A 72,089-nucleotide genomic window follows, 5' to 3' on the forward strand; every position below is an offset into this window, starting at 1 on the left:
ATTCCGATTCCGAGATGCTTGCTCTAGTCCATAGAAGGATTGCTAGAGCCAGCATACCTTTTAGCATCCTTAGGATTGTTAAAACCTTGATTGTATCACATACAACTCTTTCTTACGAAAACTTGGTAAGAAAACTTGTTTTTGACATCCATCTGTCAGATTTCATAATCGGAAAATACAGCTAATGCTAACATGATTCCGACGGACTTAAGCATCGCTACAGGTGAGAAATTCTCATCGTAGTCAACTCCTTGAACTTATGAAAAGATTCGTTCCCATAAGTCCAGCTTCATAGACGGTAACATTACCGCCCACGTCCGTCTTCTTCTTAAAGACCCATTTATCTCAATGGCTTGCCGATCATCGGGCAAGTCCACCAAAGTCCATACTTTGTTCTGATATATGGATCCTATCACAGATTTCATGGCTTCTAACCATTTGTCGGAATACGGGCCCACCATCGCTTCTCCATAGCTCGTAGGTTCATTGTTGTCTAACAACATGATATCTAAGACAGGATTACCGTACCACTCAGGAGTAGTACATATCCTTGTCGACCTTCGAGGTTCGATAGCAACTTGATCCGAAGCTTCATGATCACTATCATTAACGTCCTCTTCAACAGACGTAAGCGCCACAGAAAACATCTTTCTGTGTTGCATCACTCTCTGGTTGAAGTAAAGGTTCAACAACCTCATCAAGTTCTATCTTCCTCCCACTCAATTCTTTCAAGAGAAACTCCTTCTCGAGAAAGGACCCGTTCTTAGCGACAAACAATTTGCCCTCGGATCTGAGATAGAAGGTATACCCCACTTTCACCTTTGGGTATCCTATGAAGATGTGTTTGTCCGCTTTGGGTTCGAGCTTCTCCAGCTGAAGCCTTAAGCATCTGTAACACCCCGGATGTAACTTTCCCTATTTGTACTCTAACTCTTACCTTTTCCGGCGTTAAGTTATATTTATTTCCTCGGTGTTCGGGTTTTGTCTCCGTGTGTTGTTGTCGTTGTCATGCATCTCATATCATGTCATCATGTGCATTGCATTTGCATACGTGTTCGTCTCATGCATTCGAGCATTTTCCCCGTTGTCCGTTTTGCATTCCGGCGCTTCGTTCTCCTCCAGTGGTCATTTCTAGCTTTCTTTCGTGTGGGGATAAAACATTTCCGGATTGGACCAAGACTTGCCAAGTGGCATTGGTTTACTACCGGTAGACCGCCTGTCAAGTTCCGTATCATTTGGACTTCGTTTGATACTCCAACGGTTAACTGAGGGACCGAAAAGGCCTCGTGTGTGTTGCAGCCCAACACCCCTCCAATTTTGGCCCAAAACCCACCTAAATATGCTCCATCATCTAGAGCGTTCGATCACAATCGTGTGGCTGAAAACCGCACCTCATTTTGACTCTTCTAGCTCCCTCTATGCCTATTTAAACCCCCCCTGATTTTCGGATCTCCTTCCTCCCCGAAACCCTAATTTTCCACCGCGCGCCGCCGGACAATGTCCGCCCGGGGCGGACACACCACCGCCAGACAACCGCCTCCTGCCACATGGCACCCGCCACCTCGCCGCCGCCACGGGCCGGGGAGCCCAGAGCCGGCCCCCGCGGCCCGAGCCGCCGCGCCGCCACCTCCCTCTCCTCCGAGCCGCAGCCGCCGGCACGCGCCGCCGCCGCCACCGCGCCGCGCCGCCGGGCTCCGGCCGCCGCCCCGTCCATTCCAACTCCGGCCACCTTGACCTCTCCGGCGGTCCCGAGCACTGTTCCGGCGAAGATCCGGCCGTCCTCGTAATCCGTGCAAACCCTAGATCTCGGAGGCGTTTTTTTCTGTAAGTCCCAGAAATTCCGATCCAAGTGCCATGTTCGTAGCTCCGTAACTTCGCATCCGTAGCTCCCGATTCATGCATATAGCATATCAAAATGTTCATCTCAGAGAGTACATCATTTCATTCCATTGCATCATTTTCATTTGAGTTCATCTTGATGCCCGAAATGCTGTTAGAAGAGGGCTACTTGAGATAATTGCCAGATCTGCTACTCCATTTAGGATTTTGTCATTTTTGCCATGATTAATGTGTGCATGATATGCCCTGAGTTCTACATGTGTTTTGTTAAGGGTTTTGTCATCTTCTCAGAGGTGCAACCCATGTATTTTTGTGATGTGTGTGGTGACTAGTGCAAGCTTGCAAAGTGGTGCACTTGCTAATTCTGTTTTCAGGGACTTAGTAATTTCACTAAGTCTGGACTGTTTATCTCATGATGCCATATGTTCATGTTGTTTCCTAGTGATCCGTGCCTCTTTTGAGGATGATCAGTAAGGATGTTTCTTAACTTGTAGTTGCTCTATCCATCCATGTCTTTGTTTGCAATTATGGAGCAACCCTAGCTTGAGTCAATCGAGCTCTACTTTTGCTACTTTGTGAATCTGGGCAGATTGTCAACTTGTTTGCAATTTTGCCGATGATGTTGTAGTTGATCCGATGCATGCTATGTTATTGTTCTTGCCATGTCTAGATTGCATTTTGTGCCTTCTTGATGGATGTATGCTTGTCTTGCCATGACTTGCTACCGTAGTGAGTGCATCGAGCTCGTAAACATGCCTACTTGAGTTATATTTCAGCATGTGTCAGTTTTCACTAAGTCTGAAAACTGATTATGTTTTTGCTATGTTCACATGCTTGCAATTGATTTTCTGATCCCTTTTGGCTCAAGGTCACTAAGGGACTTTTGTTAAGCTCTTTGAGTAGCTCCAGCCATGCTTTACTTTGCCATGTTCAGGTCCTGTAGCATGTAGTTTTGTGGCTCCGAAGAGGGCTACCTGATCTGAAATTCCAGACAAGTGTTAATTCACTAAGTCTGAGATCTGTTTGTCATATGCATTTTTGCCATGCTTGTTTGAACCTGTTAATGGATGAATTGGCCGTAGCTCAGTGCTAGACTTTTGTTAAGCATCTTGTGTGCATCCCTGCCATGTATTTTTTGTCATGTTTGGTTGCTGTAGCATGTTCATCTCATGGCATTTAGTTGGCTACTTGCTGTAAATCGCAGACCGGTGCCATTGAATCGCTTGCATTTCAAACCGTAACTCCGATTCCGGCGTTCTTTATATCGTTTTCAAGATTTCATCTCATCTTTCCAGTGTCACACTTGGATTTCCAAGTTGAGGCCAGGTTCATGCATTTCCTGTCATATCTTGCATTTTGCATCCCGCATCGCATCCCGCATAGCATATCATCATTTCATCATATTGCTTGGTCTTGCACGTGGTTGATTGTATCCTTGTTGCTTGTTTGTCTTGTTTGGGTAGAGCCGGGAGACGAGTTCGCTAACGAGGAGCCCGTTGAGTTTGCTTTCGAGGATCCAGTCAACTTCGACAACTGTGCAGGCAAGATGATCATACCCTCGAAATCACTACTATCTTTGCTATGCTAGTTTTCGCTCTTTTGCTATGCCAATGCTATGATGCCTACCACTTGCTTTCAAGCCTCCCAATGCCATGTCAAACCTCTAACCCACCATTGTCCTAGCAAACCGTTGATTGGCTATGTTACCGCTTTGCTCAGCCCCTCTTATAGCGTTGCTAGTTGCAAGGTGAAGATTGGAGGCCGTTCCTTGTTGGAACATCATTTATTTACTTGTGGGATATCATTATATTCTATGTTATCTTAATGCATCTATATACTTGGTAAAGGGTGAAGGGTCGGCCTCTCGCCCAGTGTTTTGTTCCACTCTTGCCGCCCTAGTTTCCGTCATATCGGTGTTATGTTCCCGGATTTTGCGTTCCTTAACGCGGTTGGGTTATAATGGGAACCCCTTGATATTTCGCCTTGATTAAAGCTTTTCCAGCAATGCCCAACATTGGTTTTACCATTTGCCACCTAGCCTCTTTTTCCCTTGGGTTTCCGGAGCCCGAGGGTCATCGTATTTAAACCCCCCCGGGCCAGTGCTCCTCTGAGTGTTGGTCCAAACTAGAGTCCTGTGCAGCGCCCCCTCGGGGAAACTCGAGGTTTGGTTTTAGTTGTATGGAGCGCTCATCTGAGTGTGCCCTGAGAAAGAGATATGTGCAGCTCCTATCGGGATTTGTCGGCACATTCGGGCGGTGTTGCTGGTCTTGTTTTAACCTGTCGAAGTGTCTTGAGTTACCGAGATACCGAGTCTGATCGGAACGTCTTGGGAGGAGGTCTATTCCTTCGTTGACCGTGAGAGCTTGTCATGGGCTAAGTTGGGACTCCCCTGCAGGGATTGAACTTTCGAAAGCCGTGCCCGCGGTTATGGGCAGATGGGAATTTGTTAATGTCCGGTTGTAGATAACTTGAACCTTAATTAATTAAAATGAATCAACTGAGTGTGTTACCGTGATGGCCTCTTCTCGGCGGAGTCCGGGAAGTGGACACGGTGTTGGAGTAATGTTTGCGCAGGTTGCTCTCTAGTTTCTCGCTCGTGCGTTGCCTCCTCTTCTCGCTCTCTTTTGCGAATAAGTTAGCCACCATATTTTGCTAGTCGCTTGCTGCAGCTCCACTTATTTACCTTGCCATACCTATAAGCTTAAATAGTCTTGATCGCGAGGGTGCGAGATTGCTGAGTCCCTGTGGCTCACAGATTACTATTACACCAGATGCAGGGCCTGATGATTCCGCTCCAGGAGACGCGTATGAGCTCAAGTGGGAGTTCGACGAAGACTCTCAACGTTACTATGTTTCCTTTCCCGATGATCAGTAGTGGTGCCCAGTTGGGGGTGATTGGGACCGTGTCGCATGTTGGGTTCTCTTTTATTTTGGCGCCGTAGTCGGGCCATGAGTGTTTGGATGATGTAATGTTATTTATGTACTTGATTGACGTGGCGAGTGTAAGCCAACTATGTTATCTCCCCTTTTTATTTATATTACATGGGATGTTGTGAAGATTGCCTAACTTGTGACATATGCCTTCAATGCGATTATGTCTCTAAGTCGTGCCTCGACACGTGGGAGCTATAGTCGCATCGAGGGTGTTACAAGTTGGTAATCAGAGCCTTCCCCGACCTTAGGAGCCCCATTGCTTGATCGTTTTTAGTGGCCGAGTTGTGTCTAGAAAAATGTTTTGAGTCATTTAGGAATTATATATCAGAGAGTTTAGGAATTTTTTTTACTTTCCAGTCTCCTCATCGCTCTAGTAAGGCATCCTGACGTAGAGTTTTGACTCTTCTCTTCTCAAATTTCACTAAGTTTTTTTTAGGATCACGTGGATATCTTGGAATCGTTCCGATGGTTTTATGATGAGAACATTGTCTTGGTGCCTCCTGTCAGGGGTTTAGTGGAAGTGTCCCGGGGTGTTGAGATCTGAGGTGTTGTCATCATAATTTTATCGTTGCAGTTCTGGAATACCTGAGTTTAGTACGCCGACATCGAAAATCTCTTTTATGCAGTTCGTTGGTGAGATAACCTCGACGCCATCCAGTACTGGGGCGGGAGTTCGGGAGTATCGCCATAACTTGTATAACGGATGCTTTTCTAAGGTTGAGGTAGATGGTTTCCGAAGGTTTCTTGGTTATGTGTTGAAGGATGGATACAGCTGGATGTAGGAATTGCTAGATTTGGGTGAGATATTATGCTTCCCCTGTATCCCCAACACCTGATTGCATAACCGGAAAGGTTTGGGAGTTTCATAGGTGGGAATTCTTGTAGCTCTAGTTCTTCTTCCACGGATATTGGTTTGAGATTGGGATTTCTTACCGATTATTCGTTCTTGATCCATACCTTGTTGATTTATTTCTCTACCTTAATTCTACGTGGTTCTCAATTTATGGATATGTGACCATTTCAACAGGAATGCATTCGTTCTTTTTGTTTGGATGTGAAGACTATATGTTGCAATTTTCATTCCGTTGGATTCAGCTTCAATATTTGTCTGTCAATGTGCTAATGGTGGTCAACCTCTTCAGGATGGCTCCTCCAACGCGCACGACTCCGAATCCTAATCCGCCACCACCTCCACCTCCTCCGGAGGCACGGCAAGCTGTGATGGCCGCAACCAATGCAAACACACAGTTGATCATGCAAATTCTTCAAGAGCGCAATCAAGGCAACCAAGGGAATCAAGGCAGCAATCAGAATCACTTTGCTACACTCAACCAGTTCCTTGCTAACGGGCCAACGACTTTCAGCAATTGTGTTGAGGCAACCGATGCTGACGATTGGCTTGTGGATCTGTGCAAGCATTTCGAGTGCAGTAACGTCAGGCCTGAGGACTTTATTAAGTTCGCTTCCTTCCAACTCAAAGATCAAGCTGCAGAATGGTTCCAGCAGTACAAGGATTCCAGAGGTGGACGTGTTATCACTTGGGATGATTTCCGTCGAGATTTCCGAGCTCATCATATTCCGCAGAGCGTGGTTGAAAGCAAGCGTGAGGAATTCCGCAACCTGAAGCAAGGCTCTTTGTCTGTCTATGACTACAACAAGTTGTTCCAGAAGCTCGCCCGCTTTGCTAAGCAGGACTTCCCTGATGAGAAGAGCATGATATACCAGTTTAGGGGTGGTCTTAGAGAAGATATTCAGCTAGCTCTTGTTCTCTTTGAGCCCTTGAGATACGATGAGTTCTACAACATGGCACTGAAGCAAGAGGCTGCTCAGTTGAGGTGTGATGCTTCCAAGAAGCGAGTCAGAGATGTTACTCCTTCTTCCTCCACTCAAGTGGCCAAGCAGCAGAAGTATTGGCTTCCTCCTCCTCCGTTCCGTCAGCCGTATCAGCAGAAGAGCAAATGTGGCAGTGGTTCTTCCCACCCACCCAACCCTGGCTTTCAGAACAAGACTTCGTCTCAAGCTCCAAGATCGAGTGCTCCGTATCATCGTCCGCTTTCAGAGGTCACGTGCAACAAGTGCCAACAGAAGGGTCACTATGCCAACAAGTGTTTCAACCAGAGGCGTCTTCCTCCTCCTCCTCCTGTCAGATCGTCAAGTACAGCTGTGGTCAAGCATAACCCCAAGTTCGCCAAGGTCAATATGGTGAATGTAGCTCAGGCAGAGGACTCACCAGATGTCATCATGGGTAACCTTCCTATTAATGATATTCCTGCAAAAGTTCTTTTTGACACGGGTGCATCGCATTGCTTCATTTCCAAACCTTTTGCATCAAAGTATGAGTGTGATTATCAGTATCTACAAAGTTCCTTGCAAATTGTGTCGCCGGGCAAGCAGATGACAGCTAACACCTGCGTCCCGGAGGTTACTGTCACATTGGGTGACTATAAGTTCCTTTCTTCCCCAATTGTTCTTGGTAACTCGGATATTGATCTTATTCTCGAAATGGATTGGCTTTCTAAGCACAAGGCTCAGCTTGATTGTGCAGCCAGGCAGATTCAATTGACTCATTCGTTTGAGGATGTAATTGTCTTTGCCGCTCGGGATAATACCATTCGTCTGTTTTCTCTCAATGAGAAGGGTGAATTGGATGCTATCTCTCAGATTCCAGTCGTTTGCGAATATCAAGACGTCTTTCCAGAAGAGCTTCCAGGAATGCCTCCGCACCGGCCAGTTGAATTCATTATTGATCTTGAGCCTGGCACGGAACCTGTGTGCAAGCGTCCTTACAAGCTCGGACCTGAAGAGTTGAAGGAGCTGAAGAAGCAACTCGATATTCAAGAGAAAATGGGTCTCATCCGGCCTAGTTCTTCTCCGTGGGGTTGTGGTGTTTTTTTTGTGAAGAAGAAGGATGGAACGGACCGACTTTGTGTTGATTACCGTCCAGTGAACAAGAAGACCATAAAGAACAAATATCCACTTCCCAACATCAATGAGCTGTTCGAACAACTCAAAGGTGCCCAAGTATTCTCCAAGCTTGATCTCCGTATGGGTTATCATCAGATTCGAATCCGTGAGCAAGATATTCCCAAGACGGCTTTCAGGACAAGCTTTGGTTCATATGAATACACTGTCATGTCTTTTGGCCTCGTCTACGCTCCTCCGACGTTCTCTCGCATGATGAATTTCATCTTCAATGCCTACACCAATGATTTCGTTTTGGTCTATCTCGACGACATTCTGGTTTTCTCCAAGAACAAGGAAGATCATGCCAAGCACTTGCATTTGGTTCTTGATAAGCTCAGGGAACATTAGTTCTACGCCAAGTTCTCCAAGTGTGAATTTTGGCTTGATGAAGTGCTTTATCTTGGTCATATCATCTCTGCCAAGGGCATTGCCGTGAATCCTGAGAAGGTGTCTGCAATTGTGAATTGGGAACCTCCTCAGAACGTGAAGCAACTCCGCAGTTTTCTCGGTCTCGCAAGCTATTGCCGAAGATTCGTTGAAAACTTTTCTAAGATTGCGAAGCCTCTCTCAAATCTTCTTCAGAAGCATGTCAAGTACGTTTGGTCTCCGGAGTGTGACATTGCTTTCAACACTTTGAAAGAGAAATTGATCACTGCTCCAGTTCTGACTCCGCGTGATGAATCCAAGCCGTACGAGGTCTTTTGTGATGCCTCTCTCCAAGGTCTTGGCGCAGTTTTGATGCAAGAGAAGAAAGTTGTTGCTTATACATCTCGCCAGTTGAATCCTAATGAGAAGAACTACCCCACTCATGATCTCGAGTTGGCGGCTGTTGTGCATGCTCTTTTGACTTGGAGACATCTTCTATTGGGAAGAAAAGTGGACATTTTCACTGATCACAAGAGTCTCAAGTACATCTTCACTCAGCCTAATCTCAACCTCAGGCAAACTCGATGGGTCGAAATGATTCAAGAGTATAATCCGAGTATCGAGTATACTCCAGGCAAAGCCAATGTGATTGCTGACGCTTTGAGCAGAAAGGCTTACTGCAATAGTATGATTCTTAAGCCTTATCAACCCGAGCTTTGTGAAGCTTTCCGCAAACTTAATCTGCAAGTTGTTCCTCAAGGTTTCCTCGCCAACCTTCAAGTCTCTCCTACCTTAGAAGACAAGATTCGCCAAGCCCAGCTTCTTGATGCTATGGTGAAAAAGGTGAAGATTGGGATTGCCAAGAATCAGTCCAAGTACATGTGCTACCGCCTTGATGACAAGGACACTCTTCTTCGAGGATCGTATTGTTGTACCCAAAGGTGACCTTCGTAAAGTGATCATGAACGAGGCTCGCAATTCTCTCCTCTCCATCCACCCTAGGAGCATGAAGATGTATCAGGACCTCAAGCAGGCTTATTGGTGGACTCGAATGAAGCGCGAGATCGCTCAATTCGTGAATGAATGTGATGTCTGCAGAAGAGTGAAGGCAGAACACCAAAGGCCAGCAGGTCTCCTCCAACCTCTTGCCATTCCAGAATGGAAGTTTGACCACATTGAAATGGACTTCGTGACTGGGTTTCCAAAGTCCAAGCGTGGCAATGATGCTATATTCGTTGTCATCGACAAACTCACCAAAGTGGCTCATTTTCTGCCTATCAAAGAGTCGATCACTGCAGCTCAATTGGCGGAACTCTATACCTCTCGAATTGTCTCTCTGCACGGTATTCCTCAAGTGATCTCTTCAGACCGTGGCAGCATCTTTACCTCGAAGTTTTGGGATTCTTTTCAGAAGGCCATGGGCACCAACATCCGCTTCAGCACAGCTTTCCATCCTCAAACAAGCGGTCAAGTCGAGCGTGTCAACCAGATTCTTGAAGATATGCTCAGGGCTTGTGTGATCTCCTTCGGCATGAAGTGGGAGGATTGTCTTCCTTATGCTGAATTCTCCTACAACAACAGTTTTCAAGCAAGTTCGGGCAAGGCCCCATTTGAAATTCTGTATGGCAGGAAGTGCCGTACCCCTCTCAATTGGTCTGAAACCGGTGAACGTCAGCTTTTGGGTAATGACTTAATCACAGAGGCAGAAGAAATGTGCAAAGTCATTCGAGATAACCTCAAAGCAGCCCAATCCCGCCAGAAGAGCTACTATAATAGTAAGCACCGTGATTTGGCTTTCGAGATCGGAGATCATTTTTACCTCCGCGTCTCCCTATGAAAGGTACTCGTCGCTTCGGTATCAAAGGGAAGCTTGCCCCCAGATACGTGGGACCTTTCAAGATTGTCAGCAAGAGAGGCGACCTCGCCTATCAACTCGAGCTTCCTTCAAACTTTGCAAATGTTCATGACGTGTTCCATGTCTCTTAGCTTCGAAAGTGCTACAAGACTCCTGACCGCACAGTCAACTTCGAGGACATTGAGCTCCAAGAAGATCTCTCTTATCGTGAGCACCCAGTTGCTATTCTCGAAGAGACTGAATGCAAGACTCGCAACAGGTCAATCAAATTTCTCAAAGTCAAGTGGTCACACCATTCCGACCGTGAAGCTACCTGGGAACGCGAGGATCACCTCCATTCTGAGTACCCGACGTTCTTTCAGTCCTAGATCTCGGGACGAGATCCTTTCGTAGTGGTGGAGTGTTGTACCACCCCAGATGTAACTTTCCCTATTTGTACTCTAACTCTTGCCGTTTCCGGCGTTAAGTTATATTTATTTCCTCGGGTTCGGGTTTTATCTCCGTGTGTTGTTGTCGTTGTCATGCATCTCATATCATGTCATCATGTGCATTGCATTTGCATACGTGTTCGTCTCATGCATTCGAGCATTTTCCCCGTTGTCCGTTTTGCATTCCGGCGCTTCGTTCTTCTCCGGTGGTCATTTCTAGCTTTCTTTCGTGTGTGGGGATTAAACATTTCTGGATTGGACCGAGACTTGCCAAGTAGCCTTGGTTTACTACCGGTAGACCGCCTGTCAAGTTTCGTATCATTTTGACTTCGTTTGATACTCCAACGGTTAACCGATGGACCGAAAAGGCCTCGTGTGTGTTGCAGCCCAACACCCCTCCAATTTGGCCCAAAATCCACCAAACTCTGCTCCATCATCTAGAGCGTTCGATCACGATCGCGTGGCCGAAAACCGCACCTCATTTGGACTCTCCTAGCTCCCTCTATGCCTATTTAAACACCCCCCGATTTTCGGATCTCCTCCTACCCCCGAAACCCTAATTTTCCACCGCGCGCCGCCGGACATTGTCCGCCTGGGGCGGACACACCGCCGCCAGCCAACCGCCTCCTGCCACGTGGCACCCGCCACCTCGCCGCCATCGCGGCCCGGGGAGCCTGGAGCCGGCCCCCACGACCTTTGAGTAGCTCCATGCCATGCTTTACTTTGCCATGTTCAGGTCCTGTAGCATGTAGTTTTGTGGCTCCGAAGGGTGCTACCTGATCTGAAATTCCAGACAAGTGGTAATTTCACTAAGTCTGAGATCTGTTTGTCATATGCATTTTTGCCATGCTTGTTTGAACCTGTTAATGGATGAATTGGCCGTAGCTCAGTGCTAGACTTTTGTTAAGCATCTTGTGTGCATCCCTTCCATGTATTTTTTTGTCACGTTTGGTTGCTGTAGCATGTTCATCTCATGGCATTTAGTTGGCTACTTGCTGTAAATCGCAGACCAGTGCCATATTTGAATCGCTTGCCATTTCCAAACCGTAACTCCGATTCCGGCGTTCTTTATATAGTTTTCAAGTGATTTCATCTCATCTTTCCAGTGGCACACTTGGATTTCCAAGTTGAGGCCAGGTTCATGCATTTCCTGTCATATCTTGCATTTTGCATCCCGCATCGCATCCCGCATGGCATATCATCATTTCATCATATTGCTTGGTCTTGCACGTGGTTGATTGTATCCTTGTTGCTTGTTTGTCTTGTTTGGGTAGAGCCAGGAGACGAGTTCGCTAACGAGGAGCCCGTTGAGTTTGCTTTCGAGGATCCAGTCAACTTTGACAACTGTGCAGGCAAGATGATCATACCCTCGAAATCACTACTATCTTTGCTATGCTAGTTTGCTCGCTCTTTTGCTATGCCAATGCTATGATGCCTACCACTTGCTTTCAAGCCTCCCAAATTGCCATGTCAAACCTCTAACCCACCATTGTCCTAGCAAACCGTTGATTGGCTATGTTACCGCTTTGCTCAGCCCCTCTTATAGCGTTGCTAGTTGCAGGTGAAGATTGGAGGCCGTTCCTTGTTGGAACATCATTTATTTACTTGTTGGGATATCATTATATTGCCATGTTATCTTAATGCATCTATATACTTGGTAAAGGGTGGAAGGCTCGGCCTCTCGCCCAGTGTTTTGTTCCACTCTTGCCGCCCTAGTTTCCGTCATATCGGTGTTATGTTCCCGGATTTTGCGTTCCTAACGCGGTTGGGTTATAATGGGAACCCCTTGATATTTCTCCTTGATTAAAGCTTTTCCAGCAATGCCCAACATTGGTCTTACCATTTTCCACCTAGCCTCTTTTCCCTTGGGTTTCCGGAGCCCGAGGGTCATCGTATTTAAACCCCCCCGGGCCAGTGCTCCTCTGAGTGTTGGTCCAAACTAGAGTCCTGTGCAGCGCCCCCTCGGGGAAACTCGAGGTTTGGTTATAGTTGTATGGAGCGCTCATCTGAGTGTGCCCTGAGAAAGAGATATGTGCATCTCCTATCGGGATTTGTCGGCACATTCGGGCGGTGTTGCTGGTCTTGTTTTAACCTGTCGAAGTGTCTTGAGTTACCGAGATACCGAGTCTGATCGGAACGTCTTGGGAGGAGGTCTATTCCTTCGTTGACCGTGAGAGCTTGTCATGGGCTAAGTTGGGACTCCCCTGCAGGGATTTGAACTTTTGAAAGCCGTGCCCGCGGTTATGGGCAGATGGGAATTTGTTAATGTCCGGTTGTAGATAACTTGAACCTTATTTTAATTAAAATGAATCAACCGAGTGTGTTACCGTGATGGCCTCTTCTCGGCGGAGTCCGGGAAGTGGACACGGTGTTGGAGTAATGTTTGCGCAGGTTGCTCTCTAGTTTCTCGCTCGTGCTTTGCCTCCTCTTCTCGCTCTCTTTTGCGAATAAGTTAGCCACCATATTTTGCTAGTCACTTGCTGCAGCTCCACTTATATTTACCTTGCTCGTGCTTCATTAAGTAGATATACCTATATCTACCCAAATCGTGAGTGAAGATGAGAAAATAGCGATATCCACCGCACGCTTCAATTCTCATTGGGTCACACGTATCAGCATGCATGATTTCCAACAAGTCACTTACCCGTTTCATTGTACTTGAAAACGGGGTCTTAGTCATCCTGCCCATGAGGCATGGCTCGCATGTGTCAAGTGATTCAAAATCAAGTGACTCCAAACATCCATCGACATGGAGTTTCTTCATGCATCTTACGCCAATATGACCTAAGCGGCAGTGCCACAAGAAAGTGGTACTTTCATTATTAACTCTACATCTTTTGGCGTGAACATGTGTATTACTACGACCGAGATTCACTGAACCATTCAGATAGGGTGCATGACCATGAAAGGTATTATTCATGTAAACAGAATAACCATTATTCTTTAACTTAAATGAATAACCGTATTGCAATGAACATGACCTAATCATATTCATGCTCAACGTAGACACCTGATAACATTTATCTAGGTTCAATACTAATCCCGAAGGCAGATGGAGCGTGCGATGGTGATCTCATCAACTTTGGAAACACTTCCAACACACATCGTCACCTCGCCCTTAGCCAGTCTCCGTTTAGTCCGTAGCTTTTGCTTCAAGTCACCAATAATAGCAACTGAACCAGTATCCAATACCCAGGTGCTACCAGGAGTACTAGCGAGGTACACATTAATAATACGTATATACTTTGTTGAAGTTGCCAGCCTTCTTATCTACCATGCATTTGGGGTAATTCCGCTACCAGTGACCGTTCCCTTTACAATAGAAGCACTTAGTCTCGGGTTTGGGTTGAACCTTGCGTTCCTTCATTGGAGCGGCAACTGGTTTGCCATCCATGAAGTTTCCCTTCTAGCCCTTGCCCTTCTTGAAACCAGTGGTCTTGATAAACCATCAACACTTGATGCTCCTTCTTGATTTCTACCTTTTGCGGTCTTAAGCACCGTGAACAGCTCCGGGATCAATTCCATCCCTTGCATGTCATAGTTCATCACGAAGATCTAGTAGCTTAGTGATAGTGGCTAGAGAACTCTATCAATCACTATCTTATCTGGAAGTTTAACTCCCACTTGATTTAAGTGATTGTAGCACCCAGACATTCTGAGCACATGCTCACTAGCTGAGCTATTCTCCTCCATCTTGTTGGCAAAAGAACTTGTCAGAGGTCTCACACCTCTCAACACGGGCATGAGCCTGAAATCCCAATTTCAGCTCTTGGAACATCTCATATGTTCTATGGCGTTCAAAACGTCATTGGAATCCCGATTCTAAGCCGTGAAGTATGGCGCACTAAACTATCAAGTAGACATCAGGATGTGTCTGTCAGGTGTTCACAACATCCACAGACGACGTTGTAGGGGTTTTCACATCGAGCGGTGCATCAAAGATGTAAGCCTTCTGTGTAGCAGTGAGGACACTCCTCGGACTACGGACCTAGTCCGCATCATTGCTTACAATATCTTTCAACTAAATTTTCTCTAGGAACATATCTAAACAGTAGAACTGAAGCGCGAGCTACGACATAATTTGCGAAGACCTTTTGACTATGTTCAGGATAATTAAGTTCATCTTATGAACTCCCACTCAGATAGACATCCCTCTAGTCATCTAAGTGATTACATGATCCGAGTCAACTAGGCCGTGTCCGATCATCACGTGAGACGGACTAGTCATCATCGGTGAACATCTTCATGTTGATCGTATCTACCATACGACTCATGCTCGACCTTTCGGTCTCTTGTGTTCCGAGGCCATGTCTGTACATGCTAGGCTCATCAAGTAAACCTAAGTGTTTCGCGTGTGTAAATCTGTCTTACACCTGTTGTATGTGAACGTTAGAATCTATCACACCCGATCATCACGTGGTGCTTCGAAACGACGAACTTTCGCAACGGTGCACAGTTAGGGGGAACACTTTCTTGAAATTTTAATGAGGGATCATCTTATTTACTACCGTCTTTCTAAGCAAATAAGATGCAAAAACATGATAAACATCACATGCAATCAAATAGTGACATGATATGGCCATCATCACTTTGCTCCTTTTTGATCTCCATCTTCGGGGCTCCATGATCATCATCGTCACCGGCATGACACCATGATCTCCATCATCATGATCTCCATCATCGTGTCTTCATGAAGTTGTCTCGCCAACTATTACTTCTACTACTACAGCTAACGGTTAGCAATAAAGTAAAGTAATTACATGACGTTTATGTTGACACGTAGGTCATAAATAAATTAAGACAACTCCTATGGCTCCTGCCGGTTGTCACACTCATCGACATGCAAGTCGTGATTCCTATTACAAGAACATGATCATCTCATACATCACATATATCATTCATCACATCCTTTGGCCATATCACATCACAAAACACTTGCTGTAAAAACAAGTTAGACGTCCTCTAATTGTTGTTGCAAGTTTTTACGTGGCTGCTATAGGTTGCTAGCAAGAACGTTTCTTACCAACGCCAAAACCACAACGTGAATTGCCAATTTCTATTTACCCTTCATAAGGACCCTGTTCATCGAATCTGATCCGACTGAAGTGGGAGAGACAGACACCCGCCAGCCACCTTATGCAACTAGTGCATGTCAGTCGGTGGAACCGGTCTCACGTAAGCGTACGTGTAAGGTTGGTCCGGGCCGCTTCATCCCACAATGCCGCCGAATCAAGATAAGACTAGTAACGGCAAGTAAATTGACAAAATCGACGCCCACAACTACTTTGTGTTCTACTCGTGCATAGAAACTACGCATAGACCTAGCTCATGATGCCACTGTTGGGGAACGTAGCAGAAATTCAAAATTTTCTACGCATGCATCACCAAGATCAATCTATGGAGTAATCTAGCAACGAGGGAAGGAGAGTGTATCTACATACCCTTGTAGATCGCTAAGCGGAAGCGTTCAAGTGAACGGGGTTGATGGAGTCGTACTCGCCGTGATCCAAATCACCGATGATCCTAGTGCCAAACGGACGGCACCTCCGCGTTCAACACACGTACAGCCGGTGACGTCTCCTACGCCTTGATCCAGCAAGGGGAGAAGGAGAGGTTGGGGAGACTCCATCCAGCAGCAGCACGACGGTGTGGTGGTGGTGGAGGAGAGCGTGGACTCCAGCAGGGCTTCGCCAAGCACTACGAGAGACGAGGAGGGAGGAGGGGTAGGGCTGCGCCAACAGGGAAGAAATCACTGTCTTGGGCAGCCCAAACCTCAAGTATATATAGGGGAGGGGAGGGGCTGCGATGCGACCCCACCAAGGGTTCCCTCCCTAGGGGCGGCGGCAGCCCCCAGATCCCATCTGGGAGGCGGCCAAGGCGGAGAGAGAGGGGGGCGCACCTAGGGTGGGCCTTAGGGCCCATTTGCGCCTAGGGTTTGCCCCCTCTCCTCTTGAGGCGCATGGGCCTTGGTGGGGAGGCGCCCCAGCCCACCTAGGGGCTGGTCCCTTCCAACTATTGGCCTATGTATGCCTCCGGGGCTGGTGGCCCCACCCGGTGGCCCCCCGGACCCCTCCGGTGGTCCCGGTACACTACCGGTGATGCCCGGAACACTTCCGGTGGCCAAAACCATACTTCCTATATATCAATATTTACCTCCGGACCATTCCGGAACTCCTCGTGACGTTCGGGATCTCATCCGGGACTCCGAATAATATTCGGTAACCACGTACATACTTTCCCTATAACCCTAGCGTCATCGAACCTTAAGTGTGTAGACCCTACGGGTTCGGGAGTCATGCAGACATGACCGAGACAACTCTCCGTTCAATAACCAATAGTGGGATCTAGATACCCATGTTGGCTCCCACATGCTCCACGATGATCTCATCGGATGAACCACGATGTCGAGGATTCAATCAATCCCGTATTCAATTCCCTTTGTCTATCGGTACGATACTTGCCCGAGATTCGATCGTCGGTATCCCGATACCTTGTTCAATCTCGTTACCGGCAAGTCTCTTTACTCGTTTCGTAACACATCATCCTGTGATCAACTCCTTGGTCACATTGTGCACATTATGATGATGTCCTACCGAGTGGGCCCAGAGATACCTCTCCGTTTACACGGAGTGACAAATCCCAGTCTCGATTCGTGCCAACCCAACAGATACTTTCGGAGATACCTGTAGTGTACCTTTATAGCCACCCAGTTACGTTGTGAAGTTTGGCACACCCAAAGCACTCCTACGGTATCCGGGAGTTGCACAATCTCATGGTCTAAGGAAATGACACTTGACATTAGAAAAGCTTTAGCAAACGAACTACACGATCTTGTGCTAGGCTTAGGATTGGGTCTTGTCCATCACATCATTCTCCTAGTGATGTGATCCCATTATCAACGACATCCAATGTCCATGGTCAGGAAACCATAACCATCTATTGATCAACGAGCTAGTCAACTAGAGGCTTACTAGGGACATGGTGTTGTCTATGTATCCACACATGTAACTGAGTTTCCTATCAATACAATTATAGCATGGAAAATAAATGATTATCATGAACAATGAAATATAATAATAATAACTAATTTATTATTGCCTCTAGGGCATATTTCCAACAAGTACGAGGCAGGTACTCGAGGTCTTGGACATTGAATTCCTTAGGGTATTCAGCATCAATTGGCAAAGGCTTCATCATGCTGAGCATTTGACTCATATTGGGCTCAGGCTTCTAGAAGACACTCTGCAGTTCTTGCTCATGGAGCTGACAACCTGGCTCATACAGATCATCGGGAGTGGGCAAGGAAGTGAGCTCGATGATATCTTGAGCTTTAGCTTCATGATGGACATCCCCTGTCATCCACTCAAGGACCCATGTCTTCAGATCCGTGTTGTAGACTGATATGTGGAGAGTGGCAAAGAATTGCAATAGTAGCTCTTCATTCCAGTGCTCCTTGTCAACGACAAATGGGAGCAGACCAACTTCGCGGAAGTAGTCAAGAGCCTCTTCAAGGCATGGCAACCCAGCAAAGGCATCACAGTTGAGATGCTTGTGGGGAAAGATTCTGTCTTGATTGTACAGAACGCATGAATAGTAGCTCCTTTGCTGGTGGCTCCAGAACCTATAGAGGAGATCTTTGGCTTCTTGTATGGATTCTTGGCAGAGTCGAAGAAGGTATTGTGCTCTCTGAAGCTCAAGACACTGAAGGCACCCTGATTTGTAACAGCACTTGGAAGCCTTGGTAGTCTTGGCTTCGGCTTCTGGGTCTGAGGCCTTTGCTCAACATGGTAATCATATTGGGGACCATTAGCAACTGGAGGCGTCATAATTGGCCATTTGATGCTGACTAGCTCGCCCTCATGGTTGAAGTGCGTTGCCATCATGTGTGGGACAGGTGGAGCATTAGCAACATCCGAGGTGGATGGCTGCATAGTGTCTTCAGCAGCATCATTGGCTTCAGGCTGCACATTATCTTTAGCCATGACAACGTCATTGGCTTCAGTGGCAGCATCAATCAGGCTCAGGAGCTTCAGTGGTCTAGACAATTAGCGGGTCAGGCACAATCACTTCTTCTTGAACAACTGGATCAGCGGTAGGGGGAATAAATTCACAATCTTCTTCTTCATTGTCATCGGCTGATGCATCTAGAATATCTTCAGCCTCTTTGGCTTCAGACTCATGAGCAGTAACTGAAGGGATGGCTTTAGGAAACACTTGGCATGCAACTGAGCTTGTGGTGTGCACATCCTCTTTAGGTATGCTGGACATGGAGACCGTGGGCCTAGGGCCTCTGCGAAGCCTTCAGAAAGAGGGCAACACCTTTGGTGAACAAGTGGTCTTCTCCATGTCTTCTGGAGTCTCTTGCAGGCTATCAAGCACCAGAGTGGTGACATGAGCAGGTAGAGTGTGACGAATGACTTCATGTAATGGGGAGTTGGGGTGGTGCTCTTCCCAGAACTCATATTGTGCGATTGGCATCGTGGGACCGCCAATGTTGATCTGTTCACTGCTCGGAGGAGCAGGCGATGATACCAGATTGGGCATGAGCTAAGGAAGGACTACATCATCTTCAACATTGTCATCATGACCAATGTCTCCAGCTGCGATGGAGTCAGCAGCTGGAATGTCTTCAATCTCATGAGCCTCTGTGGTAGCAGGCTCATGCACGATGAGGCGACGTTCACGGTTGGTGGAAGCAGGCAATGCAACAGAAATAGGCTCAACGAGCAATGGTTCTTGGGGAGCAGCACATTCTCTGTGAGAAGACTTTGAAGACTTCAGCTTCTTCTGGGATGGAGCAGCATCAAAAGTGTCTTGATGCTTCCTCTTCTTGGCTTCAGCCTCAGCCAGCTTAGTCTTCTTTTGCTCAGAAGCTGCTGAGGCGACCTTTGGCTTCGGCAGTCATGCTGGTAGGGAAGACAATGCTTGGTCTTTCCTGCCGTGGGGCTTCGGGTTCAGCATCAGCAGGCTTCTTCTTCTTCTTGGCAGCCAGCTTGGGGTCAATGCCTGGACTCCCAAGAGCCTTTCTCTTCACATCCTCATTGTGATCCTGGACGCATTTCTTGGCATAGTACTTCATGCGCTCATGTGAGCCTTTAGCTTCATCACGTTTCTTCTAGAACTCAGCCTTGAGGTCAATCATCATTTGCTTGAAGTTTTGAACATCAACGATACTAAGCTTTGCCATATTCTTCTTGAATTGGGCCTTCTCATAGTCAATTTTGTTTTCAGCTCAACAATCTTCTGAGTTATAGCAAGTTCCTTGACTATCACTACAAAAAAATACACTTCCGTGATGATACGTGTTTGTCACAGTAGGTCACGTTTTCTATCATGCATGTACATCCATGACGATTTTATGACAGAATCAAGATAGTCATACCTTTGCAGTTGTAGAAGTGTTCCATGACATTACCAAAATTATCATCACAGAAGTGTCCACTTCCATGACGATAAACCGCGCGTCACAGAAGTGCTTTCATCAAGGGTGACCGACACATGGCATCCACCGTAACGGGTCGCCATTAAGCTATCGGGTCCGGTTTTGGATCCGATAACCCGTTAACAGCCCGGACCAATGGGAATTTTCCACGTGTAAAATTATGATTGGCCGGAGGAAACACGTGTCAGCTTGTTAGTGGGTCAGATAGGCGCCTATGATATGTCGACACGTGTGACGGCCCAGCACTGGCCCATTTAGCTTATAAAGGCCAACCCATTTGACTTGGTCAAAAGTTCGCGGGCTGGCCCATGAAAAGCCTGTCAACGGTCTCTTCGCAAATAGCCCATTTTACGGCCCAGTAACTCATGGCCCGTTAGGGCCTACCTGAAACTGGCCCAACAATGTCATGTGGGCCGTCGAATATAACACAAGCCTGTTTCACTTTCATCCCACGTATGGCCCACGACATCTTTCGGCCCATATGAGGCTTTTCGTATCTTTAGGCCCTTTAGAGGCCCGCGGTGACTCTTAGCCCATAATGAACAGTAAATTTCTTTATACCCATTAATGGCCCATGATTCACATGGGCTGTTTCCAGCCAGTATTAGCTTTCGGCCTACCGACGGCCCATACATTCTTGGGCTCCTTTCTGACCCTCGATTACTTTCGGCCCGTGACTGGCATGTTCCCCTAATGGGCCAAATTCAGCCCATGGCCAGAGTCGGCCCGTTTGTGGCCTGTTAACCTGTTGCGTCGTTTCCAGCCTGTCCTATATTCTGGCCCATTAACGACCCATTATGTTGTGATAGAATTAAGCCTTTGCTGTCCTCCGGCCTGTTAACCGCCCGTTACTGTGCTGGGTCGATACCAATTACGCCCGTTTACGGCCCATGTAGACCCATTTATTGAACGGCTCGAGGCCCACCGATCCTACAGTCCGTTGAACTTGGGCATGGTGAACTTGAGCTTGCCGTAGCGTTGCTCTTCATTGTGTTGGGTTCGGGGATGATGACGCCCATGTTGTTGATGATTGTCCAACTCATGTTGCTCTTGGCCAGGAGGGTTGTTGACCTCATGTTGGTCTTGTCGTGGAGGATTCCCAATGTCTTCATGCTCTTGGTGAACTTGATTTCCTTGGGGTTCTTGAGGAGCTTGTGAAGGGGCTTGTCGAGATCGAGGATGAACTTGAGGAACTTGACGATGTACACGTGATTGGTAAATCCTCTCTTGAACTTCTTCGTGAAGTGCTTCCTCTTGTTCACGTCAATGGCGGTTATGTGTGGCGACGGCATGACTTGAATCTTGAATGGCACATTGCGCCGCAAGTGCTCGAGCTTCACGGGGTCGTTGTTCTTGGCGTTGTGCCTCGGCATCTTGTGCATCTTGGTGTAGACGCGCGCGCTCTTCCTCTGCATGTTGGCGTTGTCATTGCCGTTCTCGTGCTAGCGCAAAAGCCTCTTGGGTTTGACGTTGTCGGTGCTCTTGAGAGTTGGTGTCGCGTAGAGGATTGAGGCTTGCTTGACGATCGTTGCGCGCGGCATGTCGAAGAGTGTTCGATGTCGGTGTACTTGAGCCGGAGAGGGTGAAGTCGGAGTGTTGACTTGAGCGGCTCCTTTTTGATGAAGACGAAGTGGAAGAAGAGCGGTTGAGCAACAAAGCATGAATCTCGTCCATCCTTGCGTCATTCTCTTGCTTGTGATCGTCGAGCTTGTGGTCAAAGTAGTCCCTTGTATGTTTCTCGGAGAGTCGCAAGTCGGTGGCGAGGTTGTTGATGCGTTCACTCATTGCTTGTTGCTCTTGATGCAAAGCACGTTGTGCACCAAAGAGGTGGCTCTTGGTGACATACGAGTTCATGTCGTCGTCGTGCTCAATGAAGAGTGGGTTGGTAGAAGTACTGGGCCTATCCATCATTCCAAGAGAAAAATGTGAGTGGTAGAAAGAGAAGAACGAATACCAAATGTACCTTGACCGAAGTTGAAAGTGGATCAATGATCACTCCAATGTGGACAATGAAATAGCAAAATTGGTACCAATTCTTGTCGGTTTCTCACACCTACACAAGTAAAATCTTATGGTGGAGCTTGGTTTAGGATGGTGGCACAAAATTTGATGCAATTGTAAGTGAGCTTCAATAATGTTGGAAAAGATTCGCAAGATTGCAATGCAACAAGTAGACCAAGCAATATAATGTACACGGAAACACGCACGCAAAAAGATAAGTGGGGTCGTGCAACCAAGGGCGAGCCAAAATGTGGAATCCACAAAAATGCTCTTGTTGCACAACACTAGAGAGACGCTAGCACGATTGCACAATAGGCGGATACCAAGACTTGTGCACAACCTACTAAGCAAAAATGCAACGACTTCTATCCCAAGTATGCTCTATGCAAGGTGTTTCTATGATATGATCCAAGATGAGCTAATATGACAATATTAATGTTGTATGATGCTATGGTTCTTGCTTAAAAGCTCTTTGCTTATCTTTCCCTTTTGCTTAAAAGCTTGTTTGGCTCTTTGATGTTTGAGCTCTTTTCTCATGCAATGCTTCACGAACCAAGATAGCAATTGTGTATGCGATGACAACCTTGTGACACAAGAGATGATACCAAGATATGCAACAATGATGTATGTATGCTATGGGAAGTATGATCACTAATGTGCACAAGCCTCGTTGCCAGCAATACTCAAAGGCTAGTTTCGAAGGGTAAGTGACGCAAAGGAGTAAGGCTATGATGGCTCTCAATGTAATGGCAAGAGTGATATGTCCAATACCAAGACGAGGTTACCGTTCTTACTTACGGTATGGTGTCAAAATGGTGGCACGAATACCAAGATGTAGTCGAGGTGGTCGCTGTTGATGACGCGTCCGTGGCGAAGATGAGCGGCAGTGATGTTGATGTCGAACCGTACCTAGATAGCCGAAACACAAAAGGATACGGAACCTGATGCGGAGCATCCTATGGACGTCACCATGTCAAGAGTTCATTCGCCGAGTGACACGTGCGACATCTACTTCACATACACAAAGGTGAATCATCTCCTTTAGACGTGCCCACTTGACCCTTTCGAGGATGGTATACTAATTGACACTCCACTCGTGTGCATGCATAGGTATTGTCGGAACACTACGGACGACGAGGAGGAGTGCAAGCATCAAGGAACAACTACACCATCCGCGAGGGAAGCCTGGAAGCAACGATGGAAGAAGGCGGAGCCGCTGACGCTACAACGGCCGGACATCCGGGCCAGAGGCCGGACATCCGGCGCCTGGGCAGCCGTGCAGGAGCTGCCCCAACAGACGGCCAACAACATCAGCGGCCGGACATCCGGCTCCCAACCCCGGAAATCCGGGTAGCAGCTATCCACAGAGAAACAGTCTCGGCCACCGCCAGGCCGGACATCCGGCGAGTGCCCCAGACATCCGGCACCCCGCGAACGGCCGGACATCCGGGCCCCAGCCCGGACATCCGGCGCCTACCTGCGCGCATGGACAGGGCCCGAGGCCCATGTATCCCCTTTCCCACTTACCCCTTCATGGCTTAGACTATATATACTACTCCCCCTCCTCCTAGTTAGGGTTAGCATTGGTTTATCTAATATTTAGAGATAGAGCATTGCTCATCCACGTCGGATCTACTCCACGAGAGAGACCGCGGCCTCTACGGAGAAGATCCCTTTGGATTCAAGACCTCCTTGCGGAGAAGAACTTCAAGACCTCCTCATGGAGAAGACCGGTTACCTCTTGTATCGTCCGTTGTTGAATTTGGATCTTGTATCTCCCTTTGTGTTCATGGATCCAGCACATGTGTGATCATTCTTGTTGGTTTGAGTGTTCTATTGTGTTCCCCTCGTTTCCCTCCTCGTGTTCTTCGTGTTCATCGCGGGATCCGCCCCTTTCGTGAAAGATCGGCCATCTAGGGTTCCACCCTGCATCAGAACCGCAACTCAAATTCTCAAAGCTTGAAGTGGCAACACATGTCGGAGTGCGAAACGAGTCAGCAATGGTGGTAGTATGCGGAAGTGGTGATGGTGTCTAGGTGGTAGGAGTGTGTAGGCGGAATTGTGGGGCGGTGGTGGTGACTAAACTAAAAAACATTTTCGTCAGGGTTCGTCGGACGTCCGGGCTGGGCCGGTCGTCTAGTCGTCGGACGTCCAGTAGGAGTCGGACGTCTGGCGCCTGGGCGAAATTCGGGCACGGGATGAACGTCACGTGGGCGGGGTGGATGGGGAGAAAATCGTCGAATCCGGGCAATTTCGTGGATGGAAAGGGTGGAGACAAGGGGGAAAGGTAGATCCACTCAAGGCAAAGCAAATCCACGAATCAAATCCAACAAAATTTCAACACACCAAGAAATCACAAAAAAAATTGGGGCTATTTTTGTGGGGAAATTTCGAATTAGGGACAAAATCAACAAAAACTAGGCTAGCAACACAACGGGGAGGCTCCGAAATCATGATCGACGTGGCTCTAGATACCAAGATGATGTAGGGTAGGAACCCTAATTGGTCGATCTTTCACGAAAGGAGCGGATCCCGTGAAGAACACGAAGAACACGAGGAGGGAAACGAGGGAAAACACGGGGGGATACAAGAGAAACACTAAACCAACAAGAAATAGTCACACATGTGCTAGATCCTCGAGTACATAAGTGTTCACATGGTACACGATCTACTAGGGACGATACAAAGGTAGCCGGTCTTCTCCGAGAGGAGGTCTTTTGAGGTTCTTCCCACAAAGGGGTCTTGAATCCGCTTGGGGGATCTTCTCCGAGGAGGCGCTATCTCCAAGGAGAAGGTAACCAAGTGGATGAGCAAAGCTCTCACACGAAATATAAGCTAATCCTTTGCTAACCCTAGCTAGAAGGTGATGTAGGGTAGGAACCCTAACCGGCCGATCTTTCATGGAAGGAGAGGATCCCGCGATGAACACGAAGAACACAAGGAGGGAAATGAGGGTAAACACGGGGGAAACACAAGAGAGACACTCAAACCAACAAGAATGATCACACAAGTGCTAGATCCTCGAAACACGATAGGAGATACAAGATCCAAAGTCAACAATGGACGGTACAACGGTAGCCGGTCTTCTCTGAAAGGAGGTCTTGAGGTTCTTCCCGTAAAGGGGTGATGAGGACATCAATACCATTGTTATACCCACAGCCCCTGCTGCTATACATACTGGACCAATTACTAGAGCTCGCGCACACCAATTAAATTACCAAGTACTTTCGTTTCTTGGTAATGATTCTAATGTTCATGAGAATATGGTGCTGCCTAAATTGGATACATTTGTTTTGCTTACAAATGTAGGGCCTGGCATGGATAAGAGGGATGAGCACTGGAGCAAGACCAAGCATGGAGATGATGGCATGTGCAAGGGGATCAAAAACGGAGTTACAAGTGATGATTTCAGGACTTTGAAGCCACCATAAGGAGTGCATGAAGCCTTGGACAAAATATAGAAGATGCCACTTCATAAATTTTGTCCAAAGGCTATTATAGGTGCTGCGTCACCTTATTATTGGGCCAGTCCCATGTATTTTCGAAATACTTAAGTATAAGCTGTTTTTAGAGTCGATATGTGTGGGGAAACAAGAGTTATGGTTGGTTTCGGACCCCTCCTCCAGGGGCCACGAAATTACCCCTCTTCCTCCATATATACAGCCCTTAGGGCGTCGTTTAGACTTTGGGTTTTGTTTAGATTAAAAGTTCGCCATAGCTGCAACTTCGAGTACTTCGTTTGTGTCCAACGACCAGACCAAGACGTCACAGAACCCCACCTTCATTAATAAAGCTTTTCTCTTTTATTCGCCATATCCAGATTGCAATCTCAGTTTCTTGCTTGTTCTTCATTTGCTCGCAGGAAATAGACCCTCGTGGTCAGGTTGATCGTGCTCCAGCATGGTCAATAACCCTCGGAAGTTGGTTTAGCGATTGCTAAGGCACGACGTCTTCGCACGTTCGTAGTCGGATCATCAAAGTCGACTTCCACAGAAAACGATATCTGTCTCATCGAAACATCGGGACACCTTTGCCCTTATTAGGTGGTATCAGATTTCCAGGTTGCTCGGTGAGATATTACAGTTTTTCGTAGTTTAGATCGAGTCTGTTCTTCATACCTATAGTCCACGAAAAAGCCAAACAAAATTAAGGTTAGTTCATCCTATCCGAACCAATCTGAGACTTTGCATAATATTTTCTGTATTGGCTTTGTTGAATTTGCGGTTGCATCGTCGTGTCAAGTTGCTGGTCTTAGCGTCTAGTCTTTTAGAGTTTCGAGTTCTGTTCACAGGTTGTCATGTCATCGTTGCCATATATCACCACCGCATCATCATCATCGTTGATGCCATATACCACCACCGCACCAACTTCATCACTGCTGCCATATATCACCACCACATATTCATGCCAATCCGAGTCCACCTGCAACATATATCCGCCACCAGTCTGAGTTCCACCAGATTCATCTCCGCCACCAGTCCGAGTTTCCACCAGATTCATCTCCGCCACCAGTCCTAGTCTGAGTCTAGTAATTGTTGCTTTGTTTTTGATTTCTAGATCACGTGATACTCCGAGTCATGACAGGGTAGGACTCCCCAAATTTTGAGCCATCCGTAGAAGAAAATTAGTTCCAAACTCAAAAAAACTAAGCCTGGAAAATTCTGGCTAGGCAGTTTTTAGGACATTTGTAGACTTTTTCGAAAAAAAATTGTTGTGGAGCAAAAAAAAGAGAAAAAAGTGAAAAAATAGAGTGTGCTCCACCCTTGTTTACGTGCAGCGCCGTGTTTTTGTTAGTGTTCTAGGCTCGCGTCTCTAGTACGGTCTAGCCTAGGACCAACACAGTATCTTCGTTGAGCGTTTATTCAACTTTGCATCTCTGAATTGATTATTGCTGACCCTTTTTGCTACCATATTATAAGCCTTCCCAGCTCCACATACATCTACATTGTGCGTTTGACTCTCCCTGGTAATCGCTCTATCCAAGCTTTGAGAGTTTTGACTACAACGGTTGCAGATGACCACCTGCTGCTTGGTAAGAACTGGTAAGAATTTGAGATTCGCTTGTAACACCCCGGATATGACTTTCCCAATATGTATTCCAACTCTTGCCGTTTCTGGCCTTAAGTTATTTTATTTTCTCGGGTTCGGGTTTTTGTCTCCGTGTGTTGTTGTTGTTGTCATGCATCTCATATCATGTCATCATATGCATTGCATTTGCATACGTGTTCATCTCATGCATTCGAGCATTTTCCCCGTTGTCCGTTTTGCATTCCGGCGCTTCGTTCTCCTCCGGTGGTCATCTCTACCTTTCTTTCGTGTGTGGGGATTAAACATTTCCGGATTGGACCGAGACTTGCCAAGCGGCCTTGGTTTACTACCAGTAGACTGCCTGTCAAGTTTCGTATCATTTGGAGTTCGTTTGATACTCCAACGGTTAACCGAGGAACAGAAAAGGCCTCGTGTGTGTTGCAGCCCAACACCCCTCCATTTTGGCCCAAAACCCACCAAAACCCTCTCCATCGTCTAGAGCGTTCGATCACGATCGCGTGGCCAAAAACCGCACCTCATTTGGACTCTCCTAACTCCCCCTATGCCTATAAATAGACCCCCCCCCCGAAATTCGGATCTCCTTCTTTCCCGAAACCCTAGCCCTGCTCCATCCGCGCGCCGGACACGTCCGGTCCGCGCCGGACACTTTGCGCCGCCGCCTCCGCGCCAATCGTGTGGCGCCACGTGGCACGCCGCCACTCTCTCCACCGCCGGCCCGGCAAGCCCAGGATGGGCCCCCGAGGCCCGTTGCCTCCCGCGGCGCCCCGCGCCCGACCCCGCCGCCAGCGCCTCGTCTCCGCCGCCCGCCGCCACCGCACCGACCGCCGCGCGCCATTGCCGCCACCTACTCCGGCGACCCGCGTCGCCACCAACCGCCTGGCCACCTCGCCGTTCCGGCGGCTCCGCCACGCCGGAGTCCGCGCCCCCGCCGGCGACCCGCGTCGCCCCGGCCAGATCTGGCGACCCCCGCCTCGCCGGCCACCTCTCCTCCAACTCCGGCGAGCTCCGGCGACTTTGGCGACGAACCTCGATCTGCGTGCAGATCTCAGATCCAAATCGCCTCGGTTGACTTTTTCTCCCGAAACCCTAGTTCATATTGCCCCGTTCATTGTGCCGTAACTTTGCATCCGTAGCTCCGTTTTGGGCTTATAGCATATCAAAATGTTCGTCTCAGAGAGCACATAATTTCATCTCATTGCATCATTTTCATTTGAGTTCATCTTGATGCCCGAAATTCTGTTAGAAGAGGGCTACTTGAGATAATTGTCAGATGTGCTGCTCCATTTAGTTATTTGTCATTTTTGCCATGATTATTGTGTGCATGATATGCCCATGAGCTCTACATATGTTTTGTTAAGGGTTTTGCCATCTTTCCAGAGGTGCAACCCATGTATTTTTGTGATGTGTGTGGTGACTAGCACAAGCTTGCAAAGTGCGGCACTTGGTAATGCTGATTTCAGGGACTTAGCATTTCCACAAAGTCCTTGATCTGTTTATCTCATATGGCCATATGTTCATGTTGTTTCCGAGTGATCCGTGCCTCTTTTGAGGATGATCAGTAAGGATGTTTTGTTAATCTTGTAGTGCTCTATCCATACATGTCTTTGTTTGCAATTATGGAGCACCCTAGTTGAGTCAATCGAGCTCTACTTTTGCTACTTCGTGAATCTGGGCAGATTGTCTACTTGTTAGCGATTTTGTCAAGGATGTTGTAGTTGATCCGTGCATGCTATGCTATTGTTCTTTCCATGTCTAGCTTGAATTTTGTGTATTCTTGATGGGTGTATGCTTATATTGTCATGACTTGCTCTGTAGTGAGTGCATCGAGCTCGTAAACATGCCTACTTGATATCTGTTTTCAGCATGTGTCAGTTTTCACTAAGTCTGAAAACTGATTATGCTTTTGCTATGTTCACATGCTTGCAATTGTATTTTCTGGTCCCTTTTGGCTCAAGGTCACTAAGGGACTTTTGTTAAGATCTTTGAGTAGCTCCATGCCATGCTTTACTTTGCCATGTTCAGGTCCTGTAGCATATAGTTTTGTTGCTCCGAAGTGTGCTACCTGATCTGAAATTCCAGACAAGTGTTAATTTCACCAAGTCTGAAATCTGTTTGCCATATGCATTTTTGCCATGCTTGTTTGAACCTGTTAATGGATGAATTGGCCGTAGCTCAGTGCTAGACTTTTGTTAAGAATCTTGAATGCATCCCTGCCATGTATTTTGTTGTCTTGTTTGGGTGGTGTAGCATGTTCATCTCATTGCATTTAGATGGCTACTTGCTGTAAATCGCAGACCGGTGTCATATTTGAATTGCTTGCCATTTCCAAACCGTGACTCCGATTCCGGCGTTATTTATATCGTTTTCAAGCGATTTCATCTCATCTTTCCAGTGGCACACTTGGATTTCCAAGTCGAGGCCAGGTTCTTGCATCCCTTGTCAAATCTTGCATATGCATCCTGCATTGCATCCCGCATAGCATACCATCCTTCCATCATATTGTTTGATCCTTGCACGTGGTTGATTGTTGTCCTTGTTGCTTGTTTGTCTTGTTTGGGTAGAGCCGGGAGACGAGTTCGCTAATGAGGAGCCCGTTGAGTTTGCTTTCGAGGATCCAGTCAACTCTGACAACTTTGCAGGCAAGATGATCATACCCTCGAAATCACTACTATCTTTGCTTCGCTAGATGCTCGCTCTTTTGCTATGCCAATGCTACGATGCCTACCACTTGCTTTCAAGCCTCCCAAATTGCCATGTTCAGCCTCTAACCCACCATGTCCTAGCAAACCGTTGATTGACTATGTTACCGCTTTGCTCAGCCCCTCTTATAGCGTTGCTAGTTGCAGGTGAAGATTGGAGACCGTTCCTTGTTGGAACATTATTTACTTGTTGGGATATCATTATATTGCCATGTTATCTTAATGCATCTATATACTTGGTAAAGGGTGGAAGGCTCGGCCTCTCGCCTAGTGTTTTGTTCCACTCTTGCCGCCCTAGTTTCCGTCATATCGGTGTTATGTTCCCGGATTTTGCGTTCCTTACGCGGTTGGGTTATAATGGGAACCCCTTGATAGTTCACCTTGATTAAAGCTTTTCCAACAATGCCCAACCTTGGTTTACCATTTGCCACCTAGCCTCTTTTTCCCTTAGGTTTGCGGAGCCCAAGGGTCATCTTATTTTAACCCCCCCGGGCCAGTGCTCCTCTGAGTGTTGGTCCATCTGTCAGCTGCCGGTGGCTACCAGGGGCAACTCTGGGCTGGCCTACCCGTACCTAAGACAATCTGAGTGTGCCCTGAGAACGAGATATGTGCAGCTCCTATCAGGATTTGTCGGCACATTCGGGCGGTGTTGCTGGTCTTGTTTTAACCTGTCGAAGTGTCTTGAAGAACCGAGGTACCGAGTCTGATTCGAACGTCTCGGGAGGAGGTCTATTCCTTCGTTGACTGTGAGAGCTTGTCATGGGCTAAGTTGGGACTCCCCTGCAGGGATTTGAACTTTCGAAAGCCGTGCCCGCGGTTATGGGCAGATGGGAATTTGTTAATGTCCGGTTGTAGATAACTTGAACCTTAACTTAATTAAAATGAATCAACTGAGTGTGTTACCGTGATGGCCTCTTCTCAGCGGAGTCCAGGAAGTGGACACGATGTTGGAGTAATGCTTGCGCAGGTTGCCCTCTAGTTTCTTGCTCGCGCTTTGCCTCCTCTTCTCGCTCTCTTTTGCGAACAAGATAGCCACCATATATGCAAGTCGCTTGCTGCAGCTCCACCATATTTACCTTGCCTTACCTATAAGCTTAAATAGTCTTGATCGCGAGGGTGCGAGATTGCTGAGTCCCTGTGGCTCACAGATTACTATTACACCAGATGCAGGGCCTGATGATTCCACTCCAGGTGACGCGCTTGAGCTCAAGTGGGAGTTCGACGAGGAATCTCAACGTTACTATGTTTACTTTCCTGATGATCAGTAGTGTTGCCCAGTTGGGGGTGATCGGGACCATGTCGCATGTTGGGTTATCTTTTATTTTGGCGCCGTAGTCGGGCCATGAGTGTTTGAATGATGTAATGTTATTTATGTACTTGATTGACGTGGCGAGCGTAAGCCAACTGTGTATCTCCCCTTTATTATTTATATTACATGGGATTTTGTGAAGATTGCCTAACTTGCGACATATGCCTTCAATGCGATTATGCCTCTAAGTCGTGCCTCGACACATGGGTGATATAGTCGCATCGAGGGTGTTACATCGCTTGACGGATTTGTGACTGTCCACCACACCATCACCAACACTTCCTAGTAGTCTGTAGGATCATATTCTTGTGTGTTTCTATTACTGCTAACCATGGCAGGATCACAAGCCAACGAGACTGACTGGGAGAACATGACAAACAAAGAGTTACATGATAAGTTTCAGCAAATGATGAGTGGACAGGTGGAAGATGTGCTAAATAGATTTGAGGAGGCCATGGAGAAGACAGATGGCATTGAGAAGGCGTTTGAAACAAAGCTCGATAACAAGTTTAATGAATTGCTGGCGCGTCTTCCACCGCCCGCTGCACTTGTCCCACCTCTACAACACAACAACAACATCGTCTTCCAAATCAAGTGGGACGAGCACATCTTTGGAAAGACTAATGAACGAAGTTTTACATGCTTTCATTGGACGATATGTGGTAGTCTATTTTGATGATATACTGATTTATATCATATCTTTGGAGGAACATTTGGAGCATTTACGTGCTGTTTTTATTGCTCTACGTGATGCATGTTTGCTTGGTAACCTTGGGAAGTGCACCTTCTGCACGGACCGAGTATCTTTTCTTGGCTATTATGTTACTCCACAGGGAATTGAAGTTGATAAAGACAAGATTGAAGCTATTGAGAGCTGGACGCAGCCCAAAACGGTCACACAAGTGAGGAGTTTTCTTGGCCTCACTGGATTCTATAGGCGTTTTGTGAGAGATTTCAGCACCATTGCTGCACCTCTCAATGAGCTTACAAAGAAGGATGTGCCTTTTGTTTGGGGTACCGCATAGGAAGAATCCTTCACGGCATTGAAAGATAAGTTGACACAAGCTCCCTTACTCAAACTTCCTGATTTTAATAAGACTTTTGAGCTTGAATGTGATGCTAGTGGAATTGGATTAGGAGGTGTGTTATTACAAGATGGCAAAACTGTTGCATGCTTTTCTGAAAAATTGAGTGGGCCTAGTCTGAGTTATTCTACTTATGATAAAGAATTATATGCTCTTGTTCGGACTTTAGAAACATGGCAACATTATTTATGGCCCAAAGAATTTGTTATACATTCTGATCATGAATATTTGAAACATATTAAAAGTCAATCTAAACTGAATCATAGACATGCTAAATGGGTTGAATTCATTGAGACTTTCCCTTATGTCATTAAACACAAGAAGGGTAAAGAAAATGATATTTGGTTCGGGGACCATCAAAGATCAATATGTGCATGATGTTGATTTTAAATATGTAATGCAGAATTGTAAAGAAGGAAGAACGTGGAACAAGTTCGTCATTAATGATGGATTTGTGTTTCGTGCTAACAAGCTATGTATTCCAGCTAGCTCCGTTCGTCTTTTGTTGTTGCAGGAGGCGCATGGAGGAGGATTAATGGGACACTTTGGCATGAAGAAGACGGAGGACATACTTGCTACACATTTCTTTTGGCCAAAGATGAGATGGGATGTTGAGCATTTTGTTACTCGCTGCACTACATGTCAAAAAGCTAAGTCACGACTCAATCCTTATGGTTTATATATGCCTTTGCCTATACCTAGTGTTCCTTGGGAGGACATATCTATGGAATTTGTTTTAGGTTTACCTCGAACAAAGAAGGGGAGGGATAGCATATTTGTTATCGTGGATAGATTCTCGAAAATGGCACACTTTATACCATGTCATAAAAGCAATGATGCTGTTAATGTTGCTGATTTGTTCTTGAAATTATTCGCTTGCATGGTGTGCCAAATACTATTGTTTCAGATCATGATACTAAATTTCTTAGCCACTTTTGGAGATGTTTATGGGCTAAATTGGGGAATTTACTGCTTTTTAGTACTACTTGTCACCCCCAAACTGATGGACAAACTGAAGTAGTCAATAGAACATTGTCTACTATGCTTAGGGCTGTTTTGAAGAATAATAAGAAAATGTGGGAAGAATGCTTGCCTCATATTGAACTTGCTTATAATCGTTCATTGTATTCTACTACTAAGATGTGCCCTTTTGAAATTGTGTATGGTTTCCTACCTCGTGCACCTATTGATTTGTTGCCTCTTCCATCTTCGGAGAAGGTTAATTTTGATGCTAAAGAACGTGCTGAATTGATTTTAAAAATGCATGAGTTAACTAAGGAATACATTGAGCGTATGAATGCTAAATATAAACTTGCTGGAGATAAGGGTAGAAAACATGTTGTGTTTGCACCTGGAGATCTTGTTTGGTTACATTTGCGTAAGGATAGATTTCCTAATTTGCGCAAATCAAAGCTAATGCCACGTGCCGATGGTCCTTTTAAGGTGTTAGAGAAAATAAATGATAATGCATATAAACTTGAGCTGCCTGTAGATTTTGGGGTTAGTCCCACTTTTAACATTGTTGATTTGAAGCCTTATTTGGGTGAGGAATATGAGCTTCCTTCGAGGACGACTTCATTTCAAGAAGGGGAGGATGATGAGGACATCAATACCATTGTTACACCCACAACCCCTGCTGCTATACATACTGGACCAATTACCAGAGCTCGTGCACGCCAATTAAATTATTAGGTACTTCCGTTTCTTGGTAATGATTCTAATGTTCATGAGAATATGATTCTACCTAAATTGGATACATTTGTTTTGCTTACAAATGTAGGGCCTGGCATGGATAAGCGGGATAAGCTCTGGAGCAAGACCAAGCATGGAGATGATGGCATGCGCAATGGGATAAAAAACAGAGTTACAAGTGATGATTTCAGGACTTTGAAGCCTCCATAAGGAGTGCGTGAAGCCTTGGACGAAATATACAAGATTCCACTTCATAAATTTTGTCCAGAGGCTATTCTAGGTGCTTCATCACCTTATTATTGGGCCAGGCCCATGCATTTTCGAATGTGTGGGGAAACAAGAGTTAGGGTTGGTTTCGGACCCCTCCTCCAGGGGGTACGAAATTCCGCCCTCTTCCTCCATATATACAACCCTTAGGGCGTCGTTTAGACTTTGGGTTTTGTTTAGATTAAAAGTTCGCCATAGCTGCAACTTCGCGTACTTCATTTGGGTCCAACGACCAGACCAAGACGTCACAGAACCCCACCTTCATTAATAAAGATTTCCTCTTTTATTCGCAATATCCAGATTGCAATCTCAGTTTCTTGCTTGTTCTTCGTTTGCTCGCAGGAAATAGACCCTCGTGGTCAGGTTGATCGTGATCCGGCATGGTCAATAACCCTCGGAAGTTGGTTTAGCGATTGCTAAGGCGCGACGTCTTCGCACATTCGTAGTCGGATCGTCAAAGCCGACTTCCACAGAAAACAATATCTATCTCATCGAAACATCGGGACACCTTTGCCTTTATCAAGGGGTCTTGAATCTGCTTGGGGGATCTTCTCCGTAGGAGGCACAATCTCCGAGGAGAAGGTAACCAATTGCATGAGCAAAGCTCTCACATGAAATATGAGCTAATCCTTTGTTAACCATAAAATGGAGGAGGGAGATGAGTATATATAGTAGTGTCCACGAAGGGGTAAGTGAGTGGGAGAAGGGTACATGGGCCTTGGCCCGAGTCACTGCGCGCAGGCAGGGCCGGAAGTTCTGGGGATGGCCGGAAGGTCCGGGCACCGGAGATTCCGGGCGAAGGTCCCGCCAAGGTCCGGGCTATCCAGAGAGTTGGCACACTCTCGTACGGCTTCGATGCGTCGGGGCCGGAAGTTCCGGGATGGCCGGAGGTTCCGGGGGCCGGAAGTTCCGGGCTTTCCAGAAACTTGTCCAGGCTTCTTCTTCCTTCTCTTCCACGCTTCCCTCGCGGATGGTGTAGTTGTTCCTTGGCGCTTGCATTCCTCCTCGTCGTCCATGAAGCTCCGACAATACCTATGCATGCACACGGGAGAAGTGTCAAGTAGTATACCATCCTCGAAGGGGTCAAGTGAGCACGTGTAAAGGAGAGAATTCACCTTTATGTATGTGAAGTAGATGTCGCACGTGTCACTTGCCGAATGAAATCTTGACATGGTGATGTCCATAGGATGCTCCGCATAATCTCCTCCCCCTTGGGAAAGATCCGACCTCGTATTGAAATCCAAATCACCATGGGAAAGAGATGGCGTCACCGTGTAGGAGTGGTCAATCACCAAGTAGTCATCATCTTCGAGCTTGAAGTAGGCACTCTCCAATGTCGCACCGTCTAGTGGTTCTTTCAAATGAGCAAGGACAAAAAACACTTGGAAAAATAAATGTGGTTAGCATTAGTGCAAAACCAAGCATTCAAGAGGTGATTCACCAAACAAGTGTCGTCATCATGCAAAGCATATGGTTTCACGAAGGATAGTGACATGGCATGTAAGCACATAAACTGAGCACAAGCAAAGATATCATGGGGACAAGCATGTAAATGTGAGGTAGTGATGAAAATATGTGTGACAAGAGAATAAGAAACTACCTCAAGGTTATAGCAAGCATGGGAAAAGTTCTCAATGGAAGGTCGATGGTAGGCATAAGAAGCATTCACAACACCAAGTAAAATGAAGTGTCTAAACACATGTGCCAAGTGCAAGACAATCCAAGCATAACGTGCATAGGGTGTAGTGAAGATAGTATGGCACTCAACACAATAGAAAGAGCAAGTGTTCATCAAGTGTAAGGCAATCAAGGCAAGCATGTAGCAATCAATGGGACATGGCATATGTGAAGAAATGATATTGTTGCAACGAAACATGTGATAGGACCATGTAATCCAAGAATTGGATGCAACACACAAGGCATATATATCATGATGCATGGAATGGTGAAAGTGACAAGTCGAAGCAAGATCTCTAACATGTGTGAAATCAAGTGGTCCAAGATGAACAATAAGTCTCATGGTGCAAGTTTCCTCTCATGTTTCCCCTTGTGTTTTCCCTCGTTTCCCCCCTCATGTTCCTCGTGTTCTTCGCGGGATCCGCTCCTTTCGTGAAAGATCGGGCGATTAGGGTTCCACCCTACATCATCTTGGTATCAAGAGCCTCGTTGATCACGATTTTGGAGCCTCCCCGTTGTGTTGCTAGCCTAGTTTTTGTTGATTTTGTCCCTATTTGAAAATTCCCCACAAAAATAGCCCCAATTTTTTTGTGATTTGTTGGTGTGATGAAGTTTTGTTGGATTTGATCCGTGAATTTTGTGTGTGGCTCGTAGATCTAGCTTCCCCACCCTTGTTTTTCCCCAAAGTTTTCTTTTCCCCTTCAGATTTGGGTTGTTCTCCAAGTTTTTCCACCCAAATCCACGATCCCTAATTCTCTGTTCTTGCCAAATTCACGATCCCCGGAACTTCCGGCCCTACCCGGACCTTCCGGCCACCGGACCTTCCGGCCAACCCGGGAACCTCCGGTCCCCAGAACTTCCGCTCTGCCCGGAACTTCCGGCCTAGACAGAACGTTCGCGCATCTTCGACCACTTTCGCATACGCACTCCGACCACCTTTTCACCATCACAACTTCTGCATACCTCCACCATTGCATACTCGTTTCACACTCCGACATGTGTTGCCACTTCGAGCTTTGATAATTTGAGTTGCGGTTCCATATCCTTTTGTGTTTCGGCTATCTACGTACAGTTCGACATCAACATCACCGCTGCTCATCTTCGCCACGGACGCGTCATCAACAACGACCACCTCGTCTACATCTTGGTATTCATGCCACCATTTTGACACCATACCATTAGAAAGAGACGGTAACCTCACCTTTGTATTGGACGTATCACTCTTGCCATTTCATTGATAGCCATCATAGCCTTACTCCTTTGCGTTGCTTACCCATCGAGACTAGCCATTGAGTATTGCCGGCAACGAGACTTGTGCACATTAGTGATCATACTTCCCATAGCATATATACATCATTGGTGTATATATTGGTATATTCTCTTGTGTCACAAAGTTGTCATCGCATACACAATTGCTATCTTGGTTCGTGAAGCATTGCATGAGAAAAGAGCTCAAACATCAAACAGCCAAACAAGCTTTTAAGCAAAAGGGAAAGATAAGCAAAGAGCTTTTAAGCAAGAACCATAGCATCATACAACATTAAGACTATCATACTAGATCATATCATAGAAACACCTTGCATAGAGCATACTTGGGCTAGAAGTCGTTGCAATTTTGCTTAGTAGGTTGTGCACAAGTCTTTGTATCCGCCTATTGTGCAATCGCGCTAGCGTCTCTCTAGTGTTGTGCAACAAGAGAATTTTTGTGGATTCCACATTTTGGCTCATCCTTGGTTGCCCAACCCCACTTATCTCTTTGCGTGTGTGTTTCCGTGTACCCTATATTGCTTGGTCTAATTGTTGCATTGCAAACTTGCGAATATTTTCCAACATTATTGAAGCTCACTTACAATTGCATCAAATTTTGTGCCACCATCCTAACCAAGCTCCACCATATGCTTTTACTTGTGTAGGTGTGAGAAACCGACAAGAATTGGTACCAATTGTGCTATTTCATTGTCCACATTGGAGTGATCATTGATCCACTTTCAACTTCGGTCAAGCTACATTTGGTATTCGTTCTTCTCTTTCTACCACTCACATTTTTCTCTTGGAATGATGGATAGGCCAAGTACTTCTACCAACCCACTCTTCATTGAGCATGACGACGACATGAACTCCTACGTCACCAAGAGCTACCTCTTTGGTGCACAACGTGCTTTGCATCAAGAGCAACAAGGAATGATTGAACGCATCGACAACCTCGCTGCCGACTTGTGACTCTCCGAGAAACGTACAAGGGACTACTTCGACCATAAGCTCGACGATCACAAGCAAGAGAATGACGCAAGGATGGACGAGATTCGCGCTTTGTTGCTCAATTGCTCTTCTTCCACTTCGTCCTCTTCAAGAAGGACCCGCTCAAGTCGACACTTCGACTTAACCCTCTCCGGCTCAAGTACACCGATATCTAACACTCTTCGCCGTGCCATGCGAAATGATCGTCAAGAAAGCCTCAATCCTCTACGCGACACCGACTCTCAAGAGCACCGACAACATCAAACCCAAGCGGCTTTTGCGCTAGCACGAGAACGGCAACGGCAACGCCAACATGAATAGGAAGAGCGAGCGCGTCTACACCAAGATGCACAAGATGCCGAGGCACAACGCCAAGAATAACAACTCCGTGAAGCTTAAGAACTTGAGGCGCAACAAGCCCTCCAAGATCTAGTTAGAGTCGTAGCCAACCGAGGCCGACAAGCTCGTGAACATGAAGAAGCACTTCGCGAAGAAGTTCAAGAACGAAGATTTCAAGCTCACGTGCATTGTAAAGTTCCTCCTCGAGCTCGACAAGCTCCTCCACAAGCTCGCCAAGAACATCAAGTTCATCAAGAGAATGAAGACAATGGAAATACCCCACAACAAGAGCAACATGAGGTTGACAACCCTCCTCACCAAGAGCAACACGTGCTTGACAATCATCAACAACACGGGCGTCATCACCCCCGACCCCAACACAATGAAGAGCAACGCTACGGCAAGCTAAAGTTCACCATGACCAAGTTCAATGGAAGCAACGACCCTGAAGAGTACCTTTCATGGGCATTGAAGGTCGACAAAATCTTCCATTTGCACAACTATGAAGAAGAGAAGAAGATCACGATGGCATCCCTCGAATTCCAAGACTATGTCCTCATTTGGTGGGAACAATTTATCGAGCGCCGCGAGGGAAGAGGTGAACCACCCATCACTACTTGGGCGCAAATGGAGGATGTCATGAGAGCATGCTTTGTGCCTACCTACTATAACCGCGACCTCTTCAAGAAACTCCAACTACTCAAGCAAGGAACCAAGAGCGTTGAAGAGTACTACAAGGAGATGGAGATTGCCATGATACGAGCCAACGTCACGGAAGATGATGAGAAAACTATGGCACGTTTCTTGAATGGACTCAACCATCCTATCAAGAAGATCACCGACTTCCAACCATACTCAAACCTCACCGAGCTAGTGCATCAAGCTACCAAAGCGGAATGTCAAGTGCAAGACAATTTCAAGTATGCCAAGTTCTCATCCAAGTCATACGGCTTCTCCAACACCCAAGCTTCAATGACTCCAACACCGTCTGCCAAGCCTTCTACAAGCAACATCGACAAGTCGAGTTCCAAGAAAGCTTCATCAACTCCAAGCCATCCTCCTACTACGAGAAACTTCAAGCCGAGAGCTTCATCATCCTCAACCCCCACCGATGAGACCGTCAAGACAAGTTCCTTCAAATGCTTCACATGCGGAGGCTGAGGCCACAAGTCCTACGAGTGCACCAACAAGCAGACCATGATCCTCAACGACGACGGAACCTACGACTCGATGAGTGAAGGAGAAATGGACGCTCTTCAGCAAGTCGCCATGCACCGGCAAGTGAACGATGAAGAGGAACAAGTCTTTTGCGATGAATATTCAAGTCCCGCTCTTGTTGTCTCCAAGGTCTTGACTCTCCAACATCACCAAGAAGAAGACCAAAGATGCCACATATTCCACACCAAGGCCGGCATCAATGGAAGATCCGTGAAGGTCATCATCGATGGAGGGAGTTGTCATAATCTCGCAAGTGAAGAACTTTGCTCCAAGCTCCAATGGTCCAAGACGAAGCACCCACATCCATACAAAGTGCAATGGCTTAGCGACTCCGGCACTATCCAAGTCGAGCATCGAGTACAAGTCTCCTTGAAAATTGGCGCCTACGAAGACACCTTAGAGTGCGACGTTGTTCCAATGACCGTTTGCCACCTTCTCCTTGGACACCCGTGGCAATTTGATAGAGGAGTCATCCACAACGGCCAAACGAACCACTACATCTTCAAGATGAAGGGAAATGAGTACGTACTTCGTCCCATGTCTCCAAGCCAAGTTGTCGCCGACAAGCAAGCCACCCATCGTGGAGGTAATAGTGAGAGAGCGAGCCACCAAAAAGAGAGTGAGCGCCACAAGCCCAAATCAAGCACCTCCACGATGAGCGAAAAGAAGAACTTAGTCCTATCTGCCACCAAACATGAGATAAGAGGAGTGTGTGAGAACCCATCTAGTGTACTATACTATGTCCTTTTGTGCAAGGACAATGCACCACAAGCTAACACCTCTCACACTCTTCCTCTAGTGCTGTCTTCTCTTTTGTAGGAATTTCATGATATTTTCCCCGACGAGCTACCTTCGGGACTACCTCCACTACGAGGCATTGAGCACCACATCGACCTCATCCCCGGAGCACCGCTTCCGAACAAAGCTCCCTACCGCGTCAACCCCGAAGAAACCAAAGAAATACAAAGGCAAGTAAAGCACCTCATAGACCATGGACATGCGCGTGAAAGTTTGAGACCTTGTGCCGTCCCGGTCATTCTTGTGCCAAAACGAGACGGTAGCTTTTGCATGTGCTCCGATCGTAGACCTATCAATGCTATCACCGTTCCCTATAGGTATCCCATTCCACGCCTTGATGATATGCTTGATGAACTTAGTGGTGCCACTATATTTTCCAAAATTGATCTTAAGAGTGGTTACTATCAAATCCGCATACAAGAGGGTGATGAATGGAAAACCGCTTTCAAAACCAAGTTTGGGTTGTATGAGTGGTTAGTCATGCTTATGGGTCTATCGGAAGCACCGGGTACTTTTATGCGTCTTATGAATCATGTCTTTCTCCCTTACATTGGTGTGTTTGTTGTGGTCTACTTCGATGATATCCTTGTTTTTAGCAAGTCTCTCAAAGAGCATGTCACCCATGTCCGAACCGTTTTACAAACTCTTCGAAAAGAGCATCTCTATGCTAATATGGAGAAATGCCTTTTTGGCATTGACAAGCTTGTTTTCTTGGGTTTTGTTGTCTCTTCCAAGGGTGTTCATGTTGATGAGTCCAAGATCAATGCTATTAAGACTTGGCCGCAACCAACCAATTTGCAACAAGTGCATAGCTTTCTTGGCCTTGCAGGTTTCTATCGTTGCTTTGTGAAAGATTTTAGCACCATTGCTTCTCCTTTGCATGCTTTGAGCAAGAAGAATGCGCCTTTTTTTGGGGACCATCCCAAGATACCGCTTTCAATGAGCTTAAGAATTTGCTTACTCATGCTCCCGTGCTTGCATTACCCAACTTTGACAAACCCTTTGAGATTCATTGCGATGCTAGTGGTAATGGCATAGGAGGTGTGTTAACGCAAGAGAAGTGCCCCATATCTTACTTTAGTGAGAAACTTTCCGGAGCGCAGCTCAATTACCCCATCTATGACAAAGAGCTCTATGCTTTAGTGTGCGTTTTACATGAATGGGAACTGATAGAGGCGAGGGTGTCTCGATGTTTCAAAGAGATGGTGGCTATCGTTTTCTGTGGGAGTCGACCTTGACGATCAGACTACGAACGTGCGAGACGTCGCGCCTTAGCAATCGCTAAACCAACTTCCGAGGGGTTATTGACCACGCCGGAGCACGATCAACCTGACCACGAGGGTCTATCTCTTGCAAGCAAACGAAGAACAAGAAACTGAGATTGGAATCTGGATATTGCGGATATAAGATGAAAGCTTTATTGATCAAGGCGGGGTTCTGTGACGCCTTTGTCTGGTCGTTGAACACAAACGAAGTACGCGAAGTTGCAGCTATGGCGAACTTTAATCTAAACAAAACCCAAAGTCTAAATGATGCACTAAGGGCTGTATATATGGAGGAAGAGGGGGGGGGGAATTTCATGGCCCTTGGAGGAGGGGTCCGAAACCAACCCTAACTCTTGTTTCCCCACACATACGGACTCTAAAAACAGCCTATACTTAAATATTTCGAAAATACATGGGCCTGGCCCAATAATAAGGTGACGCAACACCTAGAATAGCCTCTGGACGAAATTTATGAAGTGGTCTCTTGTATATTTCGTCCAAGGCTTCATGCGCTCCTTATGGTGGCTTCAAAGTCCTGAAATCATCACTTGTAACTCCGTTCTTGATCCCCTTGCGCATGCCATCATCTCCATGCTTGAACTTGCTCCATGGTTCATCTTTCTTGTCCAAGCTAGGCCCTTCATTTGTAAGCAAAACAAATGTATCCAATTTAGGTAGCATCATATTCCCATGAACATTAGAATCGTTACCAAGAAACGAAAGTACCTGATAATTCAACTGGCGTGCGCGAGCTCTAGTAATTGGTCCAGTATGTATAGCAGCAGGGGCTATGGGTGTAACAATGGTATTGATGTCCTCATCAGGAACACTATCTTCGCCCTCATGAATTTATCATTCATACCGATCATGAAACGCTCAAGTACCTTAAGGGCCAAACCAAGTTGAACAAGCGTCATGCTAAATGGAGTGAATTTATTGAGTCTTTTCCTTATACAACACATGAGGATGCCTGGAAGGTGCTATTCAAGGGCGCCGAGGTTCCCCCTCCCACTACCGAGGATCACGGATTCTGCCGAAGCGCCAAGCCAGCGCGGTAAGCTATTTTACCCCTTACAGGATACTTGTTTTTCATGGTTTGACTCTATGCGGGATCTAAGCTCCCGTACCTTTGACAGGACTGGCAGGAGACGTTCGGACAGATCGACTGTCCAGCTCCTTTGCCCGAAGGCCCAACAGACGCTCTCCTGACGGAGATGCTGACTCCGGCTCCTTACAAGGTGCCGGAGATGACCAAGAAGGCCAAGGGAACCCGAAAGAGTTCCCGACGCCAGGTGTTATCGTACTCATCGTCCGATAACTCTGCGGCACACTCCTCCCCCGAAGATGAGGATGAAGAAGAAGATGCTCCCCTATCAGTTGGGGGAGACAATAAAAGGAAGGCCGCCCCAACCGGGGGGGGGGGGTGAAGGGTCCAAGAAGGGAAGGACTCTCCTTCCGGACTACTCTACCACCGCCGCCGAAGGCGAAGATGAGTGGCTGCTCAGGGCCAAGCCCCTGGCAAAGTCGTAAGTATTCGGATGCCAGAGTAACTCATAGCATTCATTTGTCGTGCTGTTTCCTCTAACGCCGAATTATGATTATGCAGACCGCCACGAGCTCGTATTGACGTATCGTCGGACGGCTCCTTGGGCTCGTCGGATATGGATAGCGATCCACTCCCGACCACCACCTCCCCCTGCCCTACGGAGAACGCCGAGGTATTGTCTCAAGAGGCACCTGGTCGAGGGGAGACAATCCCGGAGGCTCCTCAAGGCGACCTTCCGGACTCCGGGAGTAGAGGGAGCAAGGCTCCCGAGGGATCCGAGTTCGGCCCTCAGCCGAACACCGCGCCGGAACCCCCAGTGGTTCCGAACTCGGGCAGGCGACCTCCTTCTAAAAGGGGCAAGACGCCTGTGCCGGTGACCTCTGTCCATCCAGAGGCGCCGGACAATCTGCTGGGAGCGCTTCGCAGTGCTTCCATCGACGAGGATCACCGCAGTATTATGAGTGCGGTGGTCCAAAAGGTTCAGTCCGCCAAGAGCGGATTGACTGAAGCCTGTGCCAGCCTTCTAACAGGCTTTGAGGTAAGTGTTTGAAATATAGGAAAAATATTACCGCATAGACAGTAACCCCTGATGCTCTGTTCGGTGTTCAAAAAGAAAACGAATAGAGGATCAAATAATACCGCAGGAGTCTAACATAAGTATGTCTATATGCGTATGCAGGCTTCGCTGCTGGCCTCAGCCGCACTGACTGCGGAGGTCGCCACACTGAAGCAGGACCTCGAGGGGTCCAAGAAAGAGCTCGGCCTTGCCAAGAGGCAGCTCGAGGAGAACAAGGGTAAGTAATACCCTGTCTATAGATATGTATATATAAAAGAAGACGCAATTGAAAAATGACAGGATCATCGTATATTTGCTAGGGGCCACGACCGAGGTGGCGACCCTGAAGCAAGCGCTATCCGAGGCCGAATACAAAGCGGCCAAGGAGCGCACCGAGCAGGAAAGGCAAGAGGCACGGGTGGGCGAGGTGCAGCAAGAGCTCCAAGCTCTCGTGTCGAAGCATGAGGCATTGGAGCGTGACTCGAAGACGCGAGAGTCCGAGCTTGCCGCGGCCCTCGAAAGCGCGAAAAATGCCAAGGCTGAAGCCCAGAAGGCCCTCCAGGAGATTGATGTGATGAAGAAGATAGCGGCAGGTAAGGCATTCTATATGCAAACAAGCATGTGAAAGTAAATTACCTGTTACTTACCCGAATCCGGAGCTCTCCAGGAGCATTCGCAGATTTGCCCCATAGTGTGTCAGATGCCGCAACTTTTTACCAGGCCGAGGAGGGAAGCTCAACGGAGAAGTTGTTCTGGGCCCAATATACTGGGACCAAACACCCGGTGCCTATGAGCGACCAGCTAAAGCAGCTGGTCGAGCTACACAAGGCGGCCGAACAGGCCATGAAGGGCTTTATAGTCCGGCTGTGGCCTGGCAATGCCCTTCCGAACAGCTACTTCGGCCTGGTGAGGCGGCTTGTGGATGCCTGCCCACGGCTAGAAGTCGTCAAGCGGTCCGTCTGCATTGAAGGTGCACGCCGGGCTTTTGCCCGTGTGAAGGTGCAATGGGCCAAGCTAGACGCCATGAAGCTGATCAAGGAAGGGCCGCCGGCGGGCAAGGAGCATCGCCACCCCGAGATGTACTATGAGGGTGTCCTGAAGGGTGCCCGTCTCCTAGCGGACGAGTGTACGAAAGATGTAATATTTGAATGAATTTGCTCGTGAGATCCTGTATGCTGAAAAATTGTTTCATATGCGCTATGCAATGCTTGTTTGAATTTAAAATATTACCTTCTGTTCGGTCGTTTATCAAATATGAGAGATGGCTAGTCGTCAGCTTCTTCCCCCATGCCACGAGTGCTGGGGTGTTCGGGATAAACCTGAGCACTCTTGTTCCCATTTTTGGGTCCTTCGAGGGAGGTGCTTGGCACAACGAACAAGGCAATCAGACTAATAATGCTTTATCACTCTCACTTAGCCATAGAATTCTATAATTTTAAATTTCGGCGAAGCCCCTGGTATTCGGAAGGCCGAATTCGGGGCGCGATACACGCCTTAAGCCGGACAGGGCCGACTCCTCGCTCTAAGCGGCATAAGTCTTTAGGTACTCGAAAACCTCTCGAACAACGACCAGTCTCTCGCCTTACCATGACAGTCAGTTTTAGCTTTCTCTACTGAGGTGCTTAGCCCAGCTGAACCGGGGCACAATCGCAGTAGTTCTCCCAGTGCTACCTTAGCCGATATAGTGGAACGTAAGGTACCAAAACATGGGAGCCGGGAAACCCAACTATTGACCAAAGACATGATTCGGAGCTGATGCATATAATGCTATAAGTTCGGGGTGCCGCACTTGTGAAAGTGTTATGACTTCTCACACCATATTGTGGGGTACTTAAGCCCCTGGTGTATTGGCCGTACCAAAGTGTATGGTTGCAAGGTGTCATTAATGAACACATATATGTAAAAAAGGAAGAATGCAATAATAGTCTTAATGCTATGTATTGTTTATTCAAAAAAGGTGCATTAAAGCGGAATGATACATGCAGTGCAATAAGCAAAAAGGTAGGCCTATATCCCCTCCAAGGGCAAGCTGAGGAATAATTTTAAGGCAAGTATTTCACTCGTTATCGTAATCCACCTAGGAGTTCCATTTTGTGATGTAGCTTTCTGCCTCCTTGGTTGCTGCATCATGTGTTCGGCAATCATGCTGCCGGACAGGGTTTCCAAAGATTAATGTCCTGAAAGAAAAATAACAAAGTGGGAATCCCCTAGTGCGGTTTAAGCCGCGTCTTGGGGTGTGCCATAGTTGTGCCCCCCTACCCACCTATGCCCATGGTATTTTTAATGCGTAATATGTACGCGTGGCACGAATTTCGCCGTTTGGCTGGGGCCGGGGTGGGGGCCGCATTGTTATGCGAGCTTGGGACGTGCCATGCGGTCCAGTTGCCAATTACTCCGGGCGCGCTTGAAGGTGTTCGGGTCCTTGAACGCCGAACTAGTGGATTGCCTTAAGAGGCTGCTTTGCGCTTCCGCTGCGAGGGCCGCAGTGTGCTCCTCCGTTCGGAGAAAGCGCTCTGTGTTTCCATTAACTGTAATGAACCCCTGAGGTCCTGGCATCTTGAGCTTGAGGTATGCATAATGCGGTACCACATTGAATCTCGCAAATGTGGTTCGCCCGAGCAGTGCATGATAACCACTATGGAACGGGACTATATCGAAGATTAACTCTTCGCTTCGGAAGTTATCCGGGGATCCAAAGACCACTTCCAGTGTGACTGAGCCTGTGCAATGGGCCTCTACACCTGGTATGACGCCTTTAAAGGTTGTTTTTGTGGGTTTGATCCTGGAGGGGTCTATACCCATTTTGCGCACTGTGTCCTTGTAAAGCAGGTTCAGGCTGCTGCCGCCATCCATAAGGACTCGAGTGAGGTGAAATCCGTCAATAATTGGGTCTAGGTCCAGTGCGGCGAATCCGACATGACGGATACTAGTGGGGTGGTCCCTGCGATCGAAGGTGATCGGACAGGAGGACGATGGGTTGAACTTTGGGGCGACTGGCTCCAAGACATATACGTCCATGAGCGCACGCTTCCGCTCCCTCTTGGGGATGTGGGTTGCGTATATCATGTTCACCGTCCGCACTTGTGGGGGGAACCTCTTCTGTCCTCCGGTATTCGGCTTCCGGGGCTCCTCCTCGTCATCGCTATGTGGCCCCTTATCTTTGTTTTCGGCAATTAACTTGCCAGCCTGCTTGAACACCCAACAATCCCTATTTGTGTGGTTGGCTGGCTTGTCCGGGGTGCCGTGTATTTGACACGAGCGATCGAGTATACGGTCCAAACTGGACGGCCCCGGAGTGCTTCTTTTAAATGGCTTTTTCCGCTGACCGGGTATAGAGCCTTTGAATCCGGCATTGACTGTCGTATCCTCGGTATTGTCACTGTTAATGCGGCACTTATGTTTGTTGCGACGTGACTTGCTATTGCCGTCCTTGGTATAGAAAGTACCATGGTTCTTTGATATGTTATTACTACGAGCCAGTCGGCTGTCTTCTCCCGCACAAAAGCGGGTCATGCGTGTCGTGAGGGCTGCCATAGATTTTGGCTTTTCCTGACCAAGGTGCCGGGCTAGCCACTCGTCACGGATGTTGTGTTTGAAAGCTTCTAGGGCCTCTGCATCCGGACAGTCGACGATTTGATTTTTCTTTGTTAGGAACCGTGTCCAGAATTTCCTGGCCGATTCCTCTGGCTGCTGAATTATGTGGCTCAAGTCATCGGCATCTAGTGGTCGCACATAAGTGCCCTAAAAGTTGTCGAGGAATGCGGCTTCCAGATCTTCCCAACAACCAATGGATTCCGCTGCCAAGCTATTGAGACAATGCCGAGCTGGTCCTTTGAGTTTGAGTGGGAGGTATTTAATGGCGTGTAGATCATCACTGCGTGCCATGTGGATATGCAGGAGGAAATCCTCGATCCATACCGCAGGATCTGCTGTGCCATCGTATGATCCTATATTTACGGGTTTGAAGCCCTTTGGGATTTGATGATCCATTACTTCGTCTGTGAAGCATAAGGGGTGTGCGGCGCCTCTGTACTGGGCTATATCACGATGTAGCTCCAATGAGTCTTGCCCGCTGTGTGCGGCCCAACCGGATTTACTTTTACTGTATCCGGCGTGACGTTTATTGTCTCGCATAGTGGCGCGCCCTCGTGATCCGTAGATCGATCTTGCATGTTTTGCTTTGTCCTCCAATACGTCTCGTAGGTCTGGCGTATTTCCCCATGCCTTTTTATTTGAATGGCGTCGGGGTGCAGGCTGAGGTTTTGGCTGGAATGCCTCTCTGTCGTGGCCACGTGGTGGACGATCAGCCGCATCATACGCTTCTTCCTCCAGTCGGGGTAGCAACCTGCATTTTGGGTAACTCTTGGAGGGGCGTTCGAGTTTATATTCCTCGGCCGCCAGGACTTCAGTCCATCTGTCAGCTAGCAGATCTTGATCAGCTTGAAGATGCTGCTTCTTCTTCTTAAGGCTATTTGCTGTGGCTATAAGCCGGCGCTTGAAGCGCTCTTGTTCGACGGGATCCTCTGGCACGACGAATTCGTCATCGTCAAGGCTTGCCTTGTCTTCGGAGGGAGGCATGTAATTGTCATCCTCCTCCTTTGCTGCTCTCTCAGGAGGGCTGGCCTCTCCATCCTCTTTCCCTAAATCGTGCTGGAGGGGATTATTGCCATCTTCGGCACTATCCGGAGTGCTATTATCTCCTGTGCCGGTATCACCGCTTTTGCTTTGGCAGGACTTAGAGTGGCACCACTGACGTCGGCGCTTAGGTTTCTTCTTGGAGGGGTCAACCTCCGCTGTCTCGTCGCAATTGCCTTCTTTGGGTGTGTCCACCATGTATATATCATATGATGAGGTGGCTGTCTAGTGCCCTGTGGGCAGTGGTTCCTCTTCGTCTCCCGCATTGTCGTCCATACCGTCGATGTCTTCGGAGTCGAAGTTGAGCATGTCGGTTAAGTCGTTGACAGTGGCTACTAAGTGGGTGGTGGGTGGGCGTCGAATTTCTTCGTCGTCCGCATCCCAATCCTGCCGGTCATAATCCGGCCAGGACTCTCCTGACAAAGAGAGAGACCTTAGTGAATTCAGTATATCGCCGAAGGGCGAGTGCTGAAAGATATCCGTGGCAGTGAACTCCATGATCGGCGCCCAATCGGATTCGATTGGCAGAGGCGCGGATGGTTCAGAGTTCGGAGGAGAGTCCAGCGATGTGGAGTCACGACCCTCTCGAAGGATAAGGTTGGTGTTCGGTTCGATCTCCGTTGAGGCTGCTGCCACCGCGGCGGGGTCTAATCACCCACCCTCGAATGGCGCAGTTGGCTCCAAATTAAAGGTCGGAGCGGCTGCTGGTGCGGTCTCCAGGACGCTGTTCGGTGGCAGAGCTAAATCATGCCCATCGTGACAGTGTGGCGCACTCGGCAGGCACTCGAATCCGTTGAAGATCAAGTCTCCATAGATATGGGCCATGTAGTTTAGGCTTCCAAACCTGACCTGACAGCCAGGGGCGTAGCTTTCAATCTGCTCTAGATGGCCAAGCGAATTGGCCTGCAGTGCAAAGCCGCCGAATACAAAAATCTATCCGGGGAGAAAAGTCTCACCCTGGACTGCATCGCTAACGATGATCGAAGGAGCCATCAAGCCTAACGGCGACGACACAAAGGAACTCTCAATGAAAGCACCAATGTCGGTGTCAAAACCGGCAGATCTCGGGTAGGGGGTCCCAAACTGTGCGTCTAAGGCGGATGGTAACAGGAGGCAGGGGACACGATGTTTTACCCAGGTTCGGGCCCTCTTGATGGAGGTAAAACCCTACATCCTACTTGATTAATATTGATGATATGGGTAGTACAAGAGTAGATCTACCATGAGATCAGAGAGGCTAAACCCTAGAAGCTAGCCTATGGTATGACTGTATGTTGTCCTACGGACTAAAACCCTCCGGTTTATATAGACATCGAAGAGGGTTAGGGTTACACAAGGTCGGTTATAAAGGAGGAGATATCCATATCCGTACTGCCTAGCTTGCCTTCCACGCCAAGTAGAGTCCCATCCGGACACGAGATGAAGTCTTCAATCTTGTATCTTCTTAGTCGAACAGTCCGGGCAAAGGATATAATCTGGCTGTCCGGAGACCCCCTAATCTAGGACTCCCTCACAAGTGCTAGATCCTCGAAACACGATAGGAGATACAAGATCCAAAGTCAACAACAGACGGTACAATAGTAGCCGATCTTCTCCGAAAGGAGGTCTTGAGGTTCTTCCCGTAAAGGGGTCTTAAATCCACTTGGGGGATCTTCTCTGTAGGAGGCGCAATCTCCGAGGAGAAGGTAACCAAGTGGATGAGCAAAGCTCTCACACGAAATATGAGCTAATCCTTTGCTAACCCTAAAATGGAGGAGGGGGATGAGTATATATAGTAGTGGCCACGAAGGGGTAAGTGAGGGGTGAAAGGGTACATGGGCCTTGGCCCGAGTCTCTGCGCGTAGGCAGGGCCGGAAGTTGCGGGGACGACCGGAAGGTCCGGGCGCAGGAGGTTCCGGGCGAAGGTCCGACCAAGGTTCGGGCTATCCAGAGAGTTGGCACACTCTCGGACGACTTCGATGCGTCGGGGCCGGAAGTTCTGGGATGGCCGGAGGTTCCGGGGGCCGGAAGTTCCGGGCAGCGGTTGGAAGTTCCGGGCTTTCCAGAAACTTGTCTAAGCTTCTTCTTCCTTCTCTTCCACGCTTCCCTCGCGGATGGTGTAGTTGTTCCTTGGCGCTTGCATTCCTCCTCGCCGTCCATGAAGCTCCCCTATGCATGCACACGGGAGAAGTGTCAAGTAGTATACCATCCTCGAAGGGGTCAAGTGAGCACGTGTAAAGGAGAGGATTCACCTTTATGTATGTGAAGTAGATGTCGCACGTGTCACTTGCCGAATGAACTCTTGACATGGTGATGTCCATAGGATGCTTCGCATCAGAAGGAATAGGAAGTCTATATATAGTCTTAGTGCAAAAGGGGCGAAGTGGGGGGTACATGGGCTGCGGCCCAACACATGGCAGTGCACAGGCGCCAGACGTCTGGGAGTCACCGGTCTTCAAGAGGCTCGCGAGGGTCCGGACGTCCGGTGCCTGTCGGACGTCCGTAGATTCGGCTCGGGTGGACTTCGGTTGGACGTCCGATCGGGGTCAGACGTTCGGAGCCTAGAGGTCGTCGGTCGTCCGTAGCGCTTCGGAAATCCATAGTTTTGGCTCGGGTATGGAAGTGTCGGTCGTCCGGAGCCTGGGGACTTCAAGCAGTTCTTCTTCTTGTCCCGTGAACTTGGCGTCCTCACCGTCTTGTCCGTTGAATGTAGTTGGTCCGTGGTCTTCCTCCAAGCACCTGATCACACATAGGGTTTCCATTTGAGGTAGTAGCCAATTCTCTTGCATGGTAAGTGGTAGTTCGCAGAGGAGTGAGTTCACCTTAGTTTCGAGAGCTCTTGCACGTGCTCGTGTCATTGGTCCGCTAGTCACTTGGTGAGACGATGGTAGGTCCATGGGGATGACCTTGGGATTCTCTGCATCACGCTGTCTCTCTGTCCCTACGGAGGGGTGGTGCGGGTTGGTGTTCGGCGTAGGTGGCCGCTTTATCTAGCCCATGTGGTGGCCGGTCTGGTTCATCAGCGTGGTCATGTTTCGACGATATTGGCTCGAAGGCCTCGTCATCAAATTGTGGTAGTAGCGGACGCTTCGGATAACTTTTTGTTGGGCGTTGGAGGCCGTATTCTTTGGCAGCTAGGACCTGGGTCCATCTGTCATTGAGTGTATCTTGTTCGGCTTGGAGCCACTAATGCTGCTTTTTGAGGCTTCTTGCAGTGGCGACTAGTTGGCGCTTAAAGTGCTCCTGCTCGAGGGGTTCCTCTGGCACGATGAAATCTCCGTTGCCGAGGCTGACATCATCCTCAGAGAGGGGTAGATAGTTGCTATCTGCCAAATCCTCGTTCCCGACCGGATCGTCGGGGTTAACTTGCCCCTCATCCACATCATCATGTTCGGATGTGAGCTCGACGGGGGCTTCGGGGTCTTCGGCGTCCTCTGGAGTGTTAATGTCTCCGATGCCGATATTACTGTCTTTTTCACGACACGATTTTGAGTGGTGTAGAAGGCGTCGACGCTTCGGTGGTGCCTCAACAGGTTTGTCCTCAACCAGATCCTTCCTCCTTCGCCGTCATCCTCTTTGGGTGTATCCACCATATACACGTCGTATGTGGAGGTGGTCGTCTAACGTCCGGTAAACGGCGGGTCTTGGCCTTGTTCTTCTCCGGTATCATCGTCCATGTCGTCGATGTCTTCGGAGGTGTAATCTAGCATGTCGAATAAGTCCTTGACGGTGGCTATGAAGTGGGTGGTGGGTGGGACGTAAAATTCCCTGCTCTCAGCCCCTAATCCGGGCTGGACATAGTTAGGAGGTGATTCCTCTATAATGGTGAGGGACCGCATTAAGTCTAGAGCCTTGTTTAAGAGTGACGTTTGGACGGGGAAACGAGAGTCCGCGGGGCTAGCCAGGGCAAAGGCCTCCTGGCCACTGTGACGCCCCGGACACACCCGCCGGTGGTCGTTACTCCTGGCGGGATCTAGACTTGCCCCATAGATCAATACTAGTCTTTTTTGCGCACTTTGTCCTCACTCGTGCACACCCGGGAGCAACTTCCCGGCCGGTCACCCATCCTGAAACTACTCCAAGCTGAGCATGCTTAACTTTGGAGTTCTTTCTGAATGGGCTCCCGGAAAATTAGGAATCCCTTATTGATATGAGTAGTCTACCATCCCTAATAAGCCAGGCCATCACAGCCACGCTCGCTTGGCGCGGACTCCGAGAGTTCATAGCTATAGTCCGGGGCGAGTCCGGCCTTTCGATGATGGGGGAACCCAGTATGATTCTGAATTTGCCGAGGACACAATCGCCTCCGGATCTCCGGTAGTGAGATTCGTAGCAGAGAGTCCGGAAGGCTCCAAACTCCCATCTTCGGACCTGGCGATTTTCTCCGGATCTAAGGCCAGAGCGGTAGTCGGGGCCGCGAACCCTTTGAAGATCAAATCTCCTCGGATGTCAGCGACATAATTTAGGTTCCTGAAACTGATCTGATGACCAGGTACGTAGCTATCGATCTGTTTGAGGTGGCCAATCGAGTTGGCACGCAGAACGAAGCCGCCGAAGACAAAAACCTCGCCGGGAAGGCACATTTCCCCGGAAACGACATCATTGTTGATGATCAAACGAGCCATCGAACCTTCTGTCGACGACACAATGGAACTCTCAATGAAAGCACCAATGTCGGTGTCAAAACTGGCCGATCTCGGGTAGGGGGTCCCGAACTGTGTGTCTGAGGATCGAAGGTAACAGGAGACAAGGGAGACAAGATGTTTACCCAGGTTCGGGCCCTCTTAATGGAGGTAAAACCCTACGTCCTGCTTGATTGTATTTGATGAGTATAGGGGTTACAAGAGTTGATCTACCTTGAGATCGTAATGGCCAAACCCTAGATGTCTAGCCTATATGAATTCTGATAGCCTCTACGGACTAAACCCTCTGGTTTGTATAGACACCGGAGGGGCCTAGGGATGTACAGAGTCGGTTTGCAAAGAAAGGAAAATACATATCCGGACATAAAGCTTGCCATCCACGCATAAGAGAGTCCTACCCGGACACGGGGGAAGGTCTTTTACCTTGTATCTTCATGGCCCATCAGCCCGGCCCATATCACACAGCCCGGACACCCGAGGACCCCTTAATCCAGGACTCCCTCAGCCTCCCGCACCTCTCCGTGGCCCAGAGAAGCCCTTCGATACAACACCTCGGTGTTATCCACTGCGATTGGCGGAGAGGCTCGCGGAGGTGTCTCGCTCTCCACCATATCCGATGCTAGAGAGTTCCCCTCAGATGATGATGGTTGAGGGTGGTCGCAGGACGGACTGAAACATAGTGTATAATATGTTATATTACAATAATAAAAGATTGGATACCTGTAAAGTATCCTTTGGCACTTACGATGTGACCAGGGGCTTTTCCCTGGGGCACATCTTGGGGGAGTGTTCGGCATCCGTGTCCGAATCATCCGAGAGGGTTATCTTCCCCCTCTTGGACGCCCCGCCTCTAGATCTACGAAGGCGGCCCTTTTCTTCTTCCTCCCCTTAAGGGGAGAATCGCTTTTTGCCTCCTCCTCCTCTTCGTCTTCATCTCCCTCGTGGGAGGAGAGATCTTCAATATCTCCGAACACGGCGTCCAAAGTACCTTTACGATGGAGGCCACCATTCGCCTCCTTGCTCTTCTTCTTGGCCTTCTTTTCTGGCGCCTGATACGGCGCCGGGACCAGCATCCTCATTAGCAGAGGAATGGCCGGGTTTCAGGTAGTGGAGCCGGACACTTGATACACTCCACCTTCGTTGTCCAGCCCTGAATGAGGAATGCAAAACTCAGTATACCCTTTGATTTGTGAACCAAAGTTATGTTTGGAAACAAACTACTTACCGGAGTGGCCGGATTCGTGCTATCGAGGCCGATGTCGTCGGTCTTCTTCGGTCACGTCTTCTGGGCCTTGAAGAGCAGCTTCCAGATCTCTTCATGCGTTGTGCCGAAGAATCATTGCAGGGTCCGCGGCCCTTTCGGGAAAAGCATCACCTGAATCACGTCAGTGAGGCTGGTGTTCTTTCCTATCATATTTTTGATGCGCTTTTGCAGCATCATCACTTCATCGGTCGACCCCTAGTCCAAACCCTTGTTGGTCCACGATGCAAGCCGCATAGGGGGCCTAGATCCGAACTCAGGAGTGGCCGCCCATCCGGTGCCGTGGGGTTCGGTGATGTAGAACCAATCCTGCTGCCATACCTTGATGGTCTCTATGAAGGCTCCTTTTGGCCAGGTGGTGTTGGGGAGCTTGCTCACCATGGCACCGCCGCAGTCCGCGAGCTGCCCATCGACCACCTTCAGCTTCACGTTGAAGACCTTGAGCCATAGGCCAAAGTGTGGGGGGATGTGGAGAAGCACCTCGCACACGACGATAAACGCCAAGATGTGGAGGAAGTAATTTGGGGCTAGATCGTGAAAATCTAACCCATAATAAAACATGAGGCCACAGACAAAGGGGTGGAGGGAAACCCTAGTCTGCGGAGGAAGTGGGGGATAAACACCACTCTTTCGCTAGGCTCCGGAGTGGGGATGGCTTGCTTTTTGGCAGGGAGCTTGTGCATGATGTCCGCAATCAGGTACCCCGCCTCCCGGAGCTCCTTGACGTCCTTTGCCGTGACGGAGGAGGCCATCCACTTGCCATGTGAGTTAGATCCGGACATGGCTGGAGAGGTTGGTGGCGGTGGGAAAGATTGAAGCTTGGGCGCTGGAGCTCGAGGATGGAAAAGCAGAGGAAGGAAGAAGGTGTGGGGTAACAATAAGGGATCTTTATCCACTTATATAGGTAGTGAATATCAAGCGCCCCCCTCATGCCATAAAACCCGCCTATTCCCAAGGGGTCGTGCGAATAGCACGGTTGGATTACCCAAACCCGTATTGATGAAGATCCCGCAATAAGCGGACACGATCTCTGCTTTGACAAGACGTGTCAATAGAGGCAGCGCCTCGAAACGCGAAGGGGGAGGCCAAAAAATGGTTCAAAATGATAAAGAGGCCAGACGTGGCGTTTTGCCCAAAAAAGTTGTCAGTTGACAAACCTTACTTTGATTAAGTATTTTTCCTTCGTGGTTGAGGGTTGTGACTGTTATGCAGAGCCAGATACATCTCTTTTATTGAGAAGATTGCTTTGAAGTATTCGGAGGAAGAACCCGCCTTGCAATGCCGAAGACAACTTGCGCGCCGGACATATCGTCATTGAAGACAGGTTCAGGGGCTACTGAGGGAGTCCTGGATTAAGGGGTCGTCGGGTATCCGGCCAGTGTGTTATGGTCCAGACTGATGGGCCATGAAAATTCAAGGTAGAAGGCCCTCCCCCGTGTCCGGATGGGACTCTCCTTTGCGTGGATGGCAAGATTGGCGTCTGGATGTATAATTTCCTTCTTCTGTAAACCGACTCCGTACAAACCTAGGCCCCTCCGGTGTTTATATAAACCGAAGGGTTTAGTCCGTAGAGGCTATTAGAATTCATATAGGCTAGACATCTAGGGTTTAGCCATTATGATCTTGAGATCGACTCTTGTAACCCCTATACTCATAAAATACAATCAAGTAGGACATAGGGTTTTACCTCCATTAAGAGGGCCCGAACCTGGGTAAACATCATGTTCCCTGTGTCCCCTGTTACCTTCGATCCTCAGACGCACAGTTTGGGACCCCCTACCCGAGATCGGCCGGTTTTGACACCGACAAACACTACTAGGGAAAAGCCTAGCAGTAGTGTGGGTTTTTGGCATACCAGTAGCGCGGGTGGCAGCGCTACTGGTACGACGCTAGAGCTAAAGGTTAGCAGTAGCATGGCTTTACCCGCACTACCGCTATATCCACCTAGTAGTAGCGCTTCCTGGAAAGGGCGCTACTGGTAATTACTAGTAGCACTTCTCACAGCCCGCGCTACTACTATTATTCTGTATTCTATTTCTTTTTTATTTCATGTTGTATTGATACACCTTTATACAAGTTTTGACACAATAACAATTTAGAGATTTTTTTTACATCATAATGAGTTATTACATCACTGAGTGAAAGAACCGTGGACTAGTTTCAAGTGGATGGACATCCACTTGAAACTAATCCGCGGTTCTTTCACCCAATGATATAATAAATATCATCATCATATCATTAACAACTTATCATCATAATACATCATTTTCATATAACACCTCCTCATGATCATCATTTTCATCAATGAGACATCATATAGAAAGTTGGTCACTAGTCATAATCACAACTCCTCCTCATCATCATCAACTCTAACACATTGTACCACATTGTACCTAGGACCTACTTCTCTCTCATAGGACCTACTACCTTCTCTTAGGTAAAATAGCATAAAACAAGATAGGCCCTGACTCTCCATTATGGAGAATGGAAATTATCCTATCTCCAATTCTCGCCCTTCGCACAATGTTGCTTCCAAGTAGCTCCCCACGATTGACCATACATTTTTTCCAATCTTTGATTGTCATGTCTTCATCGGTTTTAGAAATCCGATATGGACAGGAGTGATTTGTAGGATGACCTGGCTGTATGTTCAAAACATCAAGGCGACCTTTCTGAAACATCAGATGAGGCACACAATCCTTCGGGATTTTTTGATGACAAACATAGTAATAACTTCGTAGTTGGCAATGTAGTTCAGTTTTAGAAGAATTTATGCAAAAGATGCACGGATGTCGTAATAGTAAAAAATCTTACCATAGCATCTCCATGGATGTTACCGTAGTTCAACACGTGCACTAGTGGCATGTATTGACCATAATGTGGAGGAGTTTGATAATAGATATTGTAATTCTCAAGATCAGTAATAAATGAGATCATATGATTTTTCTCCTGATAAGTTAATTCCGAGCCTTCAGTGTAGTAGGTTCTGTCTACCATCTTCCGCACATTCTTTGAAGAATGAAAATAAGCTGTCAATGGAAATAAGCTATCAACTATTTTGAAATAAACAATATAAATTACTTAATAACTATGTTTGAGAAACTCACATAGCGGTAGAATTGGAAGCATACCAAGAAGGACCCAAATGTCCTTATTGTCTTGGACGATGTCAGGATCACCAAGATCCATGGTGACAAGCATACCCTCATGAAAATCATACATCTTGCAAAGTGCTTCCCAATTCGGGCAACCAAAATGGGTTACGCTCTCAGAATTGTATAGATTTACATCAAAATCCATACCATGATGGGTCCTTAGGTGAATTTTCTTTGTTTCCATACTTTCATGATCTTCAAAATCCATCCTCTCCAAGACATAGCGTCTTGTATGGCATGGGATAAGCTAGTCGAATTGTAAAAGACGAAAATTACATGTTGAAGTAGTAGAAGTCATGCTTAATTATGAAAAAAACACTTATCGTCGTTGCATACCGTTTCGACATCGAAGGTCTCCTGGAGCTTAATGCTAAAGCGTTGACCTTCGTCCAAGTGAGGCCTATCGCACAGACTTCAATCGTCATTTCACCAGTCGCACTCCCTCGGGAGACTTTCGTTGTCTGATGACGACATTTCCTATGTTCATAGTTCAAAGATTAAACTTGTACAATTAAATATATGTACTACAAAAACTAAATTAGATCATTATTATTCATCACGGGTTGACTATTGGTCTGCCGAGTCTTTCCTAGAAAACTCTCAGCTCACGTGGTGTATATATTCGCCCGTCGGCGATGGTCACTCCTCCCTTCATCCCCGAGTGCATTACACCAAAATGTCTAGCACACGGGAATGAAGGAGAAGCGACCCCCACGACAACAGTCGGGATTCTTCGTCCTCTCATATATGGCGGAGTCTCCCTCACTCATTTGTTGACTGCCGTGTATGGAGCCTTGACAGACTTAAAGTCAACCCGAAATGTCGTTTAATTATCTTTCTAGAAAATCCAGGCCACTCGATATTTCCTACATATTCTAGCACAAGTCATGCCAAAATTCACGGAAAAATCCGGCATGACCTTTGCTAAAAAAGGACATATCGAGCGCCTGAAATTTGCTGGAACGGAAATTAATCAACACTCCGGCAAAACATAGGCCACTCGGAGGTGTGACCTGCAAACATGGCTGGCCACTTGGGCAAGCACATATCCTATTTGAGCAACACAAGATATACATCTTTATATCTACATCATATGAGCATTCAAACTTGATGGTCATTGCATTTCAATGGTTGAAAATATGAACAAAAACATTTTGAAATATCTTATTGGACTCATATTGACATGGAGATTTGGCTGGTCTCACCTCGAGGTCAGAGGGGGCAGTGACGGGGACGACGGCGGGGATGATGGAGGGTGAGGGAGTCCTGGATTAGGGGGTCCTTGGATGTCTGGGCCGTGTGTTATGGGCCATACTGGTGGGTCGTGAAGATACAAGGTAGAAGACCTTCCCCCGTGTCCGGATAGGACTCTCCTCTGTGTGGATGGCAAGATTGGCATCCGGATGTATAGTTTCCTTCCTCTGTAAACCGACTCTGTACAACCCTAGGCCCCTCCGGTGTCTATATAAACTAGAGGATTTAGTCCGTAGAGGCTATTAGAATTTGTATAGGCTAGACATCTAGGGTTTAGCCATTATGATCTCGAGGTAGATCAACTCTTGTAACCCCTATACTCATCAAATACAATCAAGTAGGACGTAAGGTTTTACCTCCATTAAGAGGGCCCGAACGTGGGTAAATGCCGTGTTCCCTTTGTCTCCTGTTACCTTTGATCCTCGGACGCACAGTTCGGGACCCCCTACACGAGAACGACCGGTTTTGACACGGATAGAGGGGCTCCTTGACTTCTGCAAAAAAACAAAACCCTATAAGCTATCAACTAATCAAATGCATACGCCTTGCATAGTGGGGTTCAATTTGAGCATTCAAAATAGGAGTAGTTCTCCAATTTGAGCATTCAGTAAGCAAAACCAAATCATAAAATAAATTAGTATTCGAATTAGCATGCATTCAATAAGCAAAACTAAATCATCTCTTGCGTCCGTACATCATCGAATATTATCACTAATACATCTCGAATTGTATCATGCATATAACATCACTAATACAGCTAAAACCCTAGCGAACGATGGGTATCGGCGCGGGCAATGGACACCCAAAGAGAAGGAACCATCACAGGATCATAGCTCCAGTGAGATCCTTGAAGAACCTGCCAGGTATTGGAGAACCTGCCCTCCAACGCAACCATGTAGCGATGGATGTGCTCGTCCTCCTCGCTGACACGGTGATGTACCACCTCCACGGGGTCCTCAAGCCTCTGCACCGTCACTAGCCCACGCGACTGCCACCAAAGAAGGTTTGGGTCAATGATGGGCTGGCTCCTCACCAAGCTGCGCCCCCTGGAAGGTAGCACCTCCTAGTACCAACCCAGCGGAGCCCAGTCCTGGACATGGCCCCACTGATCAAGCAGGCCTCCTCCACCGAGTCGATGACGAGGATGCGAGATAGGCATCATCGACATTGATGCACGAATAATTGCTTTAACTAAAAAAATAAAAACAAATGTGATATGTCCACTTCAACACGAATCAACCTAGAATTCTGTTGAAGACACCTAAAAATAAACTAGTTCTATTAATTTACTTACTAAAAATAAACTAGTTCTATAGTAAAATTTCAATTAGATCATCAAATCTCATATACCTAAATTTTCTTACTAAAAATAAACTAGTTCTATTAATTCAACTAAACACTTACAATAAATAAAAATAAATTAGTTCTTACTAAAAATAAACTAGTTCAACTAGTTCTATTAATTTTCTTACTAAAAATAAACTAGTTCTATTAATTCAACTAGTTCTTACTAAATATAAACTAGTTCAACTAGTTTTGTTAATTTTCTTACTAATTCTATTGAACACTTACTAAAAAATAGTACAAAAAAAACTGTATTGAATTTTTTCTCTAAACTAAACATTACTGCCCTAATTAACATCTAGTTAAACCCTACTGCCCTAACCCTACTGCCCTAGTTCTTAAGCATCTACAAGTACTAACTAATTAGATGAACCCTAGCTAGGTACTTAAGCATCTAGAACTACTTAAGAACCCATTGATGAACCCTAGGAATTTGTACTAAAAACTACTTAAGCATCTACAACTACTGCCCTAATTAACATCTAGTTTACAATTATATTTACTTAACTACATTGGGTGCACAACGACGACGAGAACAGCGGCCACCGAGGGTAGCAGAGGGCGACGGTAGAGCGCGCGACGGCCGACGGCGATGTAGGGCGACGACGGCGGCGACAACAGATCGAGGGGGGATTTGGGGAAGTGGCCAGGGGGGAGAAGAACCGTGCGGTTAAGTCAAAAATAGTAGTAGCGCTAGCCCAGGAAAGTGCTACTGCTACCTTAGCTATAGCGCTGGCTAATAAAATGCACTACTACTGAGTTAGCTATAGCGCTTGTCCTGAAAGCACGCTGCTGCTACGCCTTTCTCCTTTATTTTTCTTTTCCTTTTCTTTTCCTTCACATTTTCTTTTTTTTCATTTCCCCCTTTTCCATTTCTTTCATTTTCATTTACTTTTCTATATGTTTTTCAATTTATTTTCTTTTCATTAGCAGTAACGCTTTCCGCGTAAAACACGCTGCTCCAACCATCTTAGCAGTAGTGCGCTTTGCGTAAGCTCACTACTAATATTCGTACCCTGCCGAGAATAGTGTAGGAATTGTAATAGTAGCGTTTCATTCTTTGGACACGCTACTGCTATAAACTTAGCTACAACGCGTTTATTTGCCGGTCGCTAGTTGATGAGGATATCAATACCATTGTTACACCGATAGCCCCTGCTGCTATACATACTGGACCAATTACTAGAGCTCCCGCACGCCAATTAAATTATCAGGTACTTTCGTTTCCTGGTAATGATTCTAATGTTCATGAGCATATGATGCTGCCTAAATTGGATACATTTGTTTTGCTTACAAATGAAGGGCTTGTCATTGATAAGAGGGATGAACACTGGAGCAACACCAAGCATGGAGATGATGGCATGCGCAAGGGGATCAAGAACAGAGTTACAAGTGATGACTTCAGGACTTTGGAGCCATCATAAGGGGTGCATGAAGCCTTGGACAAAATATACAAGTTGCCACTTCATAAATTTCGTCCAGAGGATATTCTAGGTGCCGCGTCACCTTATTATTGGGCCAGGCCCATGTATTTTCGAAATACTTAAGTATAGGCTGTTTTCAGAGTCCGTATGTGTGTGGAAACAAGAGTTAGGGTTGGTTTCGGACCCCCTCCAAGGGCCACGAAATTCCCCCTCTTCCTCCATATATATAGCCCTTAGGGCGTCGTTTAGACTTTGGGTTTTGTTTAGACTAAAAAGTTCACCATAGCTGCAACTTCGCGTACTTCGTTTGTGTCCAACGACCAGACCAAGACGTCACAGAACCCCACCTTCATTAATAAAGCTTTCCTCTTTTATTCGCAATATCCAGATTGAATCTCAGTTTCTTACTTGTTCTTCGTTTGCTCGCAGGAAATAGACCCTCGTGGTCAGGTTGATCATGCTCCGGTATGGTCAATAACCCTCGTAAATTGGTTTAGCGATTGCTAAGGCACGATGTCTTCGCACGTTCGTAGTCAGATTGTCAAAGTCGACTCTCACAGAAAACAATATCTATCTCATCGAAACATCGGGACACCTTCGCCTCTATCAAGTGGTTGCTCGGTGAGATTTTACAGTTTATCATAGTTTAGATCGAGTCTGTTCTTCATACCTACAGTCCACGAAAAAGCCAAAAAAAGGGTTAGGTCATCATATCCGAACCAATCTGAGCCTTTGCATATTCTTTTTAGGGTTTTGCATTGTTGAATTTGCGGTTGCATCGTCGTGTCTAGTTGCTGGTCTTAGCATCTAGTTCCCTTTAGAGTTTCGAGTTCCGTTCACAAGTTGTCATGCCGCCATCGCACCATCATCATTGTTCCTACCACATACCACCACCACCAACATATTCCTTACCGCTGCCATATACATCCGCCTGTCCACCACCAATCCGAGTCCACATATACATCTGCCTGTCCACCACCAATCCGAGCTCTTTTCATATTAGGTTTGTTTTCGAGATCCATCAAGTTTTCGTTTTGTGTTTCCTTGCCTGAGTAGGTCTCAAAAAAAAGTCTAGAGACCCCCGGGCAGTTTTTAGGCCAAAATTTCGGCGACCAAAAATAATTTTTCCCTATCATATTTTTAGGTCCCACGGAGTGTTTTGAGATACTCGCCATCATAGTGATCTTTTGTCGCACTTTTTCGTCGTCGCTGCCCTGATTTTCGAAAAAATGTCAAAAAAATTCATGCCATCCTGTCAGTTTTACGAGGGAAGAGTTTTGAGACACTCGCCATTATAGTGATTTTTCCCAAAAAAAGGAGCGCAAAAAAAGGAACGCCAAAAAAAAACAGAGCGAAAAAAAGTTCCAAAGTGTGCTTTTCCCTTGTTTACGTGCAGCGCCGTGATTTTTTTTAGTGTTCTAGGCTCGCGTCTCTAGCACGGTCTAGCCTAGGACGAGCACAGTACCGTCGTTGAGCGTTTATTCAACTTTGCATCTCTGAATTGATTATTGCTGACCCTTTTTGCTACCATATTATAAGCCTTCCTAGCTCCACGTACATCTACGTCGTGCGTTTGACTCTCCCTGGTAATCACTCTATCCAAGCTTTGAGAGTTTTGACTACAACAGTTGCCGATCACCGCCTACTGCTGGGTAAGAACTGGTAAGAATTTGAGAATTGCTTGATGGATTTGTGACACCCACCACCACCTCTTGTTAGTAGTCTGTAGGATCATATTCTTATGTGTTTCTATTGCTGCTAACCGTGGCAGGATCACAAGCCGACGAGACTGACTAGGAGAACATGACGAATAAGGAGTTGCATGATAAATTTTAGAAAATGATGAGTGGACAGGTGCAAGATGTGCTAAATAGATTTGAAGAGGCCATGGAGAAGATAGATGGCATGGAGAAGACATTCGAAACAAAGCTCGATAACAAGTTTAATGAATTGCTCGCGCGTCTTCCACCACCACCACCGGCTGCACCTAACGCACCTCTACAACAACAACAACAACAACAAGTACCTCCACGTCGTGAAACAACCCTCCTCCGAACGAGCCGTCTCCCTCTTGCGCCTGGCCAAACTGTTGGTGCTGCTATTGATACTTCTATGACTCCTGCTCCTGATGCGGAGGAGGAGGATTTTGCGGGAGATTACGAGGATGAGGTTGATCAAAATCAGAACTATGTGCAACCACCAGCACAACAACCACCAGGTCGTCCACATGCAAATAATGGCAATGGTAGGGCTCCCCCTCAGGTACGAGATCGTGACCATCTCCCTAAATTGAAATTGAATATTCCACCATTTGAGGGTAGATATGTTCCTGATATATATCTTACTTGGGAGTTAGAAACTGAACAACGATTTACATGTTTACAGTATCCTGAGGAGAGACGTGTTCCTCCTGCTGTTTGTGCTTTCACTAGCTTTGCATGTGTTTGGTGGTCTGAACATTGTAGATTATATCCTATTCCAGCTACTTGGGCTGCTTTGAAAACTGCTATGCGTACTCCTTGGGTTCCACCATATTATCAACGTGAATTACTTCAAAAATTGCAGCGTTTAAGACAAGGAAAAAATTCTGTAGAAGAATATTATCAGGAATTACAAACTGGCATGATTAGATGTGGTATTGTTGACGAGAATGAAGCTATGCTTGCATGTTTTATGGGTGGATTGAATAGAGAGATTCAGACATTCTAGAGTATAAGGAGTATCCTAATATCACTCGTTTATTCCATCTTGCTTGTAAAGCTGAACGTGAAGTGCAGGATCGACATGCATTGGCGCGAACTAACTTTTCTACAGGTCGATCTTCATCATGTATACCACGTGCATCCTCTACTTCCACTCCACCAGAACCTCCATTAGGTGCCACCTCTAGTCGTGATACAAGAAAGCAGGCACAACCACCACTATCTACCAAGCGCACACCTGTCGGACCTGCGCAAAGTTCTTCTTCTTCCATGGCATCAACAAGGCACACAAGTGATATTATTTGTCGTCGTTGTAAGGGAAGAGGACATTTTGTGAGAGAATGCCAATCTCAGCGTGTGATGATTGCTACCGAGGATGGTTGGTATGAGTTCGCTAGTGACTATGATGAGGAGACTTTGGCTCTTATTACACATGAAGAACACGGTGGAGAGGATTCTGATCATGAGACGCAATACATGGCTGCTAAAGATGCTGACAGGTCTGAATGTTTAGTTGCTCAACGTGTTTTGAATGTGCAGGTTACACAAGCTGAGCAAAATTGGAGGCATAATTTGTTCCATACAAAGGGAGTTGTGAAGGAAAGTTCTATTCGCGTCATCATAGATGGAGGGAGCTGCAACAACTTGGCTATCATGGAGATGGTGGAGAAGCTTTCTCTCACACAAGACCGCATCCACATCCTTACTACATCCAATGGTTCAACAACAACGGCAAGGTTAAGGTAACACGTACCGTTCATGTGCATTTTAGTATCTCTACATATGCTGATTATGTTGATTGTGATATGGTACCTATGCAAGCATGTTCCTTATTACTTGGTAGACCATGGAAATTTGATAAAAATTCTGTACACCATGGTAGAGAACAATCAGTTTACTCTTGTTCATAAGGACAAAAATATTACTTTTCTTCCTATGACTCGTGATTCCATTTTGAAAGATGATATTAATAGAGCTAATGAAGCAAAGCAGGAGCAAAATAAGAGTGAAAATCAGATTGTGGCAAAAGAATTGGAGCAACAAATGAAGCCTAATAATAAACCATCTACTGTTGCTTCTGAAATTAAATTGAAAAGTGCATGTTTACTTGCCACCAAATCTGATATTGATGATCTAGATTTTAGCACATCTGTTTGCTATGCTTTTGTGTGCAAAGAGGCATTATTTTCATTCGAGGACGTGCCTTCCTCTTTGCCCCTGCTGTCACTAACATTTTGCAGGAGTTCGCTGATGTCTTCCGACAAGACGTGCCACCGGGATTACCACCTATTCAAGGGATTGAGCATCAAAGTGACTTAATTCCCGGTGCATCGCTACCCAACCGTGCACCATACCATACCAATCCAGAGGAGACGAAGGAGATTATGCGTCAAGTATAGGAGCTGCTCGACAAAGGTTACATACGTGAATCTCTTAGTCCTTGTGCTGTTCCTATTATACTAGTGCCTAAAAAGGATGGTACATCACGTATGTGTGTTGATTGTAGAGGCATTAATAATATTACTATTCGTTATCGTCATCCTATTCCTATGCTAGATGATATGCTTGATGAATTGAGTGTCTCTACAATTTTCTCCAAAGTTGATTTGCGTAGTGGATACCATCTAATTCGTTTGAAATTGGGAGACGAATGGAAAACAATATTTAAAACTAAGTTTGGACTATATGAGTGGTTAGTCATGCCTTTTGGGTTAACTAATGCACCTAGTACTTTCATGAGATTAATGAACGAAGTTTTACATGCTTTCATTGGACGATTTGTGGTAGTCTATTTTGATGATATACTGATTTATAACAGATCTTTGGACGAACATTTGGAACATTTACGTGCTGTTTTTATTGCTCTACGTGATGCACGTTTGTTTGGTAACCTTGGGAAGTGCACCTTTTGTACCGACCAAGTATCTTTTCTTGGCTATGTTGTTACTCCACAGGGAATTGAAGTTGATAAAGCCAAGATTGAAGCTATTGAGAGTTGGCCGCAGCCCAAAATGGTCACACAAGTGAGGAGTTTTCTTGGCCTCACTGGATTCTATAGGCGTTTTGTGAGAGATTTTAGCACCATTGCTGCACCTCTTAATGAGCTTACAAAGAAGGATGTGCCTTTTGTTTGGGGTACTGCACAGGAAGAAGCCTTCATGGTATTGAAAGATAAGTTGACACATGCTCCTTTACTCCAACTTCCTGATTTTAATAAGACTTTTGAGCTTGAATGTGATGCTAGTGGAATTGGATTAGGAGGTGTTTATTACAAGATGGAAAACCTGTTGCATACTTTTCTGAAAAATTGAGTGGGCCTAGTCTGAATTATTCTACATATGATAAAGAATTATATGCTCTTGTTCGGACTTTAGAAACATGGCAACATTATTTATGGCCCAAAGAATTTTTTATACATTCTGATCATGAATCTTTGAAACATATTAAAAGTCAATCTAAACTGAATCGTAGACATGCTAAATGGGTTGAATTCATTGAGACTTTCCCTTATGTCATTAAACACAAGAAGGGTAAAGAAAATGTTATTGCTGATGCATTGTGTCGTCGCTATACTATTCTTTCACAACTTGACTTCAAAATATTTGGTTTGGAGACCAGCAACGATCAATATGTGCATGATGCTGATTTTAAAGATGTAATGCAGAATTGTAACAAAGGAAGAACGTGGAACAAGTTCGTCGTTAATGATGGATTTGTGTTCTGTGCTAACAAGCTATGCATTCCAGCTAGCTCCGTTTGTCTTTTGTTGTTGCAGAAGGCGCATGGAGGAGGATTAATGGGACACTTTGGCGTGACATACTTGCTACACATTTCTTTTGGCCAAAGATGAGACGGGATATTGAGCATTTTGTTGCTCGCTGCACTACATGTCAAAAAGCTTAGTCACGACTCAATCCTTATGGTTTACATATGCCTTTGCCTGTACCTAGTGTTCCTTGGGAGGATATATCTATGGACTTTGTTTTAGGTTTACCGCGAACAAAGAAGGGGAGGGATAGCATATTTTTTGTCGTGGATAGATTTTCAAAAATGGCACACTTTATACCATGTCATAAAAGCGATGATGCTGTTAATGTTGCTGATTTGTTCTTTCGTGAAATTATTCACTTGCATGGTGTGCCAAATACTATTGTTTCAGATCGTGATACTAAATTTCTTAGCCACTTTTGGAGATGTTTATGGGCTAGGTTGGGGACTAAACTGCTTTTTAGTACTACTTGTCACCCCCAAACTGATGGACAAACTGAAGTAGTCAATAGAACATTGTCTACTATGCTTTGGGCTGTTTTGATTAATAATAAGAAAATGTGGGAAGAATGCTTGCCTCATATTGAATTTGCTTATAATCGTTCATTGCATTCTACTACTAAGATGTGCCCTTTTGAAATTGTCTATGGTTTCCTACCTCATGCACCTATTGATTTGTTGCCTCTTCCATCTTCGGAGAAGGTTAATTTTGATGCTAAAGAACGTGCTGAATTGATTTTAAAAATGCATGAGTTAACTAAGGAAAACATTGAGCGTATGAATGCTAAATATAAACTTGTTGGAGATAAGGGTAGAGAACATGTTGTGTTTGCACCTGGAGATCTTGTTTGGTTACATTTGCATAAGGATAGATTTCCTAATTTGTGCAAATCAACGCTAATGCCACGTGCTGATGGTCCTTTTAAGGTGTTAGAGAAAATAAATGATAATTCATATAAACTTGAGCTGCCTGCAGATTTTTGGGTTAGTCCCACTTTTAACATTGCAGATTTGAAGCCTTAGTTGGGTGAGGAAGATGAGCTTCCGTCGAGGACGACTCCATTTCAAGAAGGGGAGGATGATGAGGACATCAATACCATTGTTACACCCACAACCCATGCTGCTATACATACTAGACCAATTACTAGAGCTCGCGCATGCCAATTAAATTATCAGATACTTTCGTTTCTTGGTAATGATTCTAATGTTCATGAGAATATGATGCTGCCTAAATTGGATACATTTGTTTTGCTTACAAATGAAGGGCTTGGCATGGATAAGAGGGATGAACACTGGAGCAAGACCAAGCATGGAGATGATGGCATGTGCAAGTGGATCAAGAACGGAGTTACAAGTGATGACTTCAGGACTTTGGAGCCACCATAAGGAGTGCATGAAGCCTTGGACGAAATATACAAGTTGCCACTTCATAAATTTCGTGCAGAGGCTATTCTAGGTGCGGCATCACCTTATTGTTGGGCCAGGCCTGATAACCCACAAGTATAGGGGATTGCAACAGCTTTTGAGGGTAGAGTATTCAACCCAAATTTATTGATTCGACACAAGGGGAGCCAAAGAATATTCTCAAGTATTAGCAGCCAAGTTGTCAATTCAACCACACCTGGAAACTTAGTATCTGCAACAAAGTTTTTAGTAGCAAAGTAATATGATAGTGATGGTAATGGTAACAAAAGAGTAATGAAAGCAAAGTAATATTTTTGGTATTATGTAGTGATTGTAACAATAGCAATGGGAAAGTAAATAAGCGTAAACCAGTATATGGAAAGCTCGTAGGCATCAGATCAGTGATGGATAATTATGCCGGATGCAGTTCATCATGTAACAGTCATAACATAGGGTGACACCGAACTAGCTCCAATTTGTCAATGTAATGTAGGCATGTATTCCGATTATAGTCATACGTGCTTACGGAAAAGAACTTGCATGAAATCTTTTGTCCTACCCTCCCGTGGCAGCGGGGTCCTAATGGAAACTAAGGGATATTAAGGCCTCCTTTTAATAGAGAACCGGAACAAAGCATTAGCACATAGTGAATACATGAACTCCTCAAACTACGGTCATCACCGGTAAGTATCCCGATTATTGTCACTTCGGGGTTAACGGATCATAACACATAATAGGTGACTATAGACTTGCAAGATAGGATCAAGAACTCTCATATATTAATGAGAACATAATAGGTTCAGATCTGAAATCATGGCACTCGGGCCCTAGTGACAAGCATTAAGCATAGCAAAGTCATAGCAACATCAATCTCAGAACCTAGTGGATACTAGGGATCAAACCCTAACAAAACTAACTCGATTACATGATAAATCTCATCCAACCCATCACCGTCCAGCAAGCCTACGATGGAATTACTCACGCACGGCGATGAGCATCATGAAATTGGTGTTGGAGGATGGTTGATGATGACGACGGTGACGAATCCCCCTCTCCGAGGCCCCGAACGGACTCCAGATCAGCCCTCCCGAGAGGTTTTAGGGCTTGGCGGCGGCTCCGTATCGTAAAACACGATGATTTCTTCTCTCCTATTTTTTTCTCCCCGTAAACAGTTATATAGAGTTGGAGTTGGAGTCGGGAGGTCTCCAGGGGGCTCACGAGGTAGGGGGTGCGCCCTTGGGGGGGGGTAGCGCCCCCACCTTCGTGGCAAGTAAAACAACATCATGGCAATTCTGCTGAAAACAGCGTCAGTACGGATTAGTTCCATTCAAATCATACAAGTTAGAGTCCAAAACAAGGGCAAAAGTGTTTGGAAAAGTAGATACGATGGAGACGTATCAACTCCCCCAAGCTTAAACCCTTGCTTGTCCTCAAGCAATTCAGTTGACAAACTGAAAGAAATAAAGAAAAACTTTTACAAACTCTGTTTGCTCTTGTTGTTGTAAATATGTAAAGGCAACATTCAAGTTTTCAGCAAAGATTATAACTAACCACATTCACAATAATGCATAGGTCTCAAGTTTACTCATATCAATAGCATAATCAACTAGCGAGCCATAATAATAAAACTCGGATGACAACACTTTCTCAAAACAATCATAATATGATATAACAAGATGGTATCTCACTAGCCCTTTCTGAGACCGCAAAACATAAATGCAGAGCACCTTTAAAGATCAAGGACTGACTAGACATTGTAATTCATGGTAAAATAGATCCAATCATAGTCACACCCAATATAAATTAATAGTGATGAATGCAAATGACAGCTGCGCTCTCCAGCTAGTGATTTTTAATAAGAGGATGATGACTCAACATAAAGTAAATAGATAGGCCCTTCGCAGAGGGAAGCATGGATTTGTAGAGGTGCCAGAGCTCAGTTTTGAAATAGAGGTGAATAACATTTTGAGTGGTATACTTTCATTGTCAACATAACAACCAAGAGATGGCGATATCTTCCATGCTACACACATTATAGGCGGTTCCCAAACAGAATGGTAAAGTTTATACTCCCCCTCCACCAACAAACATCAATCCATGGCTTGCTCCAAACAACGAGTGCCTCCAACATACATCAGGTCCCAGGGGGAGTTTTGTTTTGCAATTATTTTGATTTAGTTTGCATAAAGCATGGGACTGGGCATCCTGGTGACCAGCCATTTTCTCGTGAGTGAGGAGCGGAGTCCACTCCTCTTGAGAATAACCCGCCTAGCATGGAAGATACAGGCAGCCCTAGTTGATACATGAGCTATTCGAGCATACAAAACAGATGATTATTTGAAGGTTTAGAGTTTGGCACATACATATTTACTTGGAACGGCAGGTAGATACCGCATATAGGTAGGTATAGTGGACTCATCTGGAATAACTTTGGGGTTTAAGGGATTGGATGCACAAGCAGTATTCCCGCTTAGTACAGGTGAAGGCTAGCAAAAGACTGGGAAGCGACCAACTAGAGAGCGACAACAGCCATGTACATGCATTAAAATTAATAAACATTGGATGCAAGCATGAGTAGGATATAATCCACCATGAACATAAATATCGTGAAGGCTATGTTGATTTGTTTCAACTACATGCGTGAACATGTGCCAAGTCAAGTCACTTAAATCATTCAGAGGAGGATACCACCCTATCATACCACATCATCACCATTTTAATAGCATGTTGGCACGCAAGGTAAACCATTATAACTCATAGCTAATCAAGCATGGCACAAGCAACTATGATCTCTAATTGTCATTGCGAACATGTTTATTCATAACAAGCTGAATCAAGAATGATGAACTCATCATATTTACAAAAACAAAAGAGGTCGAGTTCATACCAGCTTTTCTCATCTTAGTCAGTCCATCATATATCATCATAATTGCCTTTCACTTGCATGACCGAACAATAGAATAATAATAAGAGTGCACGTGCATTGGACTAAGCTGGAATCTGTGAGCATTCAATAAACAGGAGAAGACAAAGCAATATGGGATCTTGGTTAAACCAACAATAAAGCATATAAGAGCCACTTCAACAATTTAATCATGGTTTTCTCCTACTGACCCCCAAAGAAAAGAAATAAAACTATTTACACGGGAAAGCTCCCAACAAGCAAAAGAAGAACATGAAATATTTTTGGGTTTTCTTTTTAATTACTACTACAAGCATGGAAAGTAAATTAATTAAAAGCTACAACTAATTTTTTGGTTTTTTCTTAAGGTTTATTAAACACACAAGAAGAAAGCATAAAAGGAAATAAACTAGCATGGATGATACAATGAAAAAGTATGAACACTGACATCTAGCAATGAGTGTGTGTGAACATAAATGTAATGTCGGTGAGAAATACGTACTCCCCCAAGCTTAGGCTTTTGGCCTAAGTTGGTTTATGGCCACGTCTGGCCTGGCTGATATCCATAATAATAGTTGGGGTCGTACTGCGATGCAGCGGCTATCGCCTCCTGAGCTGCAGTGTGGCGACGAGCGGCCTCCGCTCTCCTCTCGTACTCATCTGCCTCCTCTTTGGTAATAGTATATCCTCCTCTTGCCTGATAATCAAAGAAAGCAGGAGCATGGAGAGTAATATAGACAGCACGACGTCTGTCAAAGATTAGTCGGTACTGGAGAGGCGATTCGTTCCTCTCGACAAAATGGTGAGAAACCATAGAATCAAAATCTAAATAAGCAGGAGGCAACTCCATGTCTCCTTCACGAACGTCTATCTCAAGAAATTTTGCTAAGCGGGTTGCATAAATTCCTCCAAAGAAATCTCCATTATATCTATTATGATGCAACCTACGTGCTACAATGGCTCCCATATGATAAGATTGGTCTCCTGACACAGCACTCCTGAGAATGCTAAGGTCAGGGACACACATGTGACATGCTTCATCCTTAGCAT

The sequence above is a fragment of the Triticum urartu genome, chromosome 7 (assembly GCF_003073215.2).
Source record: "Triticum urartu cultivar G1812 chromosome 7, Tu2.1, whole genome shotgun sequence".
Lineage (NCBI taxonomy): Eukaryota > Viridiplantae > Streptophyta > Magnoliopsida > Poales > Poaceae > Triticum > Triticum urartu.